At 46.9% G+C, this 70,965-nt stretch overlaps 2 protein-coding genes across 8 annotated transcripts in view; both read left to right on the top strand.

Moving 5' to 3' along the window:
- The first annotated feature begins 7,292 nt into the window (after positions 1-7,292).
- Positions 7,293-39,440, top strand: trpc4a (transient receptor potential cation channel, subfamily C, member 4a). Of its 7 annotated transcripts, XM_064352685.1 has the most exons (12): positions 9,182-10,475; positions 10,576-10,642; positions 13,508-13,914; positions 17,558-18,076; positions 30,370-30,706; positions 33,221-33,360; positions 33,609-33,922; positions 34,771-34,966; positions 35,297-35,491; positions 36,005-36,046; positions 37,039-37,128; positions 38,293-39,440. In XM_064352685.1, the coding sequence occupies exons 3-12, from the start codon at positions 13,537-13,539 to the stop codon at positions 38,938-38,940; spliced, it is 2,859 nt and encodes a 952-aa protein (XP_064208755.1). In that variant the 5' UTR covers positions 9,182-10,475; positions 10,576-10,642; positions 13,508-13,536; the 3' UTR covers positions 38,941-39,440. The 7 variants fall into 7 exon arrangements, with proteins under 7 accessions (XP_064208758.1, XP_064208756.1, XP_064208753.1 ...); XM_064352688.1 differs by lacking the exons at positions 9,182-10,475; positions 10,576-10,642 and adding an exon at positions 7,293-7,557; XM_064352686.1 differs by lacking the exons at positions 9,182-10,475; positions 10,576-10,642 and adding an exon at positions 7,613-8,014.
- Positions 39,441-45,317: 5,877 nt separating this feature from the next.
- Positions 45,318-70,965, top strand: part of postna (periostin, osteoblast specific factor a) — a 30,873-nt gene continuing 5,225 nt past the window's right edge. The window contains exons 1-17 of the mRNA XM_064353179.1: positions 45,318-45,525; positions 46,376-46,474; positions 53,681-53,745; positions 56,201-56,448; positions 57,451-57,633; positions 57,984-58,125; positions 60,026-60,238; positions 60,848-60,982; positions 62,672-62,820; positions 65,863-65,999; positions 66,263-66,393; positions 66,499-66,629; positions 67,732-67,834; positions 68,741-68,808; positions 69,198-69,243; positions 69,380-69,448; positions 70,885-70,965. The exon at positions 70,885-70,965 is cut by the window's right edge and continues 267 nt beyond it. Coding sequence (XP_064209249.1) covers positions 45,404-45,525; positions 46,376-46,474; positions 53,681-53,745; positions 56,201-56,448; positions 57,451-57,633; positions 57,984-58,125; positions 60,026-60,238; positions 60,848-60,982; positions 62,672-62,820; positions 65,863-65,999; positions 66,263-66,393; positions 66,499-66,629; positions 67,732-67,834; positions 68,741-68,808; positions 69,198-69,243; positions 69,380-69,448; positions 70,885-70,965 — 2,122 coding nt within the window. The 5' untranslated portion in view covers positions 45,318-45,403. The remainder of the gene's footprint in view (positions 45,526-46,375; positions 46,475-53,680; positions 53,746-56,200; positions 56,449-57,450; positions 57,634-57,983; positions 58,126-60,025; positions 60,239-60,847; positions 60,983-62,671; positions 62,821-65,862; positions 66,000-66,262; positions 66,394-66,498; positions 66,630-67,731; positions 67,835-68,740; positions 68,809-69,197; positions 69,244-69,379; positions 69,449-70,884) is intronic.

A 70,965-nucleotide genomic window follows, 5' to 3' on the forward strand; every position in this document is an offset into this window, starting at 1 on the left:
GGCCTGCTCACACACAGCTGGATTTACATCAGTGTCATGACGAGGAATGTGCAGAGTTTACTCGTGCAAAGACAATAACACAATATGCACATTCATTTTACTAATACTAGTTAATACTGTGTTTGTGTGTGTGTGTGTGTCTTTGTGTGTGTGCGTATGTCAGGAGGTAGCCTGACAGCTGTGCCTGATTCACTGGGGGATTGATTATTGGAGTCTGGGTGCACATGCAGATCGGGGCGTAAGCCGATTCGCCGGTCGCGGGAGTTGGGGGCGTGGCGCAGCTGTTTTGTGTTTGGTCCTAACAGCCTTGCAGGGATAAGGAGGCAGGTGAGAGGGAGAACACGAGAGACGCCGGGGTGGGTGTTTGGTTCCTCGGAAGAGGATTTTTCCTTTTTTTTTTTTTTTTTTGCTTTAAGTTAGTTTAGTTTGGTGGGTGGGTTCCTGAAAAAAAAACATTGTTAGGTGGCAGGAGGCAGCGCGGGGCTGCTCCTGACTCCCGACACGTATGCTATACTTGTGGGTTCATACTGTGTGTACGTGTATATTTGTATGTCTGATCTGTTTGTCAGTACATGCTTGCACACATGCACATATACACAATATTATTATAAGTCTTAAGTGAGTGTGCATTCCGGCAAATGTGTCATTTCCTTATCTTCCTCTTGTTGTTTTTATGAATGGCACTTGGCTGGCATTCAACTGCTGGGAACCAAGGATGGAGTTATTTTTGTTGGCACAAACCCCGCCCCCCATGATCTGAGCCTGGCACCCCACAGCGAAAGCACACCAGTGTGTCCTGTCAGCCCCTCTGGCCCGAAACTAACACCTTTTTTTTTTTGGTGATGTTGGGGGGGAGGGGGGGGGGGGGGGGAGGGAGGAGGGGGTGCTGGGGTTGTTATGAGAGACTGATGAGGGGCCTGTAGCCTAGGCAACTAGATGGGTTGCCAGACATCACACTTTTTTTTTTTTTTAATCCTCCTCAGATGTTCTGTTTTTTCTAATGCTGTGCCTTTGGCTCTCAGCCCCGACTGTTCATATGACTACAGACCATCCACCTGTCACCCCCCCAAAAAAACAAAAAAGCAGGATACGTGGCCTTTGGGGGGGGACAGCTCCCAGCATCACGACGGTGTGTCGTGACGGGCCTTCGCCAGCGAGCGTCTGCTCAAATGAGCGAAAGCCAAGCGGGGTTTTTGGAAACTGGACTCAGGGACCCAGAGGGGCCGTACAATCAAAGCGCAGATGTGACCCTGTCTCGCTGCTACCTTTGGTCATTTCAAATATATTTTGTTTGCTTGAATCCGAGCCTAGGCGTTGCTAGCTGGGCTTCAGACGACGGAAAATCCGCCAAAACCGCTGTGTCCCGCCCCTCGTTCTCACGTCACCGACCTGCTGGACCCGGTTCGAGCATCGCGTCGCTAGCGATGTCGTCGTCTCGCTGCCTGGAATTGAGAGCGGATTTGGGGCAGATTGCTTTTTCACCGGCGGTGAAATGGACCCCACGGCTCATTTGAACCTGAAGAGCAGCGACTCTCTGAATGAGGAACAGACCTGAGAAATCACCTGCAAATGGCATTTTATCAGCCCTCGCCAAAAAAAGCCTCGCATCCAAAGAAATTTGCTCACAGTAGCAACAACAATAAGGAACACCATGCTTTCAGCAACAAACAGCTTTATGGTTTAGTCACTTTAGTCACTTAGCTTTATGATTTATTCACTTGGGGGGGGGGGTTTTCAACCAGTTTTTTTTTTCGTTCTGGGGTCATGTGACGTTGACTTTCGGTGTGTGTTGCAAATCCACAGAAAAGGCCCAAAAATAATGGACACACAAGGTTTTTTGCCTTGCACAATGATCTGTGAAATGACCAAGCTGCATGGACTAGACTGAATGCGCACCATTGCGTTCATTTCTTTGTTTTCATGCTATGCTGCGATACCTAACTTTCGCCGTGCTTTCATCCTCCTTTCCACGCTATCCCACGATGCCCTAGGAGACCCAACACCCTGGCGCCAGTCGACACGATGTCGTCACGCGCGCGTCGCTAAGACGACGGCGCCGTGAGGCTGAAACGAAGCGCGCGCTCGTGGCGACGGACGCCTCGTCCGCGCGGACGGTCGAGCGGCCATTCCCAGCTCGTAGCGCTCTGCCGTTATGGCCGTTTCCCCCCCCATAGCGCCAAACCCGCGGAGCGTGAAAGCGATGCAGGAGTGGGCCGGCCGCGGCGTCCGGACGGGAGACGCGCCGCGGTGCCTGAGTCTCTCTCCATCAGTCACTGTGGGACGAGGGGTTCACCTGCGTTCTCACCCATCAGGCCATATCCCCGTGGGAGATGAGCTGACAGAATGAATCCGTGCCATCAGCATTAGAATGTTCGGTTTAGAACATTCTAAATCACGTGTTTGTGATGGCACACTTGAAAGGGTTAAAATAAAATCTTCAGGAGCTATTCCGCAAAGTTTAACCAGCATATATATTATTGTGTTTAATTTTTTGTTTTCAAATGTAAACAAGGCTGTGCCCCCTCTACTCAGCGCTAAATCAAACGCTCCATGTGAAGCAGTCCCGAGTGTTGTGCTCGAGACCTGGTTTGCTTTTAGCAAAAAATCCAGCGTTGTGTAAAAAAAATAAATAATAATTTTACCACCCAACCCAAGTCTGTCAGAACCTGCCCAGAAAGGTCAGAGACGAGCCCCCGGACGAAAACTGTCGACGGAGGCAGCGGGGTTTGAACGACAGCTCCCCCAAACCTGCGGCACCCCCGATGAAAATGTCCGACACGCTTTTCACAGGCACACGCATAATTTCTCTCACCATAGGCTGAGTCAGACAGCGCCCTCTGAGAATTCTTTAAAAGTAGCCCAAAAAAAAACTGCAACCCGTGGATTGTGTTTCCTGCGGGGGGGTCATCGTCAGTGTAGCCCGTCTGGGGGGAGAAACCCGCTGGCATAGCAACACTGTAATAGAAATTAAATTAAATGAATTCACCTTTGTTGTCGTTTTAGTTACACTGCAGTGTTTAGTCATATATATATATATCCCTCACTCCCAACCTCCCCCTCACCCCCCCCATACTAAGACCTGGAACTACTGCACCTGCCTGACAGGTGACTCGTTTAGTTTGCTCATGGCTATGAGAATAATACCTTATTAAACACAACCAGAGGCAGTGAAACACCGCGTCTCCCGGCTCTCTGTGGAGTAGTGGCAGAGTTGTTTGTTACCGCCTTGGTGCATGTGAGCCCGTTTCTCCTCCCTTCCCGCGATTGCCACTAAAAGCAGACACCGCGGCGGTGGCTTGCTCTTCGCATCTCCGGGGATAATGGCGGATCAATTTTAATTACCGGGGGAGGCGGGTGGGGAGGGGGCGGAGGGGGGGGGGGGGGGGGCAGCCCCAGAAGGAAAGTGATGGTGATTTAAACGGCCTCTGCGCTCCCTGCAGATGCCTCTCGCCTGGGGAGTTTTCTAACAGAATTGACATTTGTGCCTGTGTATCCAGAGCGTGTTATAAAAGGGGGGGGGGGGCATGGTGTGCTCTGGGCAGTGGAGGGTTTAGAGAAAACTCATTAATTACCTCATTGAAAAAGGAACATCCTACAAAATGGATGACACGCGGGATTGCTTCGGGGGAAAAAGTGAAGGAAACGGAAAGTGCCAATTCATTCAATTCACTTTCTTCCGGGGGGGGGGGGGGCTCAGATTCAAATAAATAAATAAATAAATATCAATCCATCCATCCGTCCGTCCGTTATCTAACCCACTTATTCCTGGTGAGGGTCGCTGGGGGTGCTGGAGCCGATCCCAGCATGCATTGGGGCGAGGGGCAGGAATGCACCCTGAACAGTTCGTCAGTCCATCGCAGGGCAAACAAATGAATGAATTATTAATAAGCAATAAAAGTCCATTTTAGTTTTGTTAGTTTCCCACTTCACATTGGTGTGCGTACGGGGTGTGGTGGGGGTCAGGTTTGGGGGGGGGTTTGCATTTGTTTTCCTGTACTGTGGAGATGGGGGGGGGGGGGGTGGGACTCAGCTGTGAAAGTCTGCCTCCTCACTAGGAGTGCTCTTCCCAAGGGGAATGTGAGTGTGACATCAAGTTTTCACAAATAGTCATTTGCATCTGTGTGTGAGAACGTGTGAATGTCTCTGTTTGTATATGTGCTCGCGTGACTCATGCATTTCTGTGTTGTGTTATTAATATACTTTCTATTCTTGCTGCCAAATTTTGTACCCACATTGTGTGTACATGTCTTTGTAAATTCTAGTTCTTACATATACTGTGTGTAAACAATTTTTTAGGCAAATAATGCTAGGTTTTTATTTATTTATTTATTTTTATTTTCACAGATACAGTTTGTAGGTTCCAGCAATCATGGAAATATATTTTACCAATTTTTTGCATTTATTGTAAAGTTTGAACATGCATCAGTATTTTTATTTACTTTTTGATGTCTTTAACATGTCTGCACTGTTCACCTTCTCTTAAAATCCAAACTTTAAATCCATTGCGTGGACAGCTCTCTGTTCTTCTGATCAACTGTTACTTTAGTGAAGTACCTCTTTAGTTCACCACTGTGTCCTTTTTGATTGACAGGTGTTACAGACCTATTTGACCGCTGATGCTGCCCTTGTTCTGAAGGTTCTGACATGTACTCACCGGTTGGTTGCCAAGCAACGCAGAGGCCCCGCCTATCATCCCCCCCCCCCCCACCCCCCCAGCGTTGGAGCTTGTTATCGTGTTTCACAATCTTAAAATCTGTGTCTTAATCCCTGTCTTAAGACCTTACATTCTTATTACCTGAGGAGCTGCAAATCGGTTCTATCAGTCCCTTGGCCTCCCTGCCAAACCTTTGACAGCAAACATCGTTTCTTTTCTTTTCTTGTCTTTTTTTTTTCAACCTTAATTTCACCCTTGCAATGATGCGATTCTGGTTACACAGTAAAACGTTTTGTGCAAAGTCAACTCAGAGTACATTTTATTCTCAATGGTTCCGGAATTTTCCATTTCATCAATCCCTGGTACCTCTGGGAATTGCTTTATATTGAAATGATGTCTCTCTGAGGGACAGGTTGACCCTGAGGACAGCTTTTAGAATTCCAACACTGTTTTATTTCAAACACACTCTGTCCTCCACGTCCGCCCACTGAAATCTTGATTAAATCACCTAGATCCTGAAATCAATGGTCTCTTTGCATTTCGTGCTTGAGAGTGCACGTTTCTTTATCCGCGTTTTTGTGCAGGCTTCAAACAGGGACATTTTGCTGCTTGAAAAATTATCACCACAGAAAAGCTAATTACATGAAAGATTTGGAAGATATAGCTTCTTAATAGCAGTGCATTCCCTTGTTACCTTCGAACGTGTGAATTCTTACATTTTTGACTTCGTCATTTGAGATTCAAACAGGATATTACCCAGTTTCCGAGCGGCAATTAATTTTGCCACGGACAGATGTTCTTTGAGGAAAATTTAGGATAGCTTGCGGCACAAGTTTTCTCAAAGGTATTTTGGTAAAAGTGGTGAGACTTAAAAATCAATGATAGGCATGTGAAACCAAAATGATATTAATGCACACCCAATCAGTCAACATAGAGCTCATTCTTTAGAAACTGATACTGAGAATTACAGATTGACTCAGTGTGAGAACCGTGGGGGGGGAGGGTTGAGGTGAATAGTGATCATGGACTGGATGGGGGGGGGGGGGTCAGGTCGGCTTTTATGTCAACCCTGGGGATAAAAAAAAAAAGGTGAGCTCACCTTCTCAGTACAGGCTACTAAGCTATTACATGACTTGCCCCCCAAAAAGTATCATCTGTGCAAAGTCAGTCTCCATTTTAAAATCTGTTTGATAAAACACCTTTTTGACTTGCAGACGTGTGCAACCTTTTATCACTGTTTCTCAGTTTTGACCATCTCTGTTCTTGAGTTTTGATTGGTGATCGCCACGCCTCGCGGTGCTTTTATATTTACCTTTGTGTTCGAGCTGCCCGTTTGGCTATGACTCACTTACTTGGTCCCACCAGGAAAGCACTTTAAGTCGCATGTACGAAAAGTGCTTTGTAAATAAAGTTACGTTCAAATTTTAATGGAATCTTGAATGAAAGGCGGGTGACACTGCAGCCCACTAGGGAAAAGGGCTGAGCTGAAATTTACTCGAGTGAGTCACTCCAGTAAATTAAAATTGTTTGGATCCGCTCCTGTTCGGAACTCTTAAATGTTTTCCAATTCGGATACCCATAGCATGACTGTAGAACTTACAGCCTAACCATTAGAAAGTCAGAAATAAGTGGGTCTGCCACTTCATTACATTTTTCTGTAGTGTAGCAGGAATGACAGCCTATTCATCAAAAGGGGTTTTTCTGTCTCTGAACTTTCAAGACGGAGATAAAGAAAATTGATTTGGTGCAACTTGCCACCATCACCAGCCTGACAACACAGCATCCAGGTGGGTGGTTTTCAGAATCCCTTTTTAAAGCTGAACCAGGTGGGATTTGTGTGGGTGGGTCCTTTTGATGCAGACAGGACAGGCATGGCAACAATTAAGGGACTCATTCATACCTGTGATGCGATAATTACAGAGTATGACATCACGCTGTCTGGCGATGACACCTAGCTTCTTTTCACAGCATTTAATGAGCCGTTGAAATTTTGTAGTGTACTGCAAAAATGTACTCTTTTATGCACTTGTTAGTGCTTACAAAACTGTGAAACATCTATTCCCCTGGAAGTTAACTGTAAGGGGGGAAATAAAAAATACATTATAATTGTTTTCCCAGAACATGGCGCTAAGTAACTGCTGTCTTTTAAAAATAATTTTTAAATTCTTTTTAAATTATTTAAAATATTCCAGAGCTGTGGTTCTGGAGCTTTCTGAACTGCTCTTAATATGGAATATGGAACTTGTTCATTCAGTTTTTGTATTTTTTTTTTTTTAATAAAAAACAATTCCATGTAGGCCTGGAGCAGGGGTGTCAAACTGAATCCCAAGGGGGCCACAGTGTCTGCGGGTTCTTGTGGTTTCCTGCTGCTAATTAAGGCCTTGGGCACAAGGCTTGAGGATTCCTTAGCCAATCAACAGCTTCATTTAAACACTTACGCTGACAGTGCGGCCCTGCAGGACTGGAGTTTGTCACCTGTGGCCAAGAGTATAACCTGTGCAGTTCGGGCCCCAACTTAAGGCCCCACCCCACCATTCCATTATTGCCCCCAGGACGACCCCCCTGCCTCCACCTGAGACCCTTGCTCAATTAATTTAGTCAGAAAGCAGAAGTCCCGCCAGCATTTCTTCCACCCATGAACTCTGGCCAGCTGATTTCACTAATTAGTTCCACCTCCTGGCTGAAGAATTGTGCTAATTGGCCAATCCTAGGTGACTGGCTCAAGATACTGGGGAGGGCATTTTACTTTCTGGACCTGGACTTTCCACCCCTGTGTGTACCCCAATGCCTGTTCACTATGCAGATTAGACCAGGGGGTTGTCACAAGCCATTCCCAGAGGATCTACTGTGTACCCTGGCTTTTCTTAGAGCCAATCTCATCATCACCAAGTAGTTGAAAACAGGTACTTATGTTCTTTCAAAATGGCTTCCTTGAACTTAATTTCATTGGACGATTTAGTTTTAGCATGGGCCTGATTTAGCACATGGAAAACTAGTAGTACAACCAATTTTTGGTCCAAAATGACTCCCATGACCAATCATGTTAAAAAAATAAGGTTTTGCGTGCATGCTAAAGGTCATAGTAAATCAAACCCCAAGCGCCAATACGTTCAGAAGTTGGCATCCCACGACATTATTTTAGAGAGTCATTAATTTCCTATTTGACTGAGGGCGTAAAGTAGAGTGGACATAAAAGAAGAAAAAGCTGAAAATATGCTTCTCCTTGCCCGTCCCTGCAATAAAGGGAAACGGCAAAAACGAACACCGCAGCACTCCACGTGACAAATGGGCATTGATCGCAACGGAAGGCCGGATTACTGAATTATCATAAATACTGCCGACGGGAGGGATTCCAGACAAGTGAGTCCCGTCAGAAATTGGTGAATCCTTTTTAAATGGGTGAAGTGCGCCAATTGGTGAAGGCCTTTTTTGACGGGTGAAGTGTACAAATTGGCGAAGGCTTTTTTAATGTGTGAAGGGCATGTTCCTGTTTGATATTAATTAATCAAACATCTATCTGCGCGCGGTGTTTTCAGGGGTCACGTGTGTTTTCAGTGTTTGTAACCAATTAATTTTATCGCGCACACGACCGGAAACAGGCGTGCCTAAAAGGGATCGTACCCTGAAAATGCTTTCACTCATTATGAGAGAGAAGGAGAGGGATAGAGCACTATTAAAGTTCAATTTCCCTATTTTAATTGAAACTAAATTGCACCAGCAGATTCAGCACTTACTGTAAGTGTAATATTGCACTGCATACCAGGCCAAAAATGGTCTGGCCCACGGATTTATAAAGTTGTCGTTTTGTAACATAGTAGCTCGGGAAAAACTTGACATACGATTTCCATCTCCTCATATCCGGCTTAAAGTGGCGAATCAAATAAAGAACATAGCTAATCATGTCTCAGTTGTAAAGCATTTGCGACCGATAATTAAATTTCCACTGAAATAAATTGCATGCCCATCAGGGCGAGACGCGCTTCTGAGAAGGAGTCGCAAAGCTTCCTCAGAACGCAATGACACAACTTGTTCCTCGGAAACATCACCCGTCGACGAGGTCGCCGCGTGATGTAATATGCGGCGTCTTTTCCCCAAACCCCTGCTGCATTGGAGTTTATGCCCCGCCAATCCACCCTCTCCTCTTGATTCCCTCCGCCACAGTTTGACAGCGGGAGGGGCACGAGCACCCAGGAAAGGGCGCTTAGAGGAATTATGCCGGTGACAAGCAGTTCTCACCCACTACGCCAGCATTTAACTGCATTCCGCACACACATCGGTGTCGACGCGAATTCATTTTTCTTATGAAATGAAAACTGCAACAGAGAACATTTGCCTGGCAATGAAATATCGCTCGACTGTGTACGTATTTTAGTTATGAAGAAATATCTCTGGGGGAAAAGCTCGCCGATATCCTGAAAGTGGAATATTTTTTTCTAAAAAGAAAATATGGAAAAATTCGGTTTCGCCGATTGTTCTCTCTTGCACGACGTAAAGGAGAAGCCATTCAGGAGGAGACTGGGTAAGGAATTCGGAAAAGTACAGTGTTTCATGTAATAATAACTGCGTGGTTTAGTGCGCTGTTGGGTCTGGAACGCACCAGCTCGCGCTCCTCGAGCATATCTGTCGCGTGCGGGTTATCGTTTGGCTGCCTGTACTTCTCACACTTTTGAGGACCTGTTGTGCGTTCTGTGATGGATTAAACAGTATTAAAATAATAGCAAGTCCGGATACGGTCATTTAATCGACGCGGTATATTTACAAACATCAAGAAACAACAGGTAAGTTTGGGTTCAAATCGCAAAATCATAAATCGAGTTGGTGTGTGCTTCTTTTTATCAGACCAAATGAGTGTAAAAAATACACCTAATTTATACAGTCCAGATTCAAGGCACCGTATGACATGTTTCCTAAACGTTTAATGCAGGTCTAAGTGCGAATACACACGCTTCCATTACCACTAGCACCCAAATACACACAAAATATATGTAACTGACATCCTAATGCATTACTTTACTATGTTAGCCTACACGATTACCACATGAACCTGTAGTTTTGACTGTCACAGCCTGTTGTGCAGAAATGAGAAGTGTTTAAATGTTTTTGGCTGTTTGCTCGTTCGCTGCGTTCATGCAGTTCTCGCTATGGAAGTGTAGGGGGTAACCCCTGATTACAGTCGCATTTGTATAATGGCAACTTATCGGTTTTTTAAATCAAAAGATAAATAAAGGTGTGCAATGCAAATCGTGGGATCCTAAAAGTAATGGAACCTGCTTGTTTTGTTACACGTATCTTTTTAGTCACACACCAGTGAAGATAATGTCACATCAATGATCTTCAATATTAATAATTATGTCGCCTAGTCGTGTGTCTTAAGTGGCGTTTAAGTGGACAGAAGAGTCTCGTCCGTCAATCCACGAGGCGCCCATCAAACGCAGACCTGGTATGGAAATTGTCACGCGCCGAATGACAGCAACCACCTGCAATATCAGACCGCACGCTGCAAAACACTAGTTAATTGTTAAATGCTGGTGCTCACTTTGTCGCATGTAAAAATGCGTTAGAATTCCGACTGTAACTACCAAAAACGAAATACGTAAAAGGAAAAACTGTAACGTGCGGAATTCTTCGAGCTGCGAGACGCGCGAGGGGCTCATCGCAGTTTACAGTACTGGTGCATCCAGACCGTGGTGCAATCAAGAAAATTCCGTTCTCCTTAAATTGAGAGGCAGGGGTAAGAGTATACCTGGCCTTGTCAATGCAGGGTATCCGTCATTACAAGATCAGTCTTCCCACCTTAATATGACGAACAACATATTAACAGGTATCTTACATTCCACATACTTAAGTATGTGAGATGATTATTACCCAAATTGCGTATGTGTGTGTGTCATTTTCTTGTTTTATTTTCGTCTGTATCCAAGTTTAGGTGGCAAGGTACTGTGCGCAGGTTCACGGTGAACTAGCCTACTTGTCACTGACAGCAAACAGGTAAAAGCGCGTAAAAAATTCCATCTGTTCCCACCGCTGCAAGAGGACTCGAATGGTATTTGTTAAAAAGGAGTAATTCGTGTCTGCGCGCATTAACAAGAATACATTCCCCGGGATCAACCAGAGCGCTGTGATGTTTATAATCTGAAATTTCTCGCATTTGTTCTCTCTCAATTATCCTACAGCTGTTTTAGAACAGCGTTAACGCTTATAGGTGTGGGGAAAGTACAAGGTGCATATGTCAAGTGCCGTCACATTAATTCAATTTTGACATTATCTAGTTATTTATTTGTTTGTTTTTTTCTTTCTTAAAAAAAATCGCTCTCACCGATGCATTAAACGCAAACACAACTAACAAAGCTGAGGTAAATCAGTCAACTCGTAGGGTTATCACCATTATAAAGCGATCCGAATGTACCACGAGACGCACACAAAAAGCACGTGCAGTGCAGATGTAATTAAATGATCGATAATACCAAGTGTTTGCACAGTAAATCAGTTGCGCGTGCTGAACAGGTTGCGCATGTGTGGCACATCCTGGTTATGAACGGAGTCTTATGGAAGTACCCCCACGTACTGTAGCCTCCATCTGTCACTGCAAATAAGATGAAGCGAGACCTTCAGTTCGGCTGTGTGCTTGTGGTCTTGTGAAAAGACTGCTGCCCTCGTTGTCCCTGCATATCAGCTGCAAACAGCTTTTTACCCCATCAATTCTGTCCCTCCGGCTCTTTTACCTGGCCCTAATGTTTGATTAGCTGTAACCTTTATTTGCTGTCAGAGTTATGGTTCATTTAATGTAGTTTTAAATCCATTTGGGTTGTTTTGTTCTACTGACGACCTGTCCAGGGTATATTCCTGCCTCTCATTCAGTGCATACTGGGATAGGGCTCCAGGACTGTGACCAGGAAAAAGTGTGTTGGATAACAGATGAATGGATGGGAAGTTTTGTTCTTGTTTGTATCGTGTTCAAATTTATCAATTAATTTAACGATTTATCAATTCTTGCACTTGACATCTCTCTTGGGACTACACTTTTCCCCCTCTAGGGAATTACTGCATTTTGATGATCTTTGCACTTGTGTTTGTGTCACTCATGCTGCATCTACTTGGTCAGTGGTTCCCAATCCTGTTCCTGGGGATCTACTGTAGTTTTTCACTCCAACCCTAACAAAGCACACCTCATTCAATGGTAAATGGACTGCATTTATATAGCGCTTTTATCCAAAGCGCTTTACAATTGATGCCTCTCATTCGCCAGAGCAGTTATTAGGGGTTAGGTGTCTTGCTCAAGGACACTTCGACATGCCCAGGGCGGGGTTTGAACCGGCAACCCTCCGACTGCCAGACAATCGGTCTTACCTCCTGAGCTATGTCGCCCCGATTCAGCAGCTAGAGATCCTGTTGAGCTGCTGCAGTAATTCGTAGAGTCAGGTGTGTCAAATTAGGGCTGAAATAAAAAACCCACGGGATAGTAGATGTCCAGGAACAGGGATTGGGTTACCACTGCTCTAACACCCGCCATTTTACTCTTCAGCTCCAAGCTCACAGCTGCCCATAAAACTCAGTTTGAGGCGTTTGGGTTCCCTAACCGCGTCAGTCACTCTGGAAGGGAGCTTCATGCTGAGCGAACGTAGAGTTAGCGCTAGCGTTTAGCGGCGGACGGACTCTGGGATCCTATTGGCCGCTCTGATGGCCTCGGTCACAGTGCAGGCCTGGAGGGCAGAGAGGCTGGAGGAGAATAGAACCAGCGGAGGCTGAAGCTATCGCTCATCTCTCGTCACCGAGTTATATAAGACGTACCCTCCCCCTCCCCCTCCCCCTCCTCCTCCTCCTCCTCCTCCCCACACCCCCCTCCCCCTCACATCCCTCTTCAAGTGCTCTCCGCATCACCTCAGCTGAGTCCTTGTGCTTCTGCAGCAGCCGTCACTCATCGTATCGGCTCCTCCCACATGACATCATGCCATTAGCGGGAGGCTAATGGGGGAAGTGTGGTGATTAACCCCAAGGTGGGGCGGGTGGGGGGGTGTAAGATGGGGTTTTAAAGTGTCTTGGTGTCACAGGGGTCTGAGACACAAAGTCCATAATTGGACACTCTGAATTGCCTGTAGATGTGAGTGTGTGAGGGAGTGGCGTGTGTGTGGGCACTGCGATGTGTGTGCCTTGGTGACCTGTCCAGGGTGTGTTCCTGCGCCTTGCTCAATGCATGCTGGGATAGAGTGACCCTGACCAGGAATAAATGGTTTAGAAAATGGATGGATGGATGGATGGATGAGATCAATAAAAGACAACAGCATCAGAGTAAGGTTTAGTTTCCCTGTACGAGAGCGTGACCAAGCACACTACTGGGACAACAGGAAGAAGCAGAAAGCCCCGTTACCAAGCAGAACATTCCGTTTCCAAGCAGAACATTCCATTTCCAAGCAGAACGTTCCGTTCTTAATAAGTACGTAGGCGGTGATTCCTTGTCAGCCTCACTGCCACAGGGATTGCCCTTCCCCCGAAACTGTCAACACACTGTGTGTGTGTGTTTGGAGTTGAGTATCTGTGTGTGTGTGGAGGATCTTTGGCCTGGCACACTGTGTGTGTGTTTGGAGTTGAGTATCTGTGCGTGTGTGGAGGATCTTTGGCCCGACACACTGTGTGTGTGTGTGTGTGTGTGTGTGTTTGGAGTTGAGTATCTGAGTATCTGTGCGTGTGTGGAGGATCTTTGGCCCGGCACACTGTGTGTGTGTTTGGAGTTGAGTATCTGTGCGTGTGTGTAGAGGATCTTTGGCCCGGCGCGCTGTGTGTGTGTTTGGAGTTGAGTATCTGTGTGTGGAGGATCTTTGTGTTCACCGTGCTCTCCCCCTCCCCCCCCAGCCCCAGCCCCGGCCGCGTGAGATGACCTAGCCGCGATGTCGCAGCTGTACTACCGCCGCACGGACAACTCGTCGTACCGCGACCGCATCCCCCTGCGCATCGTGCGGGCGGAGTCGGAGCTCTCCGCGCAGGAGAAGACCTACCTGAGCGCGGTGGAGAAGGGCGACTACGCCAGCGTCAAGCAGGCCCTGGAGGAGGCCGAGATCTACTTCAAGATCAACATCAACTGCATCGACCCGCTGGGCCGCACCGCGCTGCTCATCGCCATCGAGAACGAGAACCTGGAGATCGTCGAGCTGCTGCTGGGCTTCAACGTCTACGTGGGCGACGCCCTGCTGCACGCCATCCGCAAGGAGGTGGTGGGGGCCGTGGAGCTGCTGCTCAACCACAAGAGGCCCAGCGGGGGCATGCAGGTAGGAGACTGTCTCTCAGTCTTTTTGTCACAGGCTCTATGTGCTCTAAAAATGACGCTTTCCTCGTGAGAGAACTTTGCTTTTCTCTTTTCCGTTCCAAAAAACTGCATTTTGCCACCACGTCTTCAGGTCACAAAAAACATTGAACTGGGCCTCTTGTTCTAGACCAGTGGGACTCAGTCCTGGTCCTGGAGAGCCACAGAGTCTGCTGGGTTTTTGTTGTCACAGCACTTGAGCACCACAGCAGTTAATTAAATCTGTTGATTACACTTAGAGGTAAGCTGAAGCTGATCTTAAGGTGAAAACAATAGCAGTCGACTCTGTGGCACTTCAGGACCAGGCTTGAGGCTCCCTGTTTCAGACGAAGGGCTGACTACGTCTGCACCGCCCAAAATACATTACAGATGAAATGCAGTTGGGAAAAGAGGTGGGGGTGGGGGGGGGGGCATTCTGCTTCTCCTGCACGCCAATCATTTTGAGTGACAGGGAGGGCTGGATAACAACCGACCGTTTCCGCTGACTCGAATCAACAATTGCATTCGTCCGCCACTTCGCGCCTCGTGCTAATTAAACGATTAAGCCCAAGAAGGCTAACGTGCTGTGCTAATTCGCGATTAACCCCAAGAAGGCTAACGTGCTATGCTAATTCGTGATGAAAGCCAAAGAAGGATATCGTGCTATGCTAATTCGTGATGAAAGCCAAAGAAGGCTAACGTCGTGCTATGGTAATTCCAGAGCTTCGCACGTCCGTGGGGGGTTTCACGGAGAAAGCGGAGGCAGGGTGCCGCACCGGCTTCCTCGCGACACGCAGGAACACCTTTTTTTCTTTTTTCTTTCTTTTCCTTTTTTTTTTAAACGGTGAAACAGCTGCTCTCGTTACAAACGGCGGTAGCGAGGGAAATGTCAGCATCGCTTTATTCAGTTACCGAAGCGAAATTAAATGGAAGTCGCTTTTCTTCTTGTGGGCTTTGTGGATGTCGATATTACAAGAAGAAAAAAGAGAAGCACGTCTCTGCGCTATGCTGAGTGGATGTGGAGAGTTATTTAGACATTTTTAATACATCCCTGAGGCTTTAATTTCCATTTACCAAAGGGGTTCACTCCTGTGGTTTTTTTTTTTTTTTTACGGGACAAATAAAGTTCTTATTTGCCTCAGGTAATACACGAGTATAAGAAAGGTTGTCTGGCTGTGACATGAATAGACCTCATCTCACCCGTAGAGGTGATTAAATTTAGAACTACGTTAAGGGAGGTAAAGTTTGTTTTTTTTTGCCGTCAGTATTGAGATTTATGAACCTCGCCCCCCCCCTCCCCTTGATTCAGCAGCTCCGGAGAGCCACACAGTCCTCTGGCGATCTCAGCTGTCTCCGTGGCTACATGTCGCGATGTCACCGCGATGCCTCGGGGCCGCCGTTGTGCTAACACTCACCTCACGGCGTGCTTCGTTATCTTGCCGCACCTGCGGCTGCGGCTGCGGACGGGCGGGCGGCGATGGCGGGCGGCGGTGTGAAATTATCCGCCGCCGATGTGGGCCCGCGTCGCGCGGCCGTGACAATAAGCGGCCCGGACAAGGTGTCGGGGGGGATATTTATGGGGTTCGGCCTCCCCCTGAGGGACGTCTTGCCCCTTGCTTTGAAAGACAAACAGACGGTTGAGTGTTCTCTTGCCCTGCCCACATTTTAAAGCTGTTTGTGACATCATACTCGTGCTGTTCTGGCATTGGTCAGTTACCCTCTGAAGAATACAGACTGCAAGAATCAGAACTATGAAACATCAGTGCTGTTGTTGATAACAATAATGATTATAATAATCATAATCATGACAGTCAGCCATTGCACACAGGAGTCTGTCAGTGTACCTGGAGAACTGACACAGAGAATGCTATTTGCATGTACTGCACCAGTTTTTCACAGAATGATGATTTCTTCCATAAAGCACACTCAGTAGCATGAGGAGGCCATTGTGGGTCCACACAGCATGCGACCATCGCCTTGGCCTGGGCCTGTTGCGTATTACTGACGGCTCGCTTGCATTTTTTGCGCATGAAGCAAAATGGCTACTTTATTACCGCGCAGTGATGTCACCCTGCAGCAAAGAGGCTTGGCTTTGTGGCTTCGCCCCCATGGCAACGGGCGCCGTTAGCGACCAGCCAGGCCGCGGCCCCTGGAAAGCTTTCCCGTTAATCCCGCCATAACTGTCCAGTTTACAGGGGGACCCGCCACCCCCCCCTCCCCCCCACACACACCCCGCTGAGGGGCCCATTCATCAGGCTCCCGTTGAGCCGCCACCTCTCTCTGGCCCGCTATCTGACACAGGGAGGCCGGCGTTGTAAAAACAGCCCGGTTTTATCTTCCCGTGAAAAACAAACAAACTAAATCCTTGTACAGCACTGAGGCTGGGCTCTGCTTATGGAAGAGCATTTCTGGTTGTGCTGCAATATACTGCATTGCTGCATTGCACTGATAAATCCGTGCTGTAATAGATTTTTTCACAGATATATTGAGTGTGTATTACTGTGAAATTACCTAGTTATTACTCTACCGGGTTATTTAGGTAATTTGGACCTCTTTCTGTGCTTGGAGCTGCTGATTCTGAATTTATGTTTAATTCCTCTTTGGGACTGGATGTGAAGCATTTGATAAAATGCTTCCGGGGAAAATATAGCACCTACATTTACTCATCCCTAAACCAGCGGCCTTTGCAGTCTGTTACAGTCTGTAACGTAACTGTTAAAAGTCAGCTGGAAGAGCAGGAAGTCAATTTCAGTGATGTCACTGGATTTATTGTATTTCTTCATCTTTTTAAAAGCCACCTTTTAGTGGCTGCAGTGCTGTATCAGGGAAACGGTCAGCCTGGGGATAAATAATGGGAATACCAGGGTTTGATTGGACGGAGAAACCCCAGCCAGCACATAAATGTGGGAATCTCAGGGTCTGATTGGACAGAGAATCCCCTGCCAGCATCCACACACTGGCCACAGGCCCATTTGAGGCACAGTGAGACCAGTTAGCAATGAGCATTAACTAATCCATACGGCATTGCTATACAGCAATAGCAATGCACAGCATTATATTTCACTTGTTGGCTTCAATGCTTTGTTAGTGTATTGACTGACAAATCGATTGTGTTATTTCCCAGCTTAAGTAATGTTTGTGGGTTGATTGGATAACTAATCCATTCATTTGTGGGTCTGCTCGTGTATATTATCATCGCTAATGCTTTGTAAACACGTGTTCATGTTATTGAATATTTTTGGGTGCCACTGTATTCGATGCACTTGTTCGTGTTAAAGAATTCACTAATGAAAGCATTGGTTCATGTTAACAAATGCATATGTGCATGTCTACTAATTTATTTAGCATGTTCGCAAAATCATTTGTGTTTGCGTTTGTGTTTTTGAATGTAGTCGTTTGTTCATTAATGCATTCTTTTGTGTTAAAGCATGCAGGCTAAATAATGCATTTGCTTATGTTAAGTAATGCATTTGTTAATGCAAAGTAATGCATTTGTTTACGTTTAGTAATTTGTTTGTTAATGCATTTGTTTGCGTTAGTTAATACATTTTGTTTGTGCTAAATAATGCATTTATTTATGTTAATGCTAATAATTAAATAATAGTTAAATAATGTCCCTCCGTCGGCAGGTGCCTCCGATCCTCCTGGACAAGCAGTTTTCGGACTTCACCCCCGACATCACGCCCATCATCCTGGCGGCGCACACCAACAACTACGAGATCATCAAGCTGCTGGTGCAGAAGGGCGTGTCCGTGCCCCAGCCGCACGAGGTGCGCTGCAACTGCATTGAGTGCGTGTCCAGCTCGGACGTGGACAGCCTCCGCCACTCCCGCTCGCGCCTGAACATCTACCGGGCGCTGGCCAGCCCCTCCCTCATCGCCCTGTCCAGCGAGGACCCCTTCCTCACCGCCTTCCAGCTCAGCTGGGAGCTGCAGGAGCTCAGCAAGGTGGAGAACGAGTTCAAGTCCGAGTACGAGGAGCTGTCGCAGCAGTGCAAGCAGTTCGCCAAGGACCTGCTGGACCAGACCCGCAGCTCCCGGGAGCTGGAGATGATCCTCAACTTCCGCGACGACGCCAACCCGCTGGAGGAGGAGACCAACAACGACCTGGCCCGCCTCAAGCTGGCCATCAAGTACCACCAGAAGGAGGTGAGGCGTTTGTTTTTGGGGACCTCCCTCACCACCCCCCCTGTTAATGATTTCCCTGGTTTTTATCCCAGGGCTCCTGGTATAGTTTGTGAGTTTAGGTTTCTGTGCAATGTCCTTCCCTCTGAGTGGTTCTGGTACGTTTCAGTAAGCATCGTGTTCATTGGTCTGCGCGGTTGAGCTGGTTTGTGGCTGACTTGAGGTGTTTTCAGGCATGGATTAGGTCATTGATTAGCTGAAGGGCCTCCACCACGGCAACTCAAATCAGGGCCTCGGGGCGATAGACTGCTGGCTTTCATTAACCCCCCCCGCAATGTCTGGCCAATCAGTGACAATCAGTGGCCAATCAGTGACATTATTGGACTTGGAGCTGTCAGGCAGAAGAGAACACCAGCAGCACTGCTGACCTTGAGAGACAGATTCTGAGTGTCCCTGGTGTACATCATGTCCTTGTTTCCAGCGCCTCGGCTTAGCTGGAACAAAACCAGGGGAGAATCCTGCAGGCGATGCAGCGGTCCAGGATTTGAGTTTGAAATCCCTTCTCTGGAGTGTCTGTTTCAGGCAAACTGCAGTTTGGGAAGTGGTTGGATGGTGTTGAGGTGAAGGCTGGTAAATATTTGATTTGGGATAAATATCTACCACTAACTGGAGCCCCGTGCTCCCACCTACACAATATCATACACTGATAAAAAACGTTTTATTTGATAATCCTAAAAGATTAACTTCTCACTTGAACAAACCTTAAAATTTTCAAGTGAGAAAACATTGAAGTCACATTTTTTATTAAGTTTTTTTTTTTCTGTTAAGTGACCGTTGGCTACAGTGCATCCCCTGCACGGTCGACAGACTTGCCTCACGTGAGAAAGTCGACCAGGTCAGGCTCGTTGAACTGGAATCCTGGCTTTGTGTAGCCCCGTCCTCACAGTGCCCTCAGTTGCTAGTGTAGGGCAATATTTTCAAGTTGCACTTTAAGAACAACGCCACAGTCGTGAGATTTGAATTTGAATTATTGGGAAAGGGTGATAAAGGAGATAAAGCAGTTATGTCATGGTGAAGTATCATAAGGTTCAGAGCATGGGGGGGAGAGGAGGGGAATGCAATTATTCCTGGTGCTTGGTGTAGTGAGTCATGCGGGGGGGGGGGGGCAGGAGGAGGGGTTGGGAAACGGAGGTTCCAAAAATAGGAAGTCACGATGTGTGCGTGTGGATGAGGTTTGGCTATTAAAATATTAAGAACTACCCCCCCCCCCCAGCATCATATCTGTGTCTCAGGGGGCTTTCCTGCATTTGCATGCAATCAAACCTCTTTCATATGTGTGTATTTCTTGAATTTATGAAATCGTCTCTAATTTTAGTGAATTAGTAAAGCCTGGTCGTACTGGTTACTGGCTCTGCATGGCAAAAGCCCCAGTGTTTAAATCTACTCTTAACAGAGTGTCTATGAGTCCAATAGGGACTCACACGTTGCTCTGTATCAGAGTTTTCTTCGTCAGAACTGGACTTTCACGCCGTGAGAAGTCAGCGTCGCCGTGGACAGCGAGTGAGCAGTGCCCGTGGCGCAGATCTCTTCGGCCGTCGGGAAACGCAGCGCATTTCGGCGCCCGTTAGCGCCGTAGCGCTCGAGCTCCTTTTTGCGCTGTTGTCATGGCCACCGGTTCTGCTCCCCTGCTCTGACAGTGCTGCGGCGGCAGGGTGGTGAAGTCTGGCGCTGGCAGCGCTGACACCTGCCTGGACCGGGCTGCCTCAGATCAGCTGTCGTCCTTCCTGGCTGGTGTAAACCCGCCATTGATTCGGCTGAATTTTGGAGTTGTAGGTTTGAGTCGGGGATAGGCAGTTGGATGTGTGGAGTTGTAGTTTTGGAGTAGGGGAGAGGCAGTTGGATGTGTGGAGTTGTAGTTTTGGAGTAGGGGAGAGGCAGTGGGATGTGTGGAGTTGTAGTTTTGGAGTAGGGAGAGCAGGATGTTGAGTTGTGTTTTGGTGGGAGAGGCAGGGATGGGAGTTGTAGTTTGGGTAGGAGGCAGGGGTGTGGGTTGTAGTTTTGGAGTAGGGGAGAGGCAGTGGGATGGGTGGAGTTGTAGTTTTGGAGTAGGGGAGAGGCAGTGGGATGGGTGGAGTTGTAGTTTTGGAGTAGGGGAGAGGCAGTGGGATGGATGGAGTTGTAGTTTGGAGTGGGAGAGCAGGATGGGTGGAGTTGTAGTTTTGGAGTAGGGGAGAGGCAGTGGGATGTGTGGAGTAGTGGGAAGTATCACGAAATAAAGATTCTTCACTATAATGAGGTCATGAGTGCTGACCTTTGACCTATGTACTTAACCCATTGACCTATGTGCTTAACCCTTTGACCTATGGAATCTCACCATTAGTGGCAGTACACAGTGTTCCAGAACCCTGATTGAGTGAGGAGAGACAGGAATGATAGAGTCAGTGAATCCCACATCCCTTGAGTTGAGTCTACTAGCTATAAACACAGGAGGCACACTGAGGGATGTGCCTGTTTCTGGATTTAATGCCAATTTCTGCTCTTAATTATCTCATTATCCCGATCATTTACATGCTCATGAATGCCAGATGAAGATTGTCGTGTCTCCATCTGAAATATGTCACTGTGGTCGAATCTATGGACGAAGTGGTGTTGTTTAGCTGACTGATTCAGGTTAATTGACGGAAACACACCTGCCATCCAGGAAATATAACTAAATCTCGTCTACCCCTACCAAAAAAGCATCTTCGCTTTTCCCAAGCCGTTGGCATGCTGCAGAATTTCATTTTTAGCAGGTGGGTCAAAACCACGACATCCCCTCTTCTTTATCTTGTCCATTAATTCCATCAGAAGGAATCGCTCCGGGTCCATCCCTGATAAGTAATGGGCAATGTGCGAAATGGCCGTTCGGTTCCGCCCGTCCGGTAAACCCGCGGCTCGAGGCGTCTGAGAATTCCTCGGTTTCAGGGTTTCTCTCTCTCTTCCGCGAGAAGAGATCTTCGGCCCGAGATTAGGAGAACAAAACTCTTGGGATTCATAGCGTTAGCCTGTGCGCCGCTGAATCAATATCGTATTTGCACCGCCTCCATGAGAACACATCATTTTTTAAATTTTGCGAATATTCCCCAATGTAAGAGTAAGTCTGAAGATGCAAGGGTTTTATTAAGAGAAATGAAAGGAAAAATATTTTTACTAGTACTGTACACTGTGGGTAAAAAAAGAAGGGAAAAATCAGAAGGAATATTCCTTTGGCACTGGTGCGTGTCCTTGTGAGACGCTGAGAGTTCATGAATTTTACACTGTCTGCTATCGCCCCCTGCTGAGGGGAGTGTGGTACTGCATCCTCAGTGTTATTGATGTTTCTCCTGTTCCGTGGCTGTGAGTTAAAAATCGAACTGGCTCCTTTCAGCTAATCCCTATTGCTTTCAGTGCCGTTTCTCAACATCATACAGAATTCCAGATTTTGTCCCTTTGGGGATAAATATCCATGGAAACATGAAAACAAAATTGTTGAAAAGGTATTTTTCACACGACTGACCCATTTTACTTCACATGGGTGTGCGGACATTAAAAATGGCTTTACACCTGTGGATCTTTTTTCCTGAGACGTCTTATCACCTCTCTTTCTCCAGCACCAGCTGTAAACCAGCCTGTTTGCTTTGTGGTCCAGGTGACGGCGTTTGGTTTTGTTTTTTTTGGGAGGTTTGGCATCGTAATGATTTTCACCTCCGGTAACCCAAAGAACAGAACAGAACAGAACGAGGCTTCTTCTGTCCTCGGAAGTCTGTGGGTTGAAATCCCATCTTGATGATTAGTCAGGTGGCTCTTTCATAAAATCCCACCCCCCACCCCCCCTCCCCCTAGTGCATTAATCAAGGGGAGCTCAACCGGAGAGGAGCGGGAGAGAACACCAAGAAGAGAACACCTGTGCGCCTGAGAGAAATTTGAGGAGGAAAATCTGGGACTGCAAAAATATCAATCGCCTACTTTTGGGCGGTGTGTTCACGAGGGTCTCGGTACGTCTCCGGGCTGTTCCCATGGTAACGGGGAACCTGTGTTTTTCGGCTTGATGCGGGGACAAGCTCCTCTCCCCCCCCCCCCCCACCCCCACCCCCAACCGCTCCTAACACTTCATGGAACGTTCTGGATTCGTTCTCCCACAGCCAGGGATTCTCCTTTGGACAGGAAGCGCATGTGTACTGTGTTTGCATCACAGGTGGCATGATAGTGATGATGACGATGATGATGAGCTGATTTACCACCCAAAATTATTAATGAAGAGGCATTCCCCCCTCTCAATCAGTCAATGAATCAATCAGTCATTTTAAGGAATTTGAATATAATTGCAGAAATGCATACCTGAAAACATATGAGTAAATATCTATTATTGAAGATTTTTCAGTACGCTACGGGAATTTAGCTGACATTATTATCCAGAGTGACTTGCACATCTTTTTACATTTTTTTTTTAACACAGTATCCATTTATACGGCTGGATGTGTACTGAAGCCACTGAGGTTAAGCACCTTGCTCAAGGTTACAATGGCAGTGCCTTGCCCAGGCAATCGAACCTGCGATCTTTTTGGTGGCAGGCCCGGTTCCCCTAACCTTTAAAGTTCCCTGCGCTGCGGCCCTCTGTTCAAATAAAGCTCATTTCGTTTTATGCTGTTTTTACGAAATGGAGTGCCCTGCCAGGCCTGAATGGTCTCTTTGGGGGCCGAATCCGGAACAGAAGCAATCAGCGAGCGGCGCGCGAACCCGGCTCTCCGCGCGGTCCTCGTCCTCCCGCGCCGCCCAGTCCGCCGGTCGGCCGGCCCGTTGTTTATGGCGGTGACATTCACAGGACGGAGAGCTTTCTGATGAAATGCCGCACACAACGCTGGGCCAGGGCAGAGAGGGGAATAAAGCTGGTTTACCACTCTGAAGGATGGGGATTTATCGCCAGATCGCTGATAAGCATTTGCATTCTCTCCTCTGCCTGATGGAGAAGACCTTGCTGCAGTGAAAGGGCTCTTTCATTTGGTAATTGCTAATGCAGACGTTACAATTGACTGCGGCGACTTTATATTTTGGTTTCCATACTGATAGAGGAATACATACAGAGGAACGTGTTCCTTACGCAATACTGCAAGAGCTAAAGAGAAGAAAAGAACAGATTTCCCCAGGAGTCTCTGAACTGTAAAATAAGTCTGGATTTATCGTAACATGACTGGCTTTATAGTTTTTGTTTCTAGAAAAAAATAATTTTGTCATATTATAGTAATGTTACCGCAGACAAAAATGATTTCATGTATGGTATTAATAAGGATGATTAGTATAGTAATTATAGTGACATATAGTAATGTTGCTATAATTAGTTTAGCATTGATTATTGATTGTTGTGATGTCAGTGGACATTTATGATTTTTTGACCTTGGCACAACACCCTTGAGATCAATGGTGGCAGGGGGGGAAAGATATTCACCCTAGAACCTGTATCTGAATATGGTACACAATAAATGTCAATGTCCAGTGTCAATTCAACTCTAACAGTGTTCATTCAACTCTGATAAGAGGGTCCAAATGTTATCTGAGTTGAATTAACACTGGACGTTTTTCTGTGTCGACAGGCTTAGTTCTGCATTGTGCACTCTGAAGACAAACACGTTTAATACTTGTTCCTGGATGGTACATTTTCATTACTGTCTGAATCAGCTTTAAAAGTCCTCCTTACTGACAGCATTATTTCTATATTTATTTAGGAGACACCTTCATCTGAGGAAGTTAGAGATTAATAATGCTTAAAGTAGGCGCAATATAATTTTATAGCCTGCACTATATTTTATTTTCCTGCCTGACATTCTGTTCTTTAATATATTTATGAATACCTTGAAATAAAATGCATTATTTTATCACGCAGTATATCACACCCATACATAGCCACAGAAATGGCAAAATCCTACCTTCTTCACAATAATGTGATGTTTGCCCCTGGCTTAATTTGAGGCTGGCAATCTTTTTTTAAAATTTCATTTACACAACATAACATAAGGACGAGAACAGGCCATTCAGCCCAACAATGCTCACCATTTTCCTGACTTAAATTGGTGCTCTGATTACCTGCAGACTCGATAGTATCTAACACTATATCAAGCCTAGTCTTGAAAATCAAGCAGTCATTGTTTAGCTGCATTCGTTAACATGTGTAATATTTCATTAAGAAAGTGGCTGGTGTTTTGGCATTCTTTTTTTTTGTCAAACGAAGGAAACATTTCACAGGCAGGAGAATCCTCCCTCGTTCCCCCCGCTAGTGCCTGTTAGCGTCTCTGGCACAGGCTGCCTTTATTGCTGCTGGGGCGGAGCAGAGCTCGAGGGTAGTACAATGTGCTCCTGGGAAAGACTCCTGACATTTCTGCAGCGAGGGGAACGCTAGCTATCCTCAGCTAACGTTCACAAACAAACTCGAGCGCGTTTTTGCTGTGGATTATTGCGGCTGGGAGAAGCGGAGCGTCAGGGGAAGTGCCAGCTAACACAGAATGTTCTCACGGTGCTACTGGAGTGTTCTGTCAAGTTTATAACGTTGCCACTACGTTGCAGCAACGTTGTGAGAGCGTTTTTTGTGTTACCTGGCATATTCAGTATCCTCCTGGGGAAGTGGCTTGGTGTTTCGTCAACAAGGCATATGCTAGCTTTCACAAACATAAACTCAAGCCCTTTTTTGGGGATTATATGCCCTGACTTATATGCCCTCCAAAACCGAGGCAAAGGGGCTTTGTTCACAGGTATAACGAAAATGTCCAAACTGAGATGAAAACTCCCTCAGGGTGTGGCTCAGTAACCACAGAGTGCCACAAGGTGGCGCTCCACTCTCCACACCTCATTCTTGTGTTTTTTCAGCTGATGGTGACAGACTGAAGTTTTCATTACGTAAAAAGCACAATGATTGGTTGACACCAGTGAGTCACTGGAAGGAAATGTTTGCTCCCAGTGACTCACTGATGTCAACCAATCATTGTGTAGAGCAAAAAAAAAAAATTTGTTAAAGCAAATCTAGTGATTGACAGCTCAGTGTAGCTGGGTTCCTGAACCCTGGCTCCCCCTTCGCTATTTCCCGCCGAAACGCTCCGGTTCACAGCCGTTCCTCTCTGACGGCTGAATGGAGCCCAGGCGCTTTGCAAATGGGGGCCCGCCTTAGTGTTTGTGCACCTCTGTTTGCAGAGATTTAAAATGGCATCCTGTAGTTTCCACCTGCATCTCTGATAAGTGCGGCACGATACGAGCCTCATTAAGAAGGAAAACATTGAACGACTGAGTGCAGAATATCAAAGCAAGCTGTTATGATAATAAAACAAACAAACAGATCACCTTGATACACCGTGTACCCGATCTTGTTACAGCTGTTACTGGGATGTTACAGTAAATTGAAAACATTTAATTGGATCAGTGGTTACAACAAGGATGTGACACAGATACATTTTCAGATGTTGAGTTTGGTGTTCATGATCTTTGCACGCATACAATACCTGGCCATATCCATTTAGTTGTATACGATGCTGAATTTAAATTTGGAGTAAAAACTGAGGTTATATAAGTCACTTATCATTAAGGTCATTTAGCAAGTAAAACAGAAGAAAACATTACTTTTTATGAGAATGAGTTTTAAGAAACCTATTAGCTGTTGGAAGGGCGCTGTCCAATTGCATTCAATTTGTTGTTTGTTAAAAAATGGGAATTATTTCAGCACGGAAATCCAAGGTCTATTAGCTCACGCTGTGGTGTCCAGATACATAAATTCACAAATCCATGCAGGAACTCCATATTTCTTACAGATACATTATAAACAGCCAGCTACTGTTGTAGTTTGAATGTCCCCCCCCCCCCCCCACCTTCAGAATCTTGCATGTTGTTCATTTGAATAAGCTCTCCCCCTTATTTGAATTCATTCTTCCTGACTTCCTGAATCTCTGCTGTGATTCATGATTGGAAGGTCAGGGCGCAGCTAACAGGCCCGAATAAACGCGTTTAATACTCATTAAGCCACAAGGGGCATGAAGAACGGCAGGCCGGAACGTTCCGGCATTAACTGCCACACACGCGTCTGCTCTTAATTATTTAATTAGCCCCGGTCGTTCCGTTTCATAGCGCTACAGATGATAACCGCTAACGTGTCCTTGGCGGACGTGGTTTTTTTTGTTGTTTTTTTCACTGTGGTCCGATAAGCCGCGAAAAGCGGGAACGGCTAGTTTCGGCATTACACATCGAACCCCTCGGGGAGTAGACCTTGTGCTCGCTGCTCACTCTTTCATTAAACAAAATGTTTCGATCTTCCTTTTCTTTTCAAATGTTAACAACCTCTCCCTCCCGTGTGTGGCTCTGAAGGACTCCTTCAGAAAGTTTTTTTTCGGTTCTGCAACACTGGACCAGCAGTTTTTGTGTGTCCAGCAGGTGGCGAGAGACTAACCTCCGGCAGTGCCCCCTTCAAGACTCAGGAGGTATCTGGGGACTTCCGGGAACTCTCCACACCTATTTGACGAAAATAAAAAAATAAAATAGCTCTGAGTAGTTCAGTGTAAGTCCTTTTCTTTAACTTCGTCATGGTCTGTGACACCGCTATCGATTTGTTCCTTGGACGCTGTAGTGCAGAACTTCTAGCCGACTTGCGCCCGGAAAGTGAAAATGTAAAAAGAAAAAAACGTGTCTGAAAGTTTAAAGGAACTAAATTTAAAGTGAAGAAAGAGTCACACAGGTCTTACCGGAGCGTTAAGTCAGCTGAACATTATGTCACCTTCGGTTATTGTTCTCTAATTTGCTCTGGAACACGCACTCTACCCATGGAGGGGAGTTTTCAGGGCTGGATCTAGTTTTAAATATATGTGCACTATCTGGGCAAGCAGTACAATGGGAGAAGTCCTTGAAGAGTGTCTGTGCAGGTGTTCTGGGGGGGCGGTGCATTTGATTTATCCCCGGACGGGCGGCCAGCTTCCCTGGGGGAGCTAATCAATATTTTACTCCAGCTTTTATCATGCGGCCTGTTCATCAGTCCGGAGCTTAAAATATGCAAGGTTCTCCAGAAGAAGAAGAAAAAAAAATCGATGTGAATTTGCAAATGAATGCCAGGTATTAGTGTTCTGTCAGCCACTGAGAAACTAAAAAACGTTCTCGTTTTATATAATTTATATCCTTGCTTGCAGGAACCATAAGGCAGAAGAAACTGAAGTTAAATAAAAAGCTGCATTATTATGTCAATATCTGTGATATTTCACAGCCTTGTGCGTCATTGCTCAGAGGCTGCTGAGTGGCTCATCCGGTTAAGGCACCATGATGAGGTGCACAGATGTGTCCTTGTCTGGTCTGGAATCGGATCGAATCCGGACCGTGCCAGTGCTGAACGGCCGGTAGCTCCATTGGGGCATGGCGTGGTTCAGTAGGATTCCACGTTTCATTGCTCTCTGGCGCCCCTCGCTGGTCGATCGGGTGCCCGAGGACTGCATGTTACCATCACACATGAAAGGTCTTCAACAGATGGAAATTAGCGATCTGGCTAAATCTGGCACATTTACATCACAGAATAGTGACGTTGATCAATGTGTATTGTCCCTGTCAAATAAATAAATAAATAAATAAACATCTGCTGTACGCGAGCTCAGCTGCTGCAGATGCAACTCTGCAGCGTAGAAACAAGCAGCCGGTGAAGCCACGGGTTTCAGATGACAAGTGTGGAAGTCTACAACTCTCCCGAGTCGACTGTGGAGCTCACGCATGAACGCAGCTATGGTCACAGATGATTGGCCCGTTCCAAATTAGGGAGGGAATCAACCCCACGCCGAGAACCAGATTTATCTTTTTAAAGGATGTATTACCACCCTTATGAATGCGATTACACAGCTATGCAAATTTTCAAACAGTGAATGTCATTATATGGGAAAACATAACGTTAGCATTGTCTTTTCATGCATAGCTAACGTTAGAACCACGTTACACATACGAAATGCTGTAAAACATTCACGTTTTAACAGACGGTTTTCATTTTGTGTGGCTGCTCGTAGTGTTGGCTGTGTACGTATGAGCAATGGCAGCTGTAATGACTCACAAATAAATGCATTTTGCCGATTCTGGAACTAAACACCTGCATTTAATTGTGAGTCAAAGTTCAGGATGAATTTCGATTGAAGTCCAGCCTGAAATTCTCATCTTCCCCTTCCCTGCTGGAGGGGCAGGTGGGAGTCTGTTTGGTGTGAGGGTGCCCAGATGGTGCGCATGTGTTTCCTTACAGTGTAATCCCTGTGCTGGGCTGGTACCCTGGGTTTGCATATGAACTGCCCTTACAGTAAATTACAGTGATTGCCCGTATGTGAGCTGCCCTTACAGTAAATTACAGTGATTGCCCGTATGTGAGCTGGTCTTACAGTAAATTACAGTGATTTCCCGTATGAGAGCAGCCTTACAGTAAATTACAGTGACTGCCCATATGTGATCAGTCCTTACAGTAAATTACAGTGATTGCCCATATGTGAGATGTCCTTACAGTAAATTACAGTGATTGCCCACGTGTGAGCTGTCCTTACAGTAAATTACAGTGATTGCCCATATGTGATCTGTCCTTACAATAAATTACAGTGATTGCCCGTATGAGAGCAGCCTTACAGTAAATTACAGTGATTGCCCATATGTGAGCTGCCCTTACAGTAAATTACAGTGATTGCCCGTATGAGAGCAGCCTTACAGTAAATTACAGTGATTGCCCGTATGAGAGCAGCCTTCCAGTAAATTACAGTGATTGCCCATATTAGAGCAGCCTTACAGTAAATTACAGCGATTGCCCGTATGTGACCTCCTTCCCACATGCCGGCCATTTGGCGGGAAGGAAAGATTTTCCGCCAATGCCCCGTAACGAGCCCCTCAGATGTTCCGTTTGAGTGGCTGATTAAAAACGCTGCCCAGCCGCGGGAGAGCTCTGTATTGATTAGCGCGTAGCGTGTAGCGCGTAGCGTTTCTCCAGCTGGGTCGCCGTTCTTCTGCCTCGCGGTTTCGAGGCGCATCGTTATGAGGATTATGTGTGTTTTTTATTTTATTTTATTTATTTTTTTACGACCGCCGGACACGTCTGTTATGGCCTCGTCACCGTGCTTCTCGAGGGCTTTATTTATTTGGATTAGTGCAACTGAAACGCATCTAATTACTGCAGTGCTGTGGAGCCACTGTTCAAACACGTTTATCAGAGAAATTAGGAAAAGTTGAGCTCTCTATAGCGCAGTAATCAGGAAGCCGTTTTCTGGCAACAAGACTCCGCCATGATGAAACATTTAGATCTACCGTGCATTTTGGGAGCGATATGATATCAAACTGTTCCATTTTTCAAAACTGAAGGGATTACTGTTTCCAGACGATGAAGCGTGTCCTGTAAATATGAGTGGGTGTCTAAGAAGCCATTATCTTGTATTTAATCAAAATGTGTCCTTCACTGACATACACGCAAACAATTTGCACAGAAGTGACACTTTTTCTTCACAAACTCAGTTTGGTGAGTCTGTCTCAGCGATTGTTGAAATGGCAAAACTATGTTGAAGTAAAAAAGAATGTTGCTTTTAAATGTTAGTCGAGCTTACAGTTGGATATTGATTGAATCCCAGCCATATTTTCATGCATACAGAGGGAAAGCAGGTGTTATCTTTGCTTCGGCTCAGGAGGGTTGTTATAGCTGCTGTAAGTGATGCTTGTAGTGATGTATGGCAGAATGAGGTTAAAAAAGGGTGGATCCACATTCAGCTGTCAATCATAAAATCTGTTCACAGCTAAGCAAATGATTGGTTCGGTGGGTTAATGGTAGTGTATGCTAGCTCCTCCCATTTTTGTTGTCATGGTGCCTCTCGTCTGTTCTCTCATCAGTGGAATGAAGTATGATGTGTGATGAGGTAGAATATGACGTTTATGGAGATCAGATGCACCTCCTTGTCATTCCGTAGTCTTTGTTCTTCTGATATCCTCCTTTCTGTCAGTTTTTAATTGGCTGGCTTCAGGTTCTCTGGACTCAAATGTATAATTCAAATTCTAGTTTTTTCCCGACCTGCTTCATTGGCAGGATAGGCATTTGTACAGCCTGCATAAATACATGGAAATATTAATGAAGATGCAAATTATTACAGATTTTAAAATAAATATATTAATACAGTGAAAGTGAATATATTTGCAATAAAAATAGCAGTAATAAATCAATACTCTTTCTCTCCTCCCTCTCTCCCCCTGCCTTCCCCTCCTCTACCCCTCTCTCTTCCTCCCCCTCGCTCTTACATCTCCCCCCTCCTCTCTCTCTGGCCCCTCCCCCCTTCTCTCTGATTGGTCAGTTCGTGGCCCAGCCCAACTGTCAGCAGCTGCTGGCGTCTCGCTGGTACGACGAGTTCCCGGGCTGGCGGAGGCGGCACTGGGGAGGGAAGTTCCTCACCTGCGTCTTCATCGGCCTCCTCTTCCCCCTCTTCTCCCTCTGCTACCTGATGGCCCCCAAGAGCCGCTACGGCCTGTTCATCCGCAAGCCCTTCATCAAGTTCATCTGCCACACCGCGTCCTACCTCACCTTCCTCTTCCTCCTGCTCCTGGCCTCGCAGCACATCGTCTCCAACGACCCCAACCGCCAGGGCCCCGCCCCCACCACCGTGGAGTGGATGATCCTGCCCTGGGTGCTAGGTAACGTTGCCCCCCCCCCCCTCCTAGTTGCAGGAGGACTAGCTGAAACAAAAACATCAAATTCTACTTACTTAAAACTTCAGGCGCACTTGCATGAAGAAGAGTGGTTAAAAAGACGCTACTATAAAGGCTTTCAAAACACTTTCACTCATGAAAGTGTACCTGAATTTTGAAGTAAGTCAGGTTTTTTTTGTCGATTTACTCCTTTTGCATTGCATTTGACTTACCTGGCACCTCCAGGGTTGGAGTCAACTCCATGCTCAATTCAGTCAATTTGCTAAATTATTTAAAATTCTATTTGTGAAATGCAAAACGGCTGTGATATTGAATGAGGTTTTTATTTTTTTTTATTCATGAATTGAATTTCAATGCTTCCTCTTCTTGACTGACGAAGTAAGAAACAGAATTGACTCCAAGCCTGGTTACCAGCCATCACACATTCTCTCAAGCATTAAAAAGTGCAAATGCGTGAGATTTCTGGACTGTAGCAGTGAGGTTTCAAATCTCGGCACCATGTGTTTAATTCAAAAGATAATAAAGTGAACAAATCATACATACTGCACACACACACATGACCTTGGTTAGACTGCTATTGCCCCCCTACAGACATCACATCTATGAAGGAAGGCAGACGGTTCTCTTCTTGCTGTGTTTAATCTTTAAACACCCCATGCCTTTGACAAGATGAAGTAGACACAGGACCCGTGGGCGTGACCTCCCATTTTATATTGAATTATATTGAAAGAAAAGCTGAACTATATGATTTACTGTGTCCTCCTGAGATTCAGCGATTCGTTTTTATCCCTTGAGTCTCTTAATCTCGTGAGCCATACATTTTTCTGCGCTGAAACCTTCACTAAAGTGGGTATAGATAGTGGATGGATAGATGGATGGATGAAACCTTCACTGCATGGGACGGGACATTCCGTGAAAATCAAATAAATAATATTTTTGAAGATATTCTCACCGCGACATGTTTTTATTATTGTCATTCGAGACGCTTGTACTGCAACAAAATAAATAAAACATTCTGTGGTGTCCCGGGTGGGTATTTATAGAAACACTATACAACACTCCTGTTTACATTACATCAAGGCCCCACTGCATTATGGGTTTATTAACTCGTTCTGTGTTCCACTTAACACAGTATCCTCAGACCCACCTGCTGCTTAACCTTTTGAAGAGCAGGTTTTTTTTTGGAATGTTCATTCTCAGCATTCTAAGTCCGTGTTCTAGAACTCTACTGCTTTCAATCACCAGTATTGATTGTGACATCAGCATTAGAATGTTCAGCTCAGAACATTCTAATCACACATTTGTGATCTCACACTGTGAATGATGGGTAAAAAAAAGTAAAGGGTAGTTCAGCAATACATCCTTAGTCTCCTGCGTGTGTCTGCTAAGGCAATTAGCTTTATGTTATAGGTTTATGGACTGCCTGCTACGGTTGGCTGTCACTCTGATGAATTGCAGTCATCTCTGCTCATTGCCTAAGCCTATTATGCACTTTCGTAATTTGTTTGAGTAAGTCTGCTAAATGCCTGAATGTGACTGTGCATCCATCACAGTTTTACTGGACTTTATTCCAGTAAAATTCATGCCCCTCCTCACGCAGAAATTTGCCCTTAGACCTCACCTCCCGTCTATTGAATATAAATATAAATATTGAAGAATTCATAGATATACGGAACGCATACTGTGTGGACAGATTGTTCCCTTCCCTGTAAAACGGTTTTATATCCTGAGGTGACAGGCGCTATAGGACTGCGGTCCTGTTATAGTGTCACACACACACATGCTGGGCCGTTTCTGCACTGCGCTCACGCTGTGTCTGAGACACCTTTGAGAAAGGTGAGAGGAACAAACGTTTGAAACGCGTCTTTCACACTCTCTCTCTCTCTCTCTCGCCCCTCCCTCCCGCCCGGCCGCGAAAACGCAAACGGGCAAGGCGAAAAGGGACGAGGCTGACGTGAGGGGGGGGGTAATTCGATGTGATGAGAGCTCGCGGCGAAGCGTGAAATCCTCCGCGGGACGTGTTTGGCAGAAACTCCGCCTTACAGCCGTCTTATTAAACATGGAAAACTCAGCACCTCTTCCCCTCCCTCCTCCTCCTCCCCCCTTCCTCTCCCTCGCTCTTACCTCTCTCCAACTCTACTCATCTCTCTCTCTCCTCCCTCTCTCTCTCTCTCTCTCTCTCTCCTCCCCTCCCGCATTCTTACCACTCTCCTCATCTCTCTCTCTCCTCCCTCTCTTTCCCTCACTCTTTCTCTCCCTCCTTACTTCTTTCCCCCACCCCCTTCCCCTTTGAGACTGGCATGGTGCACGTGCGGATGTGCGCTATGACCACACCTGTGTGGTGAAAAACACACCTGTCCGGTGACTCACACCTGTGTGGTGACACACACACCTGTCCGGTGACTCACACCTGTGTGGTGACACACACACCTGTGCGGTGACTCACACCTGTGTGGTGACCCGCACACCTGTCCTGTGACACGCCCTCTCCCCCCGCAGGTTTCATATGGACGGAGATCAAGCAGATGTGGGACGGGGGGTTCCAGGACTACATCCACGACTGGTGGAACCTCATGGACTTCGTGATGAACTCCCTCTACCTGGCCACCATCTCCCTGAAGGTGGTCGCGTACGTTAAGGTAAAACAGCGTGTCTGTGGCAGTTTCCTCCAGCGAGGTTCTGCTCCAGGATCTGTTCCTCTATCCACTTTCATGTAGTCCTAGCACATGCCATCTCAGAGTCATACATTTGATATATATTTCATATATATTTGATGATATATTTCATATATATTTGTGGATATATTTCATATATATTTGATGATATATTTCATATATTTTTGCTGATATATTTGATGGCATCGCAATGCTTCTCTGCCTCCCCACAGTACAGCGGCTGCAAGCCCAGGGACAAGTGGGAGATGTGGCACCCAACGCTGGTGGCGGAGGCCGTGTTCGCCATCGCCAACATCTTCAGCTCGCTGCGGCTGATCTCCCTCTTCACCGCCAACTCGCACCTGGGGCCGCTGCAGATCTCGCTGGGCCGCATGCTGCTGGACATCCTCAAGTTCCTCTTCATCTACTGCCTGGTGCTGCTGGCCTTCGCCAACGGCCTCAACCAGCTCTACTTCTACTACGAGACCGACGAGGTCAGCGACTGCAAGGGCATCCGCTGCGAGAAGCAGAACAACGCCTTCTCCACGTGAGTCCGCCCGGCGAGCACGCCCGCGCCAGGGCGCTATATAAACGCAGGCTGTTACTCTTTAGATTAGTCTTAGATCAGGTCAGATTAGATTAGATTAGGTTTAGATCAGGTCAGATTAGATTAGATGAGATTAGATTAGGTCAGGTTAGATTAGATTAGGTGTTTCTGCCCTGCAGAGTTTCCTGATGAGAATTTTGCCTTTCTGGAGTGTGACACAGGCCCAAATACATTGGGCCTGTGTCACACTCTACATTTATGTAGCATACAGTTATACAGAATAAAAATGTTGTCCTTGATATTAGATGGTCGAAGCAGATGTTTCTTTAAATGGGGCCAGGAAGGGATAGTTGCTGTCCTGTGGGTCATTAAAAATTCATTTCCTTTTTCCTTTTTATATTTGTTTGCCCACTGGCTTTGGTGAAACATGGATAATTATCTGCTAATTATTTTTAATGCTTGGCAATGCAATTAGTGGTTATGATGGTGAAGACAACTGCCAGTGATGACTTTTGCCATTAAGCTGTCATGATGGTGTGTACATATTACATGAGTCATGTGAGAATATTATGGGATGGCGTGACGATTGTCCGACATCAGGCTATCGGATGAAAGCTTTGGCTTTGAGTGGCATTAGATTTATGTCTCACAGATCCGTGATAATGAAATCAACTCCCAACATGGGTAGTTTTCTTATTCCGGAGAGAGACAGCTGGCAGTTCAATTGCCATTTGACCTGTGTTTGACTTGCGTATGACCTGCGTTTGACCTGATCATGACCTGTATTTGACCTGCAAATGACCTCTGATTGACCTCTGTTTGACCTTTCTGCGACCCCGTGTCCTCAGGTTGTTTGAGACCCTGCAGTCGCTGTTCTGGTCCATTTTCGGTCTGATCAGCCTGTACGTGACCAACGTCAAGGCCCACCACGAGTTCACGGAGTTCGTGGGCGCCACCATGTTCGGCACCTACAACATCATCTCCCTGGTGGTGCTGCTCAACATGCTCATCGCCATGATGAACAACTCCTACCAACACATAGCGGTGAGTCTCAGTGATCATCCCTCTCTGCCTCTCTCTCACTTTCTCGCCTTGCTCTTTCTGTCTTTCCTTTCCTCACTCTCCCACTTTCCCCCATCAGTCTCCCTCTCTCTTTCCCTCTATCCCCTTCTCTCCCTCTCTCCCTCTCTCTCTCTCCTCTCTTCCTCTTCCCACCTCTCTCCCTTTCCCTCACCTCCGTACTCACTCTCCCTCTCTATCTCTCCTTACCTGCTGTCTATATTTCATCATAGATGACACAAATAAAAACCATTTTATAGTTCATACTGATCCCCCTCGTAACTGTACCGGGCCTGTAACCTCTCTATACCTCAGGATCACGCAGACATCGAGTGGAAGTTCGCCCGGACCAAGCTCTGGATGAGCTATTTCGAGGAGGGGGGCACGCTCCCCTCCCCCTTCAACATCGTGCCCAGCCCCAAGTCGGCCTGGTACCTGGTCCGGTGGATAAAGAGGCACGTCTGCAAAGAGACCAACACGAAAAGGCCCGAGTCCTTCGGAATCCTCGGGGTGAGATTCCATCGTAAATTTTTTTTTTAAAAACCACGTTCAACGTCATAGCTTTGTCCTCAAAACAATAGCAGTTTGTTACATTATGTTGCCGTGGTGATTCTACGGAACTCTTAGAATTCACATGGAATTCTATGACTCTTCTCCCCAGAGAATATTGTTTGTATTCTCGTATGATATGGTTCTGTGTTGTGTTGATATTAGTGTTCTGCTGCTCGGAGTCGCTTCTGCGTTACTCCACGCCGCTCTCTGAGAGGAGCTCTGAGAGGAAGCGCTGTGTGTTCTCGCTAATGGCGAGTGGCTGTCGGGCGCGCGGAGCGTGGCGTCGGTTTGGCATTAAGCTCACGCAGCGGCGGGGCTCACTGCCAGCTGAGAGAGTGATAGTCAGTGCATTCGGCGTGATTTAACACCGGTCTCTCCCCCCCTTCCCTGCCCCCCCCCCCAACACCCGCCCCCCCGCCCCCCCGCCTCCCCAACACCCGTCCCCCCCGTCCCTCCGCCTCCCCACTGCAGAGACGGGCCGCCGAGAACCTTCGAATAAATCACCAGTATCAGGTAATGACGATCTCCGATTGGATCGGAGCGCGGGATAAATCCGCGCGATCAGATAATGACGTCGCTGATTTAAGAGAGATTCAAATAGCAGATCAGACGCAATCGGGACAGCGATTCACTCTGGTGTGAAATAAATCAGCACAATTTGACACTATCCGTGATGGAAACAAAATAAATGATAAACAGTTTGATTCGCATTCAGAGCTGCACAGTCTTCCCCTGTGCATCAGTACTGTGTAGATATTCACATTTAAATAGGAAAATGTTGATATATGCCACCGCTATTGCTGTTAGCGTCTTCCTGGTGCCGTTGGGTTTCAGTGTAAATTCTGTCTGGGACTGGGGGTGCCCAACACAAGCCGATCTGTTTCAGGGATTTCCTGCCAAACTTCTGCTGATGAGGATTTAATTGGCCTATTCATTTATGTAATAATAAATTTAATTATTCAATAATTTATTTAAATTAATGGGCCCCACATAATTTTTAATACAGTCACGAATTCCAGCTGCAGATTGCTCATGTATTCTTGGTGGGGGCAAAAAATGATTTTGCTGCAGTCCGGTGTAAGAATGAATCAGCTCTGGTGTACGCTGCTGTTTAGGAGATTAAGCCAGAAAAATTGGTTGGAAGTAAAACCAGAACACACCAGCCCTGCAGGAACTGGAGTTGTCCACCCTCATTCCTATGAAGTAGATAAGACTATAAGTCAGAGGTTTCAAACTTAAGTCCTGGAGGGCTGCAGTCTCTGCTGGGTTTCTGTTCAATCAGCAGGTGTTTGGTGCTTGGTGTGCAGACTCCGTAGCCAATCAGTGACATCAGTAAAAAAAAAACCAGCAGACACAGCTGCCCTCTAGGATTTCGGTTGGAGGTCCCTGATATATATTGTTTAGATACTGCTTTTATTGTGTTAATATAGACTCGCTTGTATTGCTCAAAATAATTACAGCAAAGATTGGGTTTGCTGTTGTCATGGTTTCTATGTCCTTTGCAGGAGGTGCTGAGAAATTTGGTCAAGAGGTACGTGGCTGCAATGATCCGGGACGCAAAGACAGAAGAGGGGCTGACCGAGGAGAACTTCAAGGTAATGCTCTCCTGTGCGTGCCCAAAATGTCCATCATTCTCCAAATAAAATAAGCCGTCTGTACGTGTTTAACGACTGGCCAATCAGCCGAACGCAACCGAGAGCTCCCGTGTCCGAGGTCACGTCTCATCGATCCTTTCATTGGCTCGTCGAAGAACGGACGGAAGTAAGCCGCAAGCCCCCAACTCAACCTTAATTGATCGGGAGATTTGCTGAATCTGAAGTGTGTCTACAAACAGGAGTACCACCAGAACTTGTGGGCCCCAAGGAAAAATCTCACAAAGGGCCCCACCATCCCTGCAATTACAGCACAATTTTTTGAGGGTCCCTGTTAGTCAAGACCCTTGGAATTCCCCCCCACCCCACCCAATTCAGCGCCCCACCTACAAACATCTTCATGTATAGTACACAGTTGTATAAGGTTGAGAGCATAGCATCCCAGCAAACAGGTACAAGAAAGCAGAAAAACTGCATTTCGTGAGGTTTTTTTTTTTTTTTTCGTCGTTTTTGATGGCTTCGATTTTTACGCAGCGCTGAAATCACGACGATTTGAACGTATCTCCGAACACTGAATGGCCACAGGCTGTGTTTGTGGCTCTTGCTTTCTGTGAAAGTCAATCCTGTGGGGAAATAAGGCAGCTGGTGATCGGGCCTTCTCCAGGAGCCCTCTCGCTCGCTAGCTAAAAATAACAGAAACGTCGCTAACTCGCCGAGCTGTTCCGCGGAGCGTCTGAACTCTGAGAGACTGACCTAATCAATTTTTTAACAGCTTATGATACAGGTTTTTTTTTTTTAAAGCGCAGTTTGAGAAGAAGCCGTTTCAGAGCCACCGGAGACAAGTTGGCTTGCCCTGCGTTAGCATTACATTACATTACATTTATTTAGCAGACGCTTTTATCCAAAGCGACGTACAGAAGTGCATGTCACGGTTATTGGAACAACTTCAAAACACAGGTTAGAAAAGGTACAGTACTCATGTTGTACAGTTATTTATAGCCAAGAACACAGTTCAGCTCACGCAGTGAACATTATTCTGTGCTATGCCTCTGGTCTTTCTAAAGGGGGTCTGGTGTGTGTGCTCTGTCCTTTCTAAAGCAGGTCTGGTGTGTGTGATTTGTCCTTTCTAAGGGGGGTCTGGTGTGTGTGATTTGTCCTGTCTTTTAGGAACTGAAGCAGGACATCTCCAGCTTCCGCTACGAGGTCATGGGGATGATGAGGGGGACGAAGCCCAGCCTGCAGGCGGGGAAGGCGGTCGCGGGGACCTCGAGCCTGGCCTACCCCGACCGGCCGCTCAAGTACTCGCCGGCGCCCCCTGCCGAGCAGCCGAGCAAGGGCAAGCTGAACCTCTTCAGCGTCACCACCGCCCTGCTCCAGCAGAGCTCCGCCTCCTCCAAGCCCGCCGAGGCCTTCAATGGGCTGGCTAATGGGTTGGCGGCGCTCCTGCCCGCCCCCCAGGCCCCGCCCCCCAGGGACAGGCCGCAGCTCCAGAGGAAGGACTTCCCCAAGGACATCTCCGACTTCGGGCTCTTCCAGAAGCGGCGCAAGGGCAGTGCCGCCGCCGCCGCCGCCGCCGCCGCCGCCGGGCCCAACCCCAACCGGATCTACTCCGTGTCCGAGGAGGTGGGCGAGGCCGAGGCGGGGGAAGGGGAGGAGCCGGCAGGGCCGTCGGCCAATCAGGAGGGGCAGGGGGTCGGGCAGACCGGGTGCCGGGAGGAAGAGGAGGGGAATAAGGAGGAAGTAGAGAAAGACGGTCACCCACAGGAGGAAACGGCCGGTGGGGATGCTTGTACGTCCCCGTCAGGAGAAAAGTAGCTCCGTGGGTTTAGAACGAAATGAAACGGACCACAGTTTGAACACGAGAGACCGATGGACACAGTGGGAATACGCTCATGGTCTTCAGAGGACTGTCCTTCTGATCGTGGTCAGCCGGCATTTGAATGGATTATTTTCCACAAGGCATTCATAATTAATACGTTTGAGTGGATACGTTCTGTGAAGCATTTGAATGGATACATTCTGTGAAGCTATTTGAATGGACACATTCCATGAAGGTGCTTGAATGGATACACTCTGTGAAGCACTGAAATGGAAACATTCCGGAAGGAATTTGAATGGATAGATTCTGTGAAGCATTTGAATGTAAACATTCCGGAAAGGCATTCGGAATGGATACATTCTGTGAAGGAGTTTTTAACGGACACATTCCGTGAAGCATTGAAATGTAAACATTCCAGATGGCATTTGGAACGAAGGTGTCCCAAAATCCTGGGGGGGACACACATTTCTCCGACAGGATTCATAGAATTTACGGGGAGGGGGGGGGGCGACGACTCCTCATGTTCGAGAATCTTTCACAGACTCAGGGAAGCGTGCGGCACATCAGATCTCAATGGATCGAACAGGGTTCCCAGAACTTCCCACGGCCCTGCGTTTGGGGACTCTGGGCGTGTCTCCACGGCGTTACCGTCGTCAGACTCCACCGCCCCTCTCTCTGGCCGGACGGCTGAGAGAGAGGCCTCCGGACCGCAGGCGCGGGGCCGGCAGGGGTGTGCGGTTTTTGTTTTCCCGGATGCGAGCGTTTTTCCCCCCTGTACCTTGTGTGTTTCGATCTCTCGGCTTGCACCGCAAACGTAGAAGCAATAGTGCTGTGACCTGTAGACGCTGCGCTCTGCCTTACACACGGATTCTGTTCACGCTCTTTGCACTAAATCAGTGCTAATCGCTCTCGCCCTCGAGGAGCCGCAGGGGCGCTGTGATTGGCTTTCGCTCTCATCTTTAATTCAGCGGTGGTACGATTCCGACCAAGGACGTCGGGCGAGGCGAGTTACCTTCAATCGGCTGCTTTAATCGCTGCGGTTAGCGTTGGGGGAGAAAAACACTCGCATGCCATTGGAAACCTGCATACTATGTGGCTCTCCAAGGGTAACAGTGAATACCACTGCACTAAATTATTATCGATGTATATGACAAGGTTTTTGATGGTTTTTATGCAAAGTTTCTTTCATGGTTTTTTCTATGCAAGACCTTCAAGTTCCCAAAATGCCGTTTTGAACCTCCTTCCATCATTGTTGCCAGGAAATCAAATCATCCAGAACTCAGCTTTTTCACCTTTCATTATGACATCGCACTTTTCAGCTTTCATTACGACATCACACCGTTTCAGCTTTCATTATGACATCACACTGTTTCAGCTTCCATTATGACATCACTGTTTCAGCTTTATGACATCATCTCTCATCTCTTTTTATAAGTTCATTAACCTGTATACTTGTTTTCAAGAAAGTATTATGTTCATTGCATAGTGGAAACCCATAAGTCAGTTATTTTGAAGTAAATCATCATTTTATTGTAGAACCATACATGTGATCATTTCAACATGAGCTGTGTACCTAATGATGCGAAATAAGAAAATATCAAATTCACAAAAATAACAAAAACATAACATTCAGCTTCATTGATTATGTAGCATTGAGTCACCCCTGAAGAGTTTGAACAAACCAGAAATTCTGTGGAGAAAATGAACTGTTTCATAATATTAAGTTTGACGAAACATTGTGTTATATACAGAATGACTGAATAAATATAATTATTTATTATACTGTCTTTACTTGGTGTTCTAACAGCACACATCCTCTCTTTTACTCTCTCTCTCTCTGTCTCTCTTACACACACTCACACACTCATACACACACGCGCATAGAACTCATTCTAAACACTGAATTCCAGAACCTGAGGCGGTATTGAAGTGTGAAGAGGCTGTCCTGCTTTGGTTCATGTTGTTATGCACGGCAGCAAGGTCTATTACACAAATGCCTTCAACTGAGTTCACCGTCTTCATTTAAATAGATTCTTGTGTTTTTTTTTTTGTAAAGATTGCCTTCGGGGCATCCAGCACTGGCCGGTGCTGTTTTGGCATCCGAAAAATAAAACTGGATCAAAGTGGTGGCCTTCGGGGGTGATAAACACCACCAAGGGGACTCAGACTCTAAAAATCGATATTTCTTAGAAAAAAAATTATATCTTCATCATGTCATTGGCCCCAGACAAAACAATGGCCACTGTGTGGTTAGGATATTTGGGCTCAGGAATGGTTTTTAAGGATGGCCAGAATTTAATCTCCATGTTTGCACTTTTTTAAAGTGAAGCGTTTACTCCATTTTGCCCTCTCAGAACATTTATCGTTTACTCCCACTTAACTGCAGCATCTAATTTCCATCCAAAGACATTTGGAGTATCATTTCTTTGGCCGGGTTTAACTCAATTGTTTTATGTCTTTCAACAACCCTCAATTAATTTTTTTCTTTTTTTTAACCTTGGAGAGTAAGGAACAAGGGAAATGGTGTGTGGGTTTTTTGTTCTTGTGTTAGAAAAAAAAAAAACAACATTATTTACAATGCTGTTAGAATTCATAGAAAAGCAGCGTTTCTCGCGTATTTGAGCCATGTTTGTCTGGCAGCCTTTTTCTCCTCGTCGCCAGTAATAGTCTCGGCTCTCCGTGCATCTCGAAGGAAGCCTTTTAAAATTAACGGTCGTACCCTTTGGAGTCAGAGAATGCGCACGCAGCCTGTGCCTCATCTTGGAGACAGCATGGGTTCCACTGAGCGTGAACCCAGCGAATCTCACACGAATGTACCCTGTTCTTCTCTGCTATGCAGTTTTGGGGTATAGCATGGAAATCATCAGAGCCTCAGAAATGAGATTCAAAACTATCTGTCTCTCAATTTCTTTCTCTCCCTCTCTCCCTCGGTCTCTCTCAATCTCCTGCTTGCTCTGTCTCTCTCTCTCTCTCTCTGTCAATTTTCAATTTCAATTTGTTTCATTGGCAGGACAACTATAGTCATATTGCCAAAGCAACACACAGAACATGCAGGACTATGGAAACCACATATCTCTCTCAATCTCTCGCTGTCAATCTCTCCCTATCTCTCTCTCTCCCTATCTCCCTCGCTCACACTCTCTCTCTCTCTCTCTGTCTCTCCCCCCCTCTCTCTCTCTCTCTCTCTCTCTCTCTCTCTCTCTCTCTCTCTCTCTCTCTCTCCCCCTCTCTCTCTCTCTCTCTCTCTCCCTCCCCATCTGCCTGTCCTTCTGTCTGTCCCTCAAGTTGATAGGCGCATCTCTGGCAGCCGCTCTCTCCGGGATGCCGGGACGCTGCAGTCGCCCCGCAGCCCGTGTGTGTGGGCGATCATCGCCGCCTTGGCGCTGGCCGCCATTGTTTCCCGCCGTCTCCGAGACAGCGACGGGGCACGCGGTGTTCCGTTAAACCTCCCGGTGAGCAGACTGCTCCCAGAAACCCTTTGTTGTGGACTCAAGGGGAGGAAGTTGGTATTATGATTAAACCAAATGGAGACGGGAATTGGGGAAGGGGGGGGGGTCAGGTTATGTCCTCTCACCCCCGCCAGGGATTTATGCAACTCGCCGCGTGCGATGTCTATCTACACCATAAAACATCTGCCATCGCTTATGCGAGACAGATTTTGGGGAAAAAGGCCTTTGTTATGTAACACCGCTGCAAACTATCCGCGTAGCGCTAATCAGGTGGAGTTTTTTATTTGTTGATTTATTTATTTGCTCGTTATGGGCCTGCAGTCCAGTCAGTTTCGGAATCGTTTGCTCTGGGCTGGATGCTTCGCCTCATTTGCGTCAGCTGTTTAATTGCCGAATGTTTAATTCGATTGTTTAATTATCTGGATGTTTACGCACACCCAAGCCCCCTGTCCCCCAACACAACGAGTCTTCTGATTAACAACGTTTACGTTTATTAGGAGCAGATGTAGCTTGACTTCCAGTGCAAGTTTCTCCTCCTTGGCTAAATAAACACCTCGAGTGGAGATGATTGGGTTATTTTGGCAGTGGGCGCTTGGAGGAGATCTCAACACAGGCTGTGTAAGTGTTTAGTGCGTAATTTCGAAAGAAGTGAGAGGGCTAATTACCGCACTGTCACGGCTCGCCAGCGTGCGCGTGCCCCCCTCAAAGCCCTCTGCCAGACGGGACCTCCCGAGCGCCGCTGCATTGTGGGCCGTCGACTCGCTGCTCCCAAAACAAGCCGTTAAAGAACGGGGCCACTTCACGCCGAATCAAAATGACCTGTAAACCCAGAGGGATTCTGGGTAGGACTGCGTCGTTTGTCATTGTCATTTTTTGTTTTTTTCAGTCTCGGTGTTATGCCTTCCCCGTGACATGGCAGTCTTGAATTTTTTCCCATCGCTTTGATTTATTTATTCTTGGATGCGGCCGCTGCCCAATTGGGCTGCGCTGTCTGAGTTCGTTCCGAGGAAAATTACCCCGGGCGTCTGTCCCGTTCCGTCGTCCCGGGGGGCCAGTGATTCGGCTGTCCGCTGGGACGAGATCGGACCCGGGCAGTACGCCGCGGGCACGCCGTCTGCCAGCCAGACTGAAGGCCTTCGCGCAACAAGGCCGTTGTCATGTCAATTTCCTCTGTTTTCGTGTTGTTTATTCGCCTTGGGCCAGGCGTGCGAAAGCTTCTTAACCCGGTAGCGCTGCACCCCGCGACTTTTCCGACGCTGCAATGGCTCGGCTTATAAATCAGCGGTGGATGTGCAGGCCTGGAAATGTGGTGATGGGGCTTCAAACGAATCCATCCGACAACGAACGGAAACGCACAGCGCCCGAGCTCAGTTCTGATGTATTATTACGGGTTTTTGAAGATTTAGGCTAAATCCTAATTTCAGAAAGTGCGATAAGGCAAACCCCTGGAAGAAAGAACTTGTTTTCATGTTTTAGATGTTTTTTCCATCTTGCTCCTGGCTTTTTTTCCCCTGATCTCTCCACACGTGTTAGTTAAACAGCCTGGCTGAGCGATACGCCGAGCCTGTCACTGTCCATTCGAGAAGAGTTGTACGGAGCCCATGAGCAGGAATGAGTGTGGCTTTGAACAGCCAGAGAAAAAGCCTGGTTGTCATGTCGTCTGCTCGTGTTTAGAAGACCTGCTTGTGGAAACGCGGCGGCTGGCAGACGAGCAGATGCTTCTCCTCGGCGTCTGCGCGTCAGCTGTCGGCAGGAAGTGGCAGTTTTCGAATGAAAGGCATTAGTCCGGCGCTGAATGATTTTTGCCACGCGAGATCTGATTTCTCCATCATCCCCAATAGATTTCGCTGTCATTTCACACAGGATCCGTGGAAGTCTGCACAAAACTTTTTTTCTCCCCCACTCTCTTAAAGGTGTACTGTTCAAAAGGAAATGGGACTGAGAAACGAGCAGTGGTGATCAGGCTGCGTCCAGTTTCTGCTTCTTCCATCGACGCCGACGGGTAATTTTAAAACTCAACCGTCTTTCCTGACGACTGCGGTCGTTCTCCATCTCGGCCACTAGAGGGCGCAATGCACACAGTGTTCCGTGTTCACAGTGGTCTGCTGTCATGTTACGCTAATGTGCACTCACTCCACACCTTGTGCTCACCCCCCTCTCTGTTTATCAGAAACGTGCTTTGCGGTCAGAAAGGATGAGATAAACATAAACTAGTTTCTGCAGAGCCTCTTCCTTTCAAGTTCAACTGCTTCCATCTGTCCCTGATTTGTACTGTACTGTAATTCTAACAGGAGCGTTGATCCATCTGTTACCTCAAACAGACTCAAACAACTTCTTTCAAGTTTTTGCGGAGCCCGTGAGATTTCATGGTAACAACGTGGATGCCCCAAAAAATGATAAAATAATCACATAATTATGCCAAATAGATTTATAACATAAGTGTGTGACGGGTACCTCAAGCAACAGAAAACTATATTTGGTGACTTTTCCTACACTGGGGCAAAAAGTGATTCACCCCATCTGTGTTTTGAATATATATATCATTTTTCTTTTTTTATGATGGAATATAGCCACACGGTATCTTCTTACACTGAAGAAGAATAAAAAGTCTGTCAATCTTTTCAGGTAAAAATTATCCCTACATGCTAATTATGCTAATTACAACCCCTAGATTTTAAAAAAAAATCACCTGTTGATGAAATATACACTCAGTAGCACGCTTTACCAGACAAAAACACTGTGTTTAAAAAAAAGACTCTGGACTCTCCAGGGGGTGTGGCAGGCCCTTTGGGATGGGGGGGGGCGAGGGGGGGGTGGGGGTGGGGGTGGAGGTCATTGTCCCAGGAGCGGGGGGGCGGTGGTATAGAGTGCAGGTTTATTTTTTTTGTGTGTTTTGCCCTCCTCCTCCCACTGCGGGACAGTCCGGTGGTATATAAGCTCCTGCTCCCTCTCCCCGCCTCCCATTTCTCCCTAATCTGCTGCTCCCCGACCCCGGCAGGGCCATCCCGGCATGAAGCTCCCGTCTCTGGCAGCCCTGGCGCTGCTGCTGGCGCTGTCCTCCCCGGACCGAGCCGACTCCTCCGCCTACGACAAGATCGTGACCCACAGCCGCATCCGGGCCAAGAACGAGGGGTAAGGGAGCGGACCGGGGCACAGCTCCAGCTCCAAAATATCTGGATATATATTTTGTTTAATTATCATTTTTTGGCTTGTTTATTTTAATTCACGTTCATGTGGTTGAATTATTATGGTGCCATGAAAAGTAAAAATGGGATCACGTGCGTTTAAAATGAGCAGGATTCACTGAACATTTTTAATTATGAAGTGACACACTTGCATTAATTTTATGTCCTAGCTGTTTGGGCTGTATTTTATGGACTGACTTAGACTTCATAAGTTATGTTGTTAATTTGTTGCCCTCTAAAATAAATTGTGCTTTGATCAACTCTCAGGAAGGATTTCATTCATGCAGATTGGCAATTTGAATACACAGTTTTCTGTACTGCACAAATGTGTTTGTTGTTTAAATATGTGGTAAAGAAGGCTTTGATTTATGATGATGATGTAACCCATGCCTGTATGAAACATAACAATGTGAAAATGGAATGCTGAGGAATTAATTTGCCAAAGATTTATCGTTAATGGAAGAAAATATATTTTCTCTGTGAACAGTAATTGTGGGGATTATGAAACAAAATTTCTTAAGGAGTTGAGCATTATTGAAAATTTCATAAACATAAACAGAAGTTTTGAAAAACCCTTTAATTGTGGAACTATGAAAAATGGTTCATCATAGCATGAGAGCAGATCTAATTAATGATCTCTCGTTCAGGGAGCTGTGATTTATCAGGACAACACAAGCCTTACCGCTGGAAAAAATGCTGAGCAATTTAAAACTCATTACACTGGTTCCGTTTTGGCTAACGTCTCTCTCCCTCTCTCTCTGTGACCCTCCCCCCCACCCCATGCCCCCCTCCCTCAGGCCCAATGTTTGCGCTCTCCAGCAGGTCATGGGGACCAAGAAGAAGTATTTCAGCACTTGCCGAAACTGGTACCAGGGGGCCATCTGCGGCAAGAAGGCGTAAGTTCGCCGCTCGTTACCGTCTGCGCCAAGTGAGCGAGCTCTCGCCGGAGCGCACCTGGTCACCCGAGGTCAAAGGTCACCGTTGCCTAATGAGGCACAGGCCGAACCCTCCGGGCGCCCGGGGCTCACCTGGACACGCGGTCTCACCTGAGCGTGAGGGATGACCTCATTCTGACAGACGGGAGGGACGCTGTTCCCCGCGGTGGGGAGTCGCCTGTTGGGGCTGACTTTGCTTTTTCTTTTTTTTTTGATCCCTGGTATGACAGTGTCCAGACCCCCGATGATGTCATCCACAGTTCCCGTTTCGGGTTTCCCATGTTCCCTCAGTGGGCCCTCTGTGCGGACCGGGCGCCGTACCCCCGGCGCGCCTCGTTTTAACCGCCGCTTGTCGTCATGGCAACGGAGCTCACGCGTGACGGTTCGCAGGGACGCTGTGGAGCGTACCGCGCGTTCCTCGTGTAGCGTTGGCAGAGGCTGATGCCAGCTGCTACCTGAGGCTTGTGGCCCTGTTCCGAGAGAGGGAAGGTGATTGGCTGGTAGAGGCGAGACAGATGATTGGCTGGGCGAGGGGAGACATGATATTGTTGGTAGAGGGGAGAAAGGTGATTGGCGGTGAAAGGAGAGTGAGATGATTGGGGGGGAACGGGAGACACATGATCGGCTGGTAGTGGGGAGACAGGTGATTGGCTGGGTGAGGGAAGGCATGTTATTGTTGGTATAAGGGAGGAAGGTGATTGGCTGGAAAAGGAGAGTCAGGTGTTGGCAGCGAGTGTGAGAGTCGTTTGAGACAGGGCTCATGATTTCCTCTGTCTGTCAGGAAAGTGTGGGATGTATGAATTGGCTCTGAGCAGGGAGAGAAACCCCACCTTTCTCTCTCCCTCTCCTTCTTGAGAAAGAAATGTGTGTTCGCTTACATGTCGTCCAATCCCAGTCAAACAAACCAGTGGAAATGAACGAGAGAGAAAAATGTCGTTTTTTTTTTAGTCTGGTAGGAACTGTGGCTGGCCCACCACAGGAGCCGTGTGCAGCTGTTCTGTAAGGTTTGGGGCTCGCGGCTGCTTGGTCCTTACAGCCCTCGGTTTATGCTGAGCTTTTACTGCTTAAAGTGCTTTTATGTTTCAGACCGCCTCCCTGTTCAGAAAAAAAACCCACCTTGGGCTTGCGGCTAATTTGCCTTTCACCACTGCTGTAGTAACAGCACTGTCCTTATAACGCCATCAAAACCCCTAAACTCTGTACGGCAAATTATGTGAGTTTTCGGTGTCTCTTAGCAACGTGCTTGCACACGGGGCCAGGCCTGAGGTTCCTCGCTGTAGGGGCGGCTCCGCTCATTTCCCGATTAATTAGTACGAGGGATCAATTATTAAAATTAATGTGCTACGTGCGCTGAACCCCTGTCGTGTCACAGAGGCCGGCTGCTCGTGCGCCCCTCCCTGATTGGCTGTAGGAACGGTGATGAGGGCTGCTCTGCTGGGATTGAGGGTACAGTGCGGGGGGGGAGGGGGGGGGGGGGTCAGCGTGTGAGCGGGACGGGCTCTCCCAAATCGCGTTTCCTGCAGGGGTGTCTGGGATTCGGCAGGACTTTCCGGCTCCCCTGACAGGAGGGGAGTAGATATGCCCCAGCGCAGGGGTGGGAATTAGGCCTTGGAAAGAAACTCTGTTCCCCTTTATCACTGTAAGGCACTGTGCCTGGAAACTGTGACTGGAAGGTGCTTCAGCCGCACCCCACCCTGCTGTGCCCCCCCCCGTAACTTCCCTTAATGTTTTAGAGAACGGGGGGTGGGGGGGTACAGTGGCAGTGAACCCTGTCCCCGCTGAGCCTCCCTCTCCACATTGGGGGGGGGGGGGTAGTACCCTCCAAGGCCCCAAAACAACTTTCATGTCATCACTTTATTACTTGAGCGATCCCCCCCCCCTCCCCAAGCACCCCCACTTCTCACTCTACATGCTTCGGTGACAGGCCACTTTCCGGAGGGTTCCCTCTTGTTGTTGCCGAGGAGCACGCAGACCCTCTTTCCAGGGCCCCGCTGCAGGGGCAGGGTCTCTCTGTGGAGGCACTCTACAGGCCCCGCCCCCCTCCCCCCTGCCCCGCCCTGGAGGACCCCCTGTTTGGGAGGAAAATGGTGACTCAGTCCTTCCTTTCCCTCCCATCCCAGCCCCGACACTGTCACAGTACATGTGGTGTGTGCTCTTCATTCCCCTCCCTTCCTGCCTCAACAAGAGCCAGAGAGCCAGAGAGGTGTTAAATGAGTTACACTGCTGAGGTGTTAAATGAGTTACACTGCTGAGGTGTTACATGTTACACTGCTGAGGTGTTAAATGAGTTACACTGCTGAGGTGTTAAATGAGTTACACTGCTGAGGTGTTAAATGAGTTACACTGCTGAGGTGTTAAATGAGTTACACTGCAGAGGTGTTAAATCGCCAGTGCTTCTGTAGTGTTTAATAGGTCACACGGTGTCAGGGTGTTAAGTCTCTGTGTATTGCGTTAGTTACACTGCTGAGGTGTGAAATCAGCTGCACCACCAGGTGGTCAAATTGGTTTCGCTACACTTTGTCCCACGGATGCCGGTGACTAAACACTGTGTGAAAATGTTGTGCGTAGTGTGCAGGTTTTTTTAAAAAGGAAAGTAGCCAGTCCCCCCCCCCGCCCCCCACCCCACCCCACCCCACCTCACCCCCTTTCATATTCTTTATTTTGTTCAGACGGGGACAGTAGCGAGTGTTACAGATAGAGATTTGACAGCGCAGATTGTTGCTGATCGAGAGGGGATCTTACATATGAGCGGGAAATCGAACCCGAAGCCGCACGGGGGGGGTGGGGGGGGGGGGGGTTCGTATATGGATTAAGCATCAGCTGCCCCACAGGCCGCACCACACCCCCTGCTGAAACGCAGACATTTCTAGAATTGGAAATCTTCAGAAAAATGAACATCGCAGCATCCATTAATTATTCCTTTCAGCGAAAGGCATTAGTCGGGCTCTGTCACAGTGGGTCACGTTTATGTGGTTAAGATGGATGTTTTTTTTTCTTCTCGCAGTTCTGTGATAAAGCACATTATCTGAGCGGTGTTCGCAGTTTGAAGGTTGTGCGGATTGGCTTCCCCAGGTTTTTAGGATGTGAAATGTGTCCTCCGTGGCCACAAACTGTTTTTTTTAATGAAAAGGCAAACAATTTTGCGGAGATGAAATTTCTTTCCAAGGCTCGTGTGAGTAGGCCCACTGCCCACGAGCTAGCAGTTGCACTTAAATTACCGCTTTGGACCATTTTTAGATGAAGTAGTGTAGTCGGTCCTCCTGCCTGCCACGCCGGCGGGCTGGGTTCGTATCCCAGCCCCAAAAACCCCAGCCGCTGGGGATGCGCAAGCCAGGGCATTCATAGTGCCGGTCCCAAGCCCGGATAAATGGGAGGGTTGCGTCAGGAAGGGCATCCGGCGTGAAGACATATGCCAAATCAAAAACATGCGGATCAGGATGATGCGCTGTGGCGACCCTGAACGGGAACAGCCGAAAGAAGGAAAGAAAAAAAAAAAAAGTGTAGTCAGTCCTGAAAAAAAGCAGCATACTGGTATCAGAGATGAGATGTGTTAGATATCTCTTAAATCACATATGTCATGTTGCAGTCAGTATGCTGTATAATGTAATAACTTTTTTTAATCTCAGTGAGTGCTCATTAAGCTGACACTAATACTGATAAGTGACCCGGTAATTCTGGTTGTGGAAGGCTAAAGTAGAGAGGTAGGGGGTGTGGATAATTATTATAAATTAGCCCACAATATCACGTAGCAGTCTGAGCATTCATTAGGTTAACGCTCTGGTTGAGAGAGGCCAGAGGAATCGGGACTTTCGGACGTCTGTAATGAATGAGTTCACTAAGCCTCCTCAATGCAGATAACTCAGCTCCAGCACCCGGGGAGCGCTAACAAATCGGAGCTTCAGCTTGGCGTGAGCTTACGTTGGACGGGGGTCTGTTCTTTCAGTTCCTCTGTTTTCCATCTCAGTGTGTGTGTGTGTGTGTGTGTGTGTCCTGCGATGGGCTGGCAAACTGCCCAGGGTTGTATGCCTGCCTATCGACCAATGCATGCTGGGATAGGCTCCAGCACCTCCTGCGACCCTGACCAGGAATTAGCAGGTATAGACAATGGATGGATGGATGGATGGATGCTTTCCACCTCCAAGGCCATACACATGTTTATGTACAAGGGCCGTACGGCCTCTTAACCCATGAGTCTCTGTGGGGAATGTACTGTGCTGCACGGGTCCCCACAAAGCCTGTATTTATGTCCCTGTACCCCTTTAGGACCCCCCTTATGTCATTAATACTGCGATGGCAGTTGATGCTTGCACAGCAAAAATCGTTCCGTTTGAAGCATGTTTATGTTCACCCGCTGGGGATTAAAATCTACTCCGTCAGTGTTAACTGTACACCGCCAGAGCTGATTTAACGCTGAGCCCTTGGGCTGCGAGGGCGTCGGGGTACGAGGGGGGCCGGCTCAGAGGTATTCCCGAAAACAGCTGTCTAAACTGTACTTTGGGACCCACTGTCGAGTCCTGAAAGGGATGTAGGTGGGTTGGGAGACGGACAGTGCTGTGGAAGTCATTAATCATGACTTTCAACCAGTCAGATTACACCACTGGCCAAGCTCTAGCACACCAGTTACAGTGAATTTAAAGTTCCTTTGATTTGTTTTTTTAAAGAAGTATTTCTGTTAAACATAAATGTTGTTACTTTTCAAAAAATGTTTCAGCAAGAGGTGAGCCACAGGAAATGTTTGGCCATAGACTCTCTCAACTTTGGGGACCACTGCCCTCCACCTTGAGATCAATCTCTCCCCAGCATGGACACAAGCTCGTTAGCCAGCCTAAACAGTTTTCTTCCGCCCCTGGGAAATGTGAAAAATGCAGGCCCTTTCCATGTTGGTCTCTGATTATTTAAAAGCTGGCCCCAGTTTACAGGAGAGAGGCAGAGATGACAGGCCCAGATAACAGCAGGGTTGCAGTTACATCGTGTAGCAGCAGACCTCCATTTGCAGTCAATTTAGAGTCTAAATTAAGGACAGATATCGGTCCATACTTGGGGACAGTGTGCCTAAATTCTCCAGGGCTTTTCCTTTCTTGCAGTGTATTAATTTGGTTAATTCTCTGTTGCTCGCTATCTCTCCTTCCTTCTCCCTCCTTCTCTCTCTCTCTTTCGGTATCTCTCCTTCCCTTTCTCCTTCTCCCTTGCAATCTCTCCTTTGCTCTCTCCTTCTCTTACTCTCCTTCCCCCTCTTTCTTTCCTTCTCCTTGCCTTTATCCTTCTCTTTTGCCATCTCTCCTTCCCGCCAACACCCCCCACCCCCCTCCCCTCGCCCCCACCTTGTCAGCTCCCAGCTCCCAGCTCCTATACATTATAGCTCCCACAGACTGAAAAGTAATCAGCGATGATGCACATTTTCCCCGATATTTCCTTTGTCTGTCAGCCTGAGAACCCAAAGCTGGCTTTTCTCCATCGTGACATCAAACGTCTGGTCAGTACCAGATCTCTCTCCTCCCTGTCCTAGTGCAGAGGTCCCAGAGGAGAGGAAAGGGCAGTAGGGGAGAGGAGAAGAGATGAGAGGAGAGTAGGAAAGAGGAGAGGAGAGAGGAGGGGAGAGAAGAGAGGAGAGTAGGGACAGGAGGGGGCAAGAAGAGGAGAGTATGAGAGAGGAGAGAAGGAGGAGAAGAGGAGATCGGGAGAGAAAAGAGGAGAGGAAAGTAGAGAGGAGAGGAGAGTCACTCTGCAAGTGAAGTGTTCAGCACAGAGCAGTATGCTGTCCACGCCCTCCATCTGCATAACAGTCTCTGTGTTAAAAAGCACTAAATCCACTGCAAATTGGTTGTGTCAACCGGAGCTTTGAAACAGTGTTAACATCGACTGCTGTTCGTTTTCACGGGAAGAAATCTGAATCCGTTTGATGTGGTCAAAACTCAGAAAACTGGACAAACGCCCTGTTCTGGAGAGGAATTTTTGTTTTGCTACTGTCAGGCTTTTATGAGCCCGATCTGCTGGTTGATCCAAATCACACGTTGTCTCATGTATCTTTTTCTGTAATTGTAGGCAGACGTTTAGCACACTTTCGGTCTGATCTACTACGACCTGCAAAACCTTTCTAGCGCACTCAAAACGAATAACACCTTCAACGATTGGTGCAAAACAAATACACAACCAATCATTGGCCTTGTTATCGGTTTTGCTCGTGCTAAAAGTTTTTTTGCACAAGCTAAAGGTGTTAGTAAATCAGTCCCTTAGAGTTGTTTTAACCTGAAGTGTACTAAAACACATAAGCTGAAATGCACGTAAGCAAAAACACTTCTGGATGTTGTTTCCCAGCCAGAAAAAGCATGCGAACATATTTTTTTATTCAAGAGCCCGGAAAACAAAAAAGGCTAACGCAGGCTAACAGGCTTCTCCAACGGGTTAATTAATAAGGAAGCCGCAGTGGAGCGCTGTGGAGTGTGGAAGCGCAGTTGGGTTAGCTACACGGCGCTCTTGGAACGGTGTAGCAGGCCAGGGGTGTAATGTGAGGCGCTAATGGATTTAAGACGGGACGCACCCTGGCTCAGAATTTAGCATGGGCGAGCGATCCCGTGCCAGCCAAAATGCTGCGTGTGACAGTTTTGATGACGTGGCTCGTTAGGATGATTGGTTTATTAGCCTGCTAATTTTTTTTACCATTGTGTCATATGTACAGCAGCTGTGGCCTAAGCCAGAGCTTATTAATGTGTGTTTGTGTGAAAGAGGTCTTGATGAATACAGCTGGAGACCAGCTCTGATCTGTCCTTTCTGTGGGTCACTCTTCTGTATGAAATATCTGTGCTCTGTAGCCGACTGGACACTGGACTCAAGCCCAACATTGTCCTGCCCTGTTTTCTCCTGTCAGCCAGAAAACACACACATGCGCACACACACCACAGCAGATCCAAGCACACACACACGCACACACTCAGATCTGTGTGCACATTTGCACATACTGCACATTCATCAAAAAGTCTTGTTTTTTTTTCTTCTTTAACACATTCTACCAAGTTCAGCGATCATGAAATTAACTCCAAGCTTGCCAAGCTCTGCACGTGAATAAATTTTAAAAAACCTAATTGTTTCCTTTATTTCTGAGTCAAACCCGTTGTGGTTTCCTTGGTAACCGGTTAAAGTAAGCGTCCCTGTGTCACGTCTCTCCCCCAGGACCGTCCTCTATGAGTGCTGTCCCGGATACATGAAGCTGGACGGCAAGCGTGGATGCCCTGCAGGTACGTCTGCGTCTGTGTGCCTGGCAGGCAATGTGTGGCACTGTTCCAACTGTCTGTAACAGCTGCAGTCGGTCACTGGCACTGACTTGGAGGGGGCGGGCAAAAGGTTATTAATTTCCTTATGAGTGCCTCATCATAATAAGTGCAATACTATTACCTGCTTCAAATAGACAGTTTATTGCATTATCTCTTTTGGGGGAGGAGACCTGTTTGGGTCCTTAATGTGCCTGAGTGAAAAATCCCATGAGCCTCTGGGGGTTTGTAGTCATCTCTGAGGGTGTGATGTTGTAGTTCAGAGATGGTGTTTGTTTGTTTGTTATCCGCAGGCTTTTTGAAATGGCTGCCTGTGTTTGTGCTGATTCATGTGCGCGCGTTGCGTTCTCCTGTGCTTTTTTAATGGGGTCGTGGGCGTTTGATGCTTTTGCCACTGGGTAGTTGTGCGCCTCATTGCCTAAAAGCCAATAAGAAAAACCCTCTGTATATGGATGGAGAACAGAACACGTTCTGTGGAGCAGCTAAATTAAATCTAATGACTAATATGCTGTGAAAATGCCAGTTACCGCAAATGTGAGTAAGGAAAAAATGAGGATGTGTGTATATAACAGTACATTACTCTGTGTGTGTGTGTGTGTGTGTGTGTGTGTGTGCATGTGGGTGTGTGTGTGTTTGATCCATTAAGGGATAGGCGTTGTTGAATTCAGTCATCCTGGTCATAAAACTGCACAGCGTGTACAGTAGTACCAGTAGTACCACAACGTACCGATGAAATGAAAGTGCTGTTTAAAGATTTAAAATGAGAGTCCAAAAAAAAAAAAAACAGTCAAGGAACAAAAAAAGGACAGCAGCTACTTGGCAACTGTGAATGCGGTAATTTGCTGTAATTTGTGTGTCTGTTGTTTTTGCTTTGTGGGTCAGAGTAGCTGGCAGTTGGGCTCTCTTCGATGTTTTGGCTCCACACGCGAATCGCATTAGCACGTGTATAAAGAGCTGCAATGAGCGAGGCAGCTGAGGCAGACGTATATGGGGCTAACGTGCTAAAGTGCCGCTCGTTCAAGTCGGTTTCACCGCAAGCTGCTGCGTCACAATAAAAGCGCGAAAGCCGAGCTCGTTAAACTGCCCGGTTTTTTTTTAATGCCATAGAAAGAGACGCTCATTTAAAACGTCGGGTCCCGATTCTTAAGCCACGGGAATTGTGCCCGTACGTATTTGCCGTGCTACTGCTACGCGAGTACACAGAGTTTATGGTGTGTTTTACGTTTAGGGCTCATGGGCTGTGGGTAGAACTGGAGTAAAGGTTGTGTGTGTGTGTGTATGGTTGGGGGTTGGCGTTTAGGATGATGTTGGCTTAGCAAAACCGAATGGTTTTATTGCACGAGCCCTGGGCAGGGTTCCCTGTAAAAAATTTTTTAACTGCTTTATATGGCGGTTAATTGCACTAATTAGTGTAGCATTTTACAAGGCTTGGTGTAATCACAGAATATTTAGACCCTCCATAAACTCGGCTCCATAGCACCCAAAACCAGTGTTTCCCTGCTGTTAAGACTTAAGCTGAAACTTTCCAGTTTTATTAATCTTCCGAGGACGAATTAAGTGGTGCAGCAGAACCACGACACAGCAGCTAAGGGTGTTCTCCACGGTAACTCCTGTTATTGACTGGAGCCTCCTGTAGCTCAGTATGTGGGGAGCTGGAAGCTCGGTTCAGAACTGAATAAAAGAAGAACTCAGAATGTTAGAATGCTGAGAAACTGTTTCTATTATAAGCTATGAGTTGATTGAGCAGATCTGCGTTGTCTTTCAGGCTTGTCTTTTCATTACCCATCATGCTCTCACCCACACACGCATCCACAGAACCCATAGTGCTTTCATCCACACACACACACACACACACACACACACACACAGTACCCATAGCAGTCTCATCCACACACACACACACACACAGTACCCATAGCAGTCTCATCCACACACACACACACAGTACCCATAGCAGTCTCATCCACACACACACACACACACACACACACAGTACCCATAGCAGTCTCATCCACACACACACAACATAACACATACCCTTTAGCAGTCTGCACAGAATCTACCAGCCACTGTTATTCCGATGTCATCTCTCCCACTCACTCCCCAGTGCCCCATAGCAGCTCATCCACACCACCAGAAGTACGACAGTCCAACTAGAGAGATCTGGCCGATCCACACCATGTTACCCCCAGCAACGGTACCCATGCCGTCATCCCTCAAAAACACAAAGAACAAATGAACCCATGAAGCTTTAGCTCCAGAACAACTACACACACACACACACACAGTACCCATAGCAGTCTCATCCACACTGAAAACATTCCAGGACAGTCTTGTCAGCTGATGAATCTTTGATCTGAACCAGCCTTTGAGGGTCTTTGGTGTGATTGTCCGGATTGTTCTCTCTCTCTCTCTCCTGCAGTGGCCCCCATCGACAATATTTACGGGACTCTGGGGCTGGTGAAAGCCACCACCACCCAGAAGTACTCGGACATGTCCAAACTCCGAGAGGAGATCGAGGGCCCCGGATCCTACACCATGTTCGCCCCCAGCAACGACGCCTGGGACCTCCTGGACCCGGTCAGTCCCCTGGGGTATAAAAAAGCAAAGGAAACAAATGAAAATTCACCAACTGGAAAACTTTTTTTTACCGTTCCATTAACAATTTCTAAAGGAATTTTAAATGATTTGAATTGATGAGACTCTAGCTAGTCACGTGGCTGTATGGTTATAGGAAAAGCTATAGACCGCTATAATGACATGCATATATAACTGCACCTGTCTTCTCCTGATCTCAAAGTACTTTACATTTTACATAAATTAAAGTATAACATACAAATGTCTTTCATGCATACATATCCTTAATGCTGGTTGAGCTTTATTAATACCTTCAAAAACCATTCTAAATCAGCACTGACATTGTCAAGTTATTACTTCTCACTTGTACATTTATGCAACATAAGAAACACTGCAGTGTCTTTTCTTTCCTGAAGTGCGGGGGACTGATATAACTGTGAAACAGTTTAAATATACAGCACTGAACACATGTCAACTCTTCTCTATGAGCATATACTAAGCATACGGAAAACCTCAACGCTTCTTCACAAGTGCCGGACTGGGCCTGAACATCACAACCACTGACTCTGAAGACGGGGCAGGTTTTTTAGCAACAATGCTGATAAATACACACGAATATAAGAATGTTTGATGACAATAACAGACCGTTTAGCCAGGGGCTGCCCAGTCCTGTTCCTGGAGATCCACCGTCCCATAGGGTTTCACTCCAAACAGAAAAAGCACGCCTCATTCAACAGCTGGAGATCTCATTGCGCTGCTGATTAGTAGAATCAGCCTCAGGTGTGCCAGACTAGGGTTAAAATGAAAACCTACAGGATGGCAGATCTCCAGGAACAGGTCTGGGCAGCCCCTTATTCAGCCCATCTAGGCATGTCATTTTACCTTCAGATTACAGAGTATTTACTCAAACCTGGCGTTGAACTGTGCTTCAACAGGCTAGCTATATCACACGCTAACAGATCTCTGGATGGAAAATTTTATTTTAATTTCTGTGCAAAATTATTTGCCCTTAATGAATAAAAGCAGCATCCGAAATTTCTTTGGAACAATAACAAAGATTAAAGGCATTGCAAGGCTGAGTGAAATACCGTCGAGTTTGACGTTTGTCGTCTTCGCTGCTGCCCCCTGCAGGTCGTCACGGTGAACTGCGCCAGGATCGTCCACGGTAACCAGGTGTCCACCAACGGAGTGGTGCACGTCCTCGACCGCGTCATCACCGCCGTTGGGAACACCATCAAGGACGTCCTGGAAGTCGACGATGACCTCTCCACTCTGAGTGTACATACCATAATTTGACTGGCCAGAAGTACTTACAGTTTCAGAAGGAAATCGGCTGCACTCTCAGTGGAAAGAGTTCCAAAAAGCTCCTTCGGGTCTCCATAGGGGAGCCCTGTCCAGTTCAAGGGTTCTTTGTCTGGGAAAATAGTTAAATCTTTCACACTTTCCACACCTACCATCGACAGCTGCATAAAAAACTAAAATGGGTTCCCCTATGGAGTGAAGCCAAAGAACCATTTTTCCTGAGAGTACACACACACACACACACACACACACACACACACTTTTTAAATGAATATGATTGGGTATAAATGATGTAAACTGTGTGAATGTCCTGCTTCCCCCTCCAGACGTTGGCTCAGGAATCCGGCCTCTTGGACAAACTCGGAGAGCCGGGTCAGATGACCCTGTTCGCCCCGACCAACGAGGCCTTCGACAAGATGGACAGGGAGGTGCTGGAGAGACTGAAGAACGACAAGGGCATCCTCCAAGGTAGGCCGGCGCGATAAAAACACACAAAAAAAAAACGAAAGAAAGAGAAACGGCGGTTTCCTCAACCCAACTGACACGCTGGAGAAACACTGCGGGTTTACTGTACACACACACACGCCGTGATTTTTACGTGTAGTGATGTGTGTGAGGGGAACCTAGAAGGCCGTGGGCTGGGGCGAAGGGAGCAGGGAGAACTCAGTGGCCCCTGAGCTTTGAGGTCTTGGAGGCTGCCCAGTCATCTGAAACGCTCAGACTGCTGGCAAACAAATGCGCTGAACCGCGTTTGGGTGGGCGAGAGCGTGCAGTGTGTGAAGAACGGTGGCGTTGAGTCACTGTTTTTTTTTTTTTTTTTTTTTGTTTTTTTTTTGAAAGGTGACTGCCAGACGGGATAATTAATGAGAGGATCAATGACAGGTTAACCGCTCACAGATAACCTGATCTCCTCGGCTACTTCCCTTTCCCCTACGCTTGGTGGAAGTCCCAAATTTTGATACTTTTTTTTTTTTTTTTTTGTATAATTCATGCTCGTAATCCTGTAACTGAATACTGGCTGCGTTCTCAAAGTAAGTCAATGAGGCACAAAAAAAATCCACAGGAAGATTAATGACATGAAACACAGAAGTGAATTACTCACGGAATAAACGCGCCGGCTGGCTGTCATTTCTCCCCGGCGTGTGGAACGCGTCCGAAGCCAGCGGCGGCGCGCTCAGAGTCCTGCGTGATCGCAGAAAAAATAAACGTCATCCGGCTTTGAGGCGAAAAGCGCCGCCCGTAGCGCTCTGGGATGATGATGTAAGCGCTCGCCATCCAGGGAGGATCTGGGTGGGGGGGGTTCTGACAGCGTTCTGGTTCCAGACGCATAAACGCTTGGTTGCCAGGCACCCAGAGGGGGGGGGGGAATGATCTACGAGCACCATTATGAGCTTTAGAGTACAGTATACGCGGGAGGAAGTGCTAGCGGCTAGCCCGTAGCGAGGCGGTGTGTGTGTCTGAACCTGTGGGTGATGCCGAACATTAATCATTGCCCCCCCCCCCCTTTTGGGATCCTGGATAGCACAGGAGCACAGGACAGTGGGGGGGTGGCTCGGGGAGGGGGGGGGTGATCGGTTCATTAAAAACTAATGGAGAGGAACTTCTCCCAGACCGGTATGAAAATACATGACTGACATTGATTAACGCTCCTCCCCTCCCTCCCTCCCTCCCTCCCTCCCCCTCTCTAATTTATATTTGAGTTGCACTTGAATTATGTCCTTGGCACAACCTGTTGTGTAAACGCCAGAAAAACAGCAGACATTTCTCTGAACTTTGTTATTAAAACTTTATAGTAAGCCACCATGCATGTCACTGAACACCCCATAATAGTGAGTAGGGGGGGGTGATCATCAAAAAAAATTACTTCTCTGAACGGTGTCGTTTAAAGTTAATAACAGGCCGCATGTTTGATCTATTCCGAATGTCAGGGTTCACATCACTCCCAGAAGTACCATTTGCCTTTTTGTTTGCGACGCTTTGCTTTTTTATCTTTTAATGTGGCTAGATTCGTGCACATTAGAGATAACACACTCCGTTTATTCAGCTCTGTCCCACATACACACACGTGCCGCGATTCGGCAGAAACACAAAACCCGCTGTTAGAGCCCGCGACCCTCTCTCACTCGCTGTAGTTGGGTTTGAAGCCTCTTCAGATTGCACCATGCCCCCACCCCGACCCCCTTGAGATACCCTTTCTTTTTTCGCTTACTTGCTTTGGATTTTCTTTTAAATCCTTTTGAGTAGTGTTATAGTCATATGACTTAAATAAAAATGAATTCAACTGTCACTTTTTTCTTTTTTTTACGAGCACAGTTTGCCATGTTCATTTTGTTAAAGAAATTGACTGTAGACTGCCCCCCCCCCCCAGCTCTGCTGAAGTACCACCTGCTGAAGTCGGTCCAGTGCTCGGAGGCCATCATGGCGGGAGCCTCCTACGAGACGGAGGAGGGCGCCAACATCGAGATCGGCTGCGACGGCGACAGCCTGACCGTCAACGGCGTCAAGATGGTGCTGAAGAAGGACCTCGTCACCTCCAACGGCGTCATCCACCTCATCGACCAGGTGCTCATGCCCGACTCAGGTGAGCCCGCCGTCTCCCGCACCTGCTTCTACAACCTTCCGCAGGGCTCTTCAGAAGAGCACGTTCTTCAACACATTTGTTCCGGCTGTTATTTGGTATTTTTTAAAACAGCGGTATGAGTCAAAGGAAAGCCGCCGTATGTGATTGGTGGAGCAGGATCACATGAGGGTTCTGAATGTGATGTCGTGTTGCCGTGGCTTTAAGCTAAGCAGGTGATGGAGCTGATTGGTGGAGCAGGATCACATGAGGGTTCTGAATGTGATGTCGTGTTGCCGTGGCTTTAAGCTAAGCAGGTGATGGAGCTGATTGGTGGAGCAGGATCACATGAGGGTTCTGAATGTGATGTCGTGTTGCCGTGGCTTTAAGCTAAGCAGGTGATGGAGCTGATTGGTGGAGCAGGATCACATGAGGGTTCTGAATGGGATGTCATGTTGCCGTGGCTTTAAGCTAAGCAGGTGATGGAGCTGATTGGTGGAGCTGTATCACATGAGGGTTCTGAATGTGATGTCGTGTTGCCGTGGCTTTAAGCTAAGCAGGTGATGGAGCTGATTGGTGGAGCTGTATCACACGAGGGTTCTGAATGTGATGTCGTGTTGCCGTGGCTTTAAGCTAAGCAGGTGATGGAGCTGATTGGCAGTTCCCAGAGCACCTTCAGCGACATGGTGGCGGAGCTGGGCCTGGCAGAGGCCATGAGGCCGGAGGCCGAGTACACGCTCCTGGCTCCGCTCAACTCCGTCTTCTCTGGTGAGTCCCCCGCAACCCGCACCCCGCACCTTTCACCCGGAATCTTCCCAGAAACACGTCAGCACAGGGGTGTTAGACCAACGTCCTGGAGGCCACGGTGTCTGCAGGTTTTTTCTGGTTTCCTTGCCATCGTCAGGCAAGTTCGGCATTGGAGACGGATCGTGTGGTGCTCTTCAGCCAAGCAATGGCCTCGATTAAACACTTATCCCTTTGAGGAGTAGGCTTTTTGGAATGTTTTTTTCAAGATTCTGAATCAGTGTTCTAGAATTCCGTCGCAGTTCAGTTACCAGCAGCGACTGTTACATCAGCATCAGAATGCTCAGCTAAGAACATTCTAATCACACGTTTCTGATCTCACACCCACCCTTAAACGGTTAAGGACGGAAAAGCAGCAGACGCTGTGGACCTCCCGTGTCTGAGCACTTCCCACACACACACACACACACAGCTTGGCTGCGATGGGGGGGAGGTTTGGGGTGCAGATGTGAAGCAGCTTGTGTGGTTGTAAACTACAGGCAGAGGAGGTTCACTGGGGCGCTCCAGTGCAGATGTGTTGCTCTAGATCCTGGGTTTCCATCAGGGGGTCCACAAACCCATGGGGAGCGGGGAGGGGTCCTTGAAAGTGCTGTATGGCAGTCCTTGGCCAGATGTGATATAGAATGATTGTAGATTTGGGAAAGTATTTCAGAATGTATAACCTTTTTAAAAATATTATTCTTTTTAACTTACGATGGGGGACCCCTGGATTCCTATGAGCCTGGGTGGAGGTCCCTGGATCGGAGAAGGGGTAAAACCCCCCCTCTCTAGATCATGGGTAAACGATTACCCAAAATGAACCGAATTAATGGCCTTTTCTCCTGACTGTACATTCTTAGGTGTTCATGTTCTAAACCCTTCACATACTTGCGCTCTGTCATCATCTGGCTTAGCTTCAGGGAGGACAGCATAGGTGGGGACCCTCACTTCAGAGGCAGTATTCCGGAGGGTTAGAGCCACCAGAATTCCATATGACAATAGCAATGTGATCCCATGCATAAAAAACCCCACAGGTCTCCTCCTGGTCTGCTGCCATGATTTAATGTATTTTTTACGGGGTGGGGGGTGCTGCATTATATCACAGATACCCAAAGCACTGCATGATGGGATATCTATCCTGGCTATCTATGACACTGTCTGAGATAGAGTCATGCGGACTGTCTGGGACCTCACGTGTGGCCATGGGGTCATTTGAGTCCCCGTCCAAAATCTGTGATGCCACATTAATCACACCCTGCCCCCTGTGCTATGTGTGAGTGTGTGTGTGTGTGTGGGGGGGTGGGGGAGAGGGTATGGGGGGATAAGATGACGTTGTGGTGCCCATGGGGTGAAATGCTAAGAGATTCAAACTGAGATTCGATCTGTTTTTTTATTTATTTATAAGTTCAATTAATCCCAAACTCAGACACTTGTGTTGTTTTTGTGAAAGCTTGTCTCAGTTTTGATGACCAGCCTCCCCTTCAAATATAAATCACATGTAATAAAATGTAATAAATGAGACAATTACTATTAGCTATGTACCATATCCGGCAGTGTATACTATGTACATAAATATATAGCTACATTTCTGGACAATGAATGATGCATATAAGAGAAGTTAGGGGTTAAATGAGCGTACATAAGGATCACGTTTCATTGGTGTAAACCCCTCAGACGAGATCATGAGAATGGATCAGCGGCTCCTGAAGATCATTCTGCAGAACCACATCGTGAAACTGAAGATGACCCTCAGCCAGCTGTACAATGGGCAGCTTCTGGAGACCCTTGGTGGAAAGCTCCTGAGAGTGTTCATCTACCGCACTGTGAGTTCCTTTTTACTTCCTGTTTCAGCTAGTCTGTGAGTTCCCTTTCCTTATTAGGTTACTTCCTGCTTGAGTTAGACTGATTTCCCTTTCCCTATTACTTCCTGTTTGAGTTCTGTGAATTCCCTTTCCTTATCACTTCCTGTTTGAGTTCTGTGAATTCCCTTTCCATATCACTTCCTGTTTGAGCTAGTCTGTGAGTTCTCCTTCTCCTTCACTTTAAAAGTAAATATCCTTAGAGACAACAAATAAAATACTGGCCTAAAACGAAGATGTTTCTCAGAAGCTCACTGCATTATAGCATCCAAAAGGGTGATGGCAGACAAATTAGAAAATGATTAGATTCCCTATTAAAATGTCTGGTTCTGCGGCATGAAATATGCTTCTTTGATTTTCAATAATGGTTCAAATGAGCAAAAATTAAGAAGTTTTTGGCCACATGTTGCTGACCATATTTTATGACTAAATGTGAATGGAACACCAAAGAAAATAAGTGGCCACTACATGAAATTTTTTTTTTTTTACGGTGGAAAAACGTTGTAAAAACGCCTTGCGAAGTGAAGTGTTAATCTTTGAGCCTGAACGTTCTTTGGCTGCCGCTGATCACACGTGTTGATTAACGGGCTGAAGGTTGAGCTCGCAGGGGGACTGAGTCAGAGAATGTTCTGGAAGCCAGGCCCTGGTCTGCAGCCCGGAACTCTGCAGTCTGTGCCTGCCCTGTCATTGGCTGAGTATGCGATGGGTGTGTCCAGTGACAGGTGGGTCGTGTCCCGCTGGAGTACGATCGGCTTCCTTGTATCGACTCCTCAAAAATAATTTTTTTTTAAACGGTCATGAGAAGTCGGTCAAACCGAACCAAAACGGTCAAATCATGGGACTAGATGTGGGCTGAGAGACCAAAATTTTAATAAATACTGTAATTTTTGAATTATGTGAAGCTCAAAGCAATATATTACAGTATGATCACTGAGCCAGACACGCATATCCAGAGTGACTTACAGAACTGGAGAACTATATTTTTAGCAGGTAACTCAGTTTTTCTTTCTTTTTCTACATAATTGATATTTGTCTTACCCACAATGTTGCTGATCGGTCCCAGTGTGCACACTCCTGTTATTCTGTGAGAGATGCAGCCTGTTTCTTCCTCTGGGATTACCCGCTGGATCAAAAACGAGTGAGAGTGGGTAGGGCACAGTTTCCATTTATCGCTACAGGGGTTGTGTTGGAGTTTGTTGAGTTTGTACTGGGTATTTTGGTGAGATTTTGTAATTTGCACATAATTACAAGCGACAAGTAAGGCTAATGTTGAACGGTTGAGAGTTAATTGTACTATTCTGTACATAAATTATAGTGGATAAATGAGGACTTGTCTCCTTTTGTTTATGATTAAATCTGTTTGTATGCAATAACTTATTATTATTAATGTCCAAAGCATTCACTATCTCAGCAGCTCCAAGATAATCTCTCTTTTGTTCAATAACAAGGTCCCAGGTTTAATCGTACTCGAAGGACAAGTCATTGTTTTTTTGTCATCCAAAAAGTGACACAAAACCCTTAAATGTCATATCTAATTACAGAAACGGGCCTGAGGTCTTTTTGTACAAGCTTATCTTTTCCTTGTGTTTGGCAGCTCCGGTCACTGCTCGCAACCGTCTTTATTATTATTACCCGAATGTGTCAGTCACTCGACAGTCGAGGATAAACCACAACGGACCGGATACCGTTCCAGCCCGAGCATTACTCACGTAAGATTGCGTTTCTCTTCCCGAGCCAACAGCAGTCTGAGGAACGAACGCGAGCCAGCCTCGTGCATAATTTTGGCAGCGACGCTGCCTGGGTCTCGCGACTCATCCCCGCGTACGCATCGGTGCCGGGGTTTTCGAAGAGAGGCGGCGATTTCAAGGACGTTCGCGGTACGGCGCTCGAATTCCGGCGGAAATGTGAGCGCGAGGTGTCCCGCAGAGAGCGCCGCTCTCACTGTATTTGATTGGGTGGAGCTCGGGCCGAGGAACATGTGACATGATGTGCTGCTTCACCTGTGCGTTAGATTGGCCTCTGTGTGGCATCTGAGCAGGTAAGGCCAAGGGTGTATACTCCCAGTTACTCGATGGCATTTAAAAAAGAAAAAAAAAGAAAACATTTTTAGGTTGCGGTGAAAACACGAGGAAAAGCTGTGTTCTCGTGATTTCGTCGGGTCACCGCAAACACCGTGGGAACACGGTGCAACCTGGAGCTGTTTGCAACCGAGCAGGAAGCCAGCTTGGTCCTTTGGAGGTAGTAAAAAGGAATAATTCAAAAAAAAAAAAAAAGCCTCAATTCTCTTAGACTCCATAACCCCATGCTACCTCTGTCAATTGTTGTAAAAAAAAAAAATGTTTCAAAACATTTTTGCCGGAACAGTTTGTGCTTTCGGCGTACGGACACAGGAAAAACGTGCACTGCGGGTCAGAGGTCGGCGATGAGGGCCGTGTCTGTTTCTGGTTTCCATGCCAACTTCTGGCCTCAATGGCTTAATCATCCCTAGCGTCATCTCGCGTTTTAGCTGCAGGTCTGGACAAGCTCACGGATGACAGCCAAAGACTGCTCTTGTGTCTCTATAAATCATTTTACTGTGTGTGTAATCTACCGATCTACAAGTAACACGGTGTTTTTTTTTTTACATTAGATTACATTACAGTCATCAGTAGATTCGCTTATCCAGAGGGATGAAGAGTATTGGAGAGCACCATTGTTATGACAGAGTAATACATTTAATAGCAGCAGAAACATTTGTCTGGTCTCTGAATGTGGGTTATGGGGCCTCTCTGTCGGGTCGTGTGCATGACCAGTACGAGTCTGTGGAACGCGGAGGGTGCTCTTGTGTTTGGATGGGTGTGAAAATATTTTTGTTTCGAAACTGGAATTTATTGAAAGCTCTTTCTCTCTCCCCCGCTCTCTCCCCCTCTCCCCCCTCTCTACCTCTCTCTCTTTCCCCCCCTCTCCCCCCTCTCTATCTCTCTCTCTTTCTCTCTCCCCCCTCTCTATCTCCCCCCCCCCCTCCAGGCGGTGTGCATAGAGAACGCCTGCATGGTGCGGGGCAGTAAGGAGGGCAGTAACGGGGCTCTGCACCTGATGAAGACGCTCATCAAACCGGCCGAGACCAGCATGTACCAGATCCTGAAGGTCGACGGCCGCTTCAAGTAAGGGCCGCGCCGTCTCCGTGACAACGTCTCCGTGACAACGTCTCCGAGTCTTTTTTACGGAGCGTTTCAAATGCAAATCCCCCCCTCATGAAAGGTACTCTACAGTTCTTCAGTTTGGGGCGATTATGTGACTGTTAACATGTCACTCACGTGAGTGACACTCACAGACTCCGCCCACTAAGTATCTGTGGACCTCTGCGATCGCATTGGTTGCCGTGCGGCGCAGTAAGGATCCCGTGCTTGATGCTGATTGGTTGCAGGATTTTCCTGTCCCTGATGAAAACGGCAGGGCTGATTGACCTGCTCCATCAGGAGGGGGCCTACACCTTGTTTGCCCCCACGGACGATGCGTTCGCGGGCCTGAGTGAAGAGGACCTCGCCCTGCTGTCCAGTGAGCGCTAGTCTTTCGTTGTTTTTATACTTTCATGTTGACAAATCACCGGTAGTTGGATTTAGTTGGATCTGAACTGCTTTCTGTTTGTCTTCGGTAACCAAGGCGATGTCAACGCCCTGAGGACCATCCTGCTGTACCACATCAGTAACGGAATCTTCATCAACGGAGGGCTGGAGAGCGGAGTCACCAACCTTCTGAAGTCCATCCAGGGCAGAAACCTCCAAGTGCTGTCTGTAAGTACTCCCACAATGGCAGAAACCTCCAAGTGCTGTCTGTAAGTACTCCCACAATGGCAGAAACCTCCAAGTGCTGTCTGTAAGTACCCCCACAAGGGCAAAAACCACCTAGTGCTGTCTGTAAGTACCCCCAGGAGGGCAAAAATCTCCAAGTGCTACCTGTAAGTACCCTCAGGAGGGCAAATCCTCCAAGTGCTGTCTGTAAGTACCCCCACAAGGGCAAAAACCTCCCAAGTTCTGTCTGTAAGTACTCCCACAAGGGCAAAAACCTCCAAGTGCTGTCTGTAAGTACCCACACAAGGCCTCTTTCAAACCTCTGCTTTATGGACTATTCTCATCTGCTATTACTTCTCACTGATCTGTTGTAATAACCTTGTAATCATAAGAACCTTGTAATCTTGTTAAACTGAAGTCAGGACCAGTACATCTGGGTCAACGAGATCATTTGTGGAGTTGGGCCCGTTGATAGAAATCTGGCTTCCTGTTACCTCTGATCTGTTTCTCTCCACTTCCTGTCCGCTTCCATCGAAGGTCACACGACAATGGCTCGTTATCTGTTCTTTTCCTGCTATAATCGGACAGGACTGTGAACTTTGATACAGATAGAGGTCAGAGAGCTGAATACACCTGTGTACTATATCAGAAAAGATTGTTTACCACAGCTTAGTGTTAGTACGTTAGTATGTAGTAATGTTAGTATGGCAGAATTTGTAGTTGTAAGAGTTAAAATTGAGAGAGAGAGAGGGAAAGAGTGAGATGGTGAAAGAGCAAAAGATGGAAAGAATGAGAGACAGAGAGCAAGGGAATGAGAGAGACAGCTCATGGTCCTGTCTTGGTTTCTTTCCAGTTTGACCTTTGAGTTCTGAAACGTCTAAATTACAGGAAACTTGTTTCCTTGATGCAATTTGCAGGCTTTGTTTACAACAATGGGGCATCTGTCCGATAGCGCCATCCAACTTTATTTCGGGAATCATTCTGGGGGGGGAGGGGGGGTAGTAATTAAACTCGATTATCGCCATTATCCTCCCCTAAACGTAATGGTAGCGAAATGGCCGACATTATTATCCTAATCTTTTGCGCTGTCCTCGTTCGTGGCCAGGTTAACAACTCCATCCAGGTCAATTCCCTCAACGTGTCAGACAACGACCTGATGGCGTCCAATGGGGTGATCCACGTGGTGAAGACCATGCTGTACCCCGGAGGTGGGTCCAGCACCCTGATTTATTTCTCTCTAACTCTTCCCTTCTCTTTCCCCCCTTCCTCTCTCTCTCCCCCTTTCTCCCCCCCTCTCTATCTCTCCCTCCTCTCTCTCTCCCCCTCTTTCCCCCCTCCCTCTCTCTCTCCCCCCAGGTCAATACCCCCCCGCCCCTCGAGACATTTCCTCTCCATTCAGTCAGGAGGGGGGAATAATTTTTCCCTTCTGCAGTTTTTGTTGAAGCAGGAGCACGCGTCTGATTTGGCGGCAGATCCTCACATTAAGCAGTCGTGCTCCTTCAGATTACGGCAGAGCTCAGGCTTCGCTGCCGACTTCTGTGGAAGTGTTTATTTGGGCCCCGCCGGGAGAACGTGCTATCAAGCTAACGTAGCTAACAGTACGCCGTTCGGGACATGGTGTCCGTGCAATAGCATTTCGACACCGTCCAACAATCCAACAATTACAACACCGTTCAACTATTCACATTTCAACATTTAACATTCACTTCAAATGCAGTGTATCAGAGACGGGGCCCAGTTAAAGAGAGGGATTCGCATTTTGGGTAACATTATGAATGGTCCTTTATTAAAGCTATATAACTCCTTTATAGGTGTTACATAGCACCTTTATAAGCACTCCATAGATGCTTCATAGCACCTTTATAAGCACTTCATAGACATGAATAGCGACATATTTTGTGTTTCCCTTGGTGTGTCATGGTAATGTTGCTTACTGTATGAAGTTGTTATATAGGTCTTAGGAAGAACCATTCACTGAAGGTTTTTCCAAGTTTTTTGATCCTGTATCAAAAGACAGCAGCACCGAATTCTATTTTGGGGGCACACAGAAAGCAGACCTGTTTTTTAGGGTGTAGGATGTGGAAATGATGGTTTGTGTCTGTGTGATTAATCAGATCTGCCAGTGGGACGACAGGACCTGCTTCTGCTGCTGAAGAGACTCATAAAATACATTCAGATTAAGGTACTGAGCTTGGTCTATATATATACACACACACACACACACACAGACGGATGCACATACACACACAGAGACTTACACTGTTTACACTATGGGACATTAGTATTCCCACTATCTCAAAGCCCATCATTCCACAGTGAATATATCTGCCCACTTAATTGCACAGGATCCTATGCCCAGTGTCATTACCTGAGAAACCTAGAGATTAAAGAGTACTGTAATCTGTAGAGGACCCCCCCAAACTGGGGGATCCTGTTTCATCTCCCCAATTACATAAATTGGTGTATTTTTACAGTACATAGGCAACATAAAAGATGTTAATAGTGTATTAGCTATATTATCATGTATTATAATGAATGATGAACTCACACTTTTTTTACCTGGCTTTATAGTTTATACCTGGCTTCTCCTACACTGTGATCCCTCTCACCTTCATCAGTAAGTCTTTGTAACAGTTTTTACTTACGTTTTGCTCTGATATACACATTTAGTACTTCAGTGAATGATGTGATGTCATTATTATTTTATGTTGATATGTTATTCTTACCAACTGCCAACTATCGCTTTTTTTCAGAGCGCACCATCACCACGGAGATCACCATGGAGCCGGAGATTCAGACCTTCACCCGCGTCATTCAAACGGGTAACTGTCCAAAACCGATCGGGGGGGTGGAGCCTGGTGACTCGGCTCTCCGCAGCTGGAATGCCGATCAAATTTAAATTTAAATTCACTCAAAATTGATCTCTCTGAACATTCATCGTAGTGGACACAGTTCGCTTCAGATCAATCAAATCTTCAAGAGTGACTTATGATAATTATAGTTTCGATCAGTATTTTTATAAAAAATGTCACGTTTGATTACGTTGTTGGGCATTTAGAGGTGTTGTAGAGAGCTTGGTGGAAACCCAGTGATTGACACATTCTAGCTCAGGGAGTGTTTCTGTGTAATGGATAAATTGTCTGCAGCAAGCAATTGTCTTGCAACTGAACACACCTTAAAATTATTCAGACCACTCAGTTTTGTCAAGAGTAATACGTTCAGAGTACTGTATTCCACCCATAAGCATAAATGTTCAGTAGTCAAATCTAGACAGCCTGGTCATTAGGTTATGTACATAGTTTTATTATTTTAAATGAAAATACACTGAAATAGCTCCCTCACCCAAGACTGGGATAATGCATCTTTTATCCGATTTCGACAGCCCACAGTGTCTAATGACCCTAATGTTTCTGTTTCGGTGGAAAAAGAAAACATGTCTTAGATGACATCCAATATCTAGTTCCAGATTATCTGTGTGAGCCATCTCTGCATGTCTCTGGCATGGAAAGTCATTACTCACGATCGGCCCGTGACCGGGAGCCCTCCTCGAATATCGCTGATGGGTAAATTGGGCTGTCAGGTGTCAGCGAGAGTGAACAATCCCCCCTACTGTTGAGTTGCGGCTCGACGGTCCTCTGCTTTCCGTAAGACTGGGTTTCAGGATTTCATCCTATGGACCGAAAAACCCTTCGCTTAAAGTTAATTATGGATTTAATCACGATAAGAAAGGGGGACCCTGCTTTCTCCATTGGCTGCTGCTTATCTAAGTGATATCTGCTTTCTAACTGAATATACAGGACAGTTCTTTTGAAGAATGATTTAGCCCTATAACCAGTTCTACAGACCAAAGTCTGTGCTCTAATCCCTGTATATTGTCAATGTGTTGTTGTACATACTGCCAGGGTAGTTTTATTGTTTCAAAAAGCTTTTATACTTACATGTCATAGCAGGGTGAAATTGTAAAGTGTTACATTTGAGAAATCATGATGTTTTTTATGTTTTTTTTTAAACTGTGGGTGGTGTTCAACCAATCAATGTGAATGTTCACATGCCAAGCTGAAGTTCCTCAACCACACAGGTCTTCACAATGTTGTCCCACCATGTCCCCAACAAACTGGTCCATAACCAATTGCAAAGATGTCCTTAAGCTGACCATGTCATGACAAGGCCATGAGTGAACCTTTTATGTTTTATGTCATTTTAACTAGTGTTTTAAATCTGATTCCTGTGTGTCTTGTTTTGCTGTTATCGTCTTCAGGGCCTAATGTTACAACAGTCACCAAGGTGATTGAAAACGAACCAACTGTTACTAAAGTCACCAGAGTGATTGAAGGGGATC

The sequence above is a fragment of the Anguilla rostrata genome, chromosome 9 (assembly GCF_018555375.3).
Source record: "Anguilla rostrata isolate EN2019 chromosome 9, ASM1855537v3, whole genome shotgun sequence".
In the NCBI taxonomy this organism is placed as follows: domain Eukaryota; kingdom Metazoa; phylum Chordata; class Actinopteri; order Anguilliformes; family Anguillidae; genus Anguilla; species Anguilla rostrata.

Bases quoted from the DNA above. Each gene is read 5' to 3' on its own strand.
- trpc4a (XM_064352688.1), top strand. From the start codon at position 13,537: ATGTCGCAGCTGTACTACCGCCGCACGGACAACTCGTCGTACCGCGAC. The intron at 13,915-17,557 runs GTAGGAGACTGT...CTCCGTCGGCAG, and splicing joins GGCCCAGCGGGGGCATGCAG to GTGCCTCCGATCCTCCTGGA. The intron at 34,967-35,296 runs GTGAGTCTCAGT...TCTATACCTCAG, and splicing joins ACTCCTACCAACACATAGCG to GATCACGCAGACATCGAGTG.